This window comes from Mesocricetus auratus, unplaced genomic scaffold, assembly GCF_017639785.1.
Source record: "Mesocricetus auratus isolate SY011 unplaced genomic scaffold, BCM_Maur_2.0 Super-Scaffold_100008, whole genome shotgun sequence".
In the NCBI taxonomy this organism is placed as follows: domain Eukaryota; kingdom Metazoa; phylum Chordata; class Mammalia; order Rodentia; family Cricetidae; genus Mesocricetus; species Mesocricetus auratus.
This window is the reverse complement of record NW_024429192.1, coordinates 25,188,477-25,260,565: the sequence shown is the minus strand read 5'-3', so window position 1 is coordinate 25,260,565 and position 72,089 is coordinate 25,188,477. Positions and strand designations below refer to the sequence as shown.

The following is a 72,089-nucleotide window of genomic DNA, read 5'->3' as shown; positions in this document are numbered from 1 at the left end:
CCCAAACACCATACATATTAAAAAACAAAAAATATAAGTGTATAAAAGGCTATATCTAAATATGTGTAATACATATATATGAAGCACTTTCATTTAGTGAAGGGAGAAAACATTGTTATTTTTTCTTTTTTTCTAACAATTAACATATGGGTCAATAATTTTAAACTAATTGTTCCCAGAGTTAACAGGCTTGATATTAAAAAAATAGTAATCATTTTCTTCCACATCTCTCTTCCTCCCTGCTTCTCTACCTTCCTCTCCTTTCTCTGCCTTCCTTTCTCCCTCACTCCAGTTGATTTTGTATTTTAATAGACTCATACATAATATCATTCCCTAATTGCTTGCTACAATATATAAAACCTTTTGAAAAGAAATCCCAATAGCTAATTTAAAAGAAATACCTTCATGCTTTTCCAATTCCAACTTTACAAACCATTGTCAGGGCTTGTTACTGTCCTATCTCTGACTGAATTTTCTCTATTGCGGTCATGTGATACCACATCGGGCTCTACTGTTCAATTACTTTGGTATTTGTAATATATCTAGTATTTAAAAGTTGCAGTGCATTGACCTCTGTAGCTTGCTGTACTTCTCATTCACTTATACGGAAACACACATACATATACACAAACCCAATAATGCAGTATAATAGAATAAAAGGATTTATACTGTCTTTATTCTATGACCCAAGCACAAAAACATTCAAACTTTCCAGTTCAAGTATTTTTCAATTTGTGTCATGCTTTTTTTTCCATTTAGTTGTCTCAATTAACTTTGAAATTATTCAGAAAGTGAAAAGTGGCTTCTAAAACAGTCAATTCATTTGTAAAGAATTTGTATTGTAAGATTAATTACTTAGGTATCTTCAAACAATTATGCTTTCTAAACAGGTTTACATCCCAGAAAAAAATCAAATTTTTGAACAATGACTTTCAAACAATTTTAGTCAAAATATTTTGAAACCCACAAAGACAGCTGACTGGACAAGGGGGAGCTCTTGAACCCCAGACTGATGGCTAAGAGGCCAACAGGGGGCTGATCCAAACTCCATGAATGTAGTGTCAGTGAGGAGGCCTCAGAAATCACTGGGGCCTTGGGTAGTAGATCAGTGTTTACCATGGTGTAGGAATGAACTTTGGGAGGCCATTACAAATAGAGGGAAGCTCTCTCAGCCTAGATACATGGAGAAGAGTCTAGGTCCTGCCCTGGATGAAATGACCGACTCTGGAGATCCCCCAAAGGAGGGCCTGACCCTCCCTAGGGTAAGATGTGGGGATTGGGCTGGGAGTGGGAGGTGAGAGTGGGGCTGGTGGAGGGAGAAGGGGGGAGCTGGGATTGACATTTGAAGCATGCATGTTTCCAATTTAAATTAAAAAGGAAAAAGATTTAAAAAAAGATTGCAAATTAAAAAAATATTTTAATTGGAATTAAAACTCAATATTAATGTTTCCTGCCCTTGCTTTCGTTCAGGAGAGGAGATAGTCATCTGCATGACTTCATACCTTCTCCTGAGCTTTGATGGTATGAGTCCCCTTCTGGTGAAATAGATATTTTTCTGGATGCTCTGTATGAAACACTGACTTCCTGAAACTTTCATTACATTATAATCTCAAAAAAACTTAAAACATTGTAAGCCACTTTAATCTTTATATTTCCAGTAACCATTTTCATATTTTCAATAAATATGTGTTTCTGCTTAGTCCAGCCATCTATTCAGTTTTTCAAAGAGGCCAATGTGTCAGAATCTCAACTTTCTTGTGTTTTCTAGCATAGTAGTGGGACCATTCTTAGCATATCAAAAGAGGATTTGGGGGGAAGCATCTTTCTGGGTAGCATCTACATGCAAAATTCTAAGTTTTGTAGGCAGGGATGTGGCAAAGAGAATTTTTAAAAGATTTTTATTGAAAATAGATTGTTCTCTTATACAATACATCCCAACCATGGTTCCTCTGCCTCCTCCCAGTTCCCCCAGCTCCTCTCTCCCCCATATGCACTCCTCCTCCATTTCCTCTTCAAAAAAGAGCAGATATCCAAGGGATGGCAAGCAGGAAAAAGCAAAATAATAATAAGACAAGGCAAAAGCACCCATATAGAAGTTGGACTAGGAAACACAAAAGGAAGAAAACTGTTCCAAGAGCAGGCAAAACTGTCAGAGGTAAATCCTCTCTCACTGTAAGGAGTCCCAAGCAAACAGCAAGCTAAGAAGCATAACTTACTTGCAGATGATCTGCTGCAGACCCACGCGAGTACAGTGCATGCCACTTCCGTCTCTGTGAGCCCAGGTGAGCACCATTTCCTTGATTCAATAGGCCATGTTCTCCTGGTGTTCTCCATCCCCTCAGTCTCCTACAAAATTTCCTCTCCATTTCCTGCAAGGTTTGCCCAATATTCACTAATTTCCTAAAAAAAAAACAGTGTGGTCTTTGAAAATCCTTATAAACAATCTTTGTCCTTATACTCATAGGTAAGTATTGTCTTTACCCTTTATGAAGGGAACTTCTCTTGGCAATACAGCAAAATCATGATAGAAAGTCACAAGTGATTAAAATTCAGAGTTGTCGAGCCAATGGATACATCGACACTTAATCTTGCACATAAGGTTCAGAAAACACAGCAAAAAGTGCTAGCAAGTTTGTAAGAACAAGAAGAGCAAGGAATTTGTTCTGTGGTTGTGTCTCTTTGTAATATCAGAAGTTATATCCACATAGTATCACCAACATGAATGACCAAATGTGAGTTGAAAAAGCATGACTCTAATGAGCATGGCCCACTGGGCAGAGAAAAGCCCATGAGACCTCAGTATTTCATGAAGAACTCTATAAAACTAAGGAAAGCTAGAAATGTGAGTAGTGGTCGTCCCAAAGGAAGAACACAGGACTTGATTGTCCAGCACCAAATGAGCATCCATAAAAACATACATATAGGTAGCATAACCAAAAGATCAAGTTGTGTTAACTAATATGTCCATATGAACGTATAAATATGTGCATACAATAATAATTAATGAAAAAACAGACTGCAAAGTTGAAAGAGGTTGGAAGGTCTACATGGGAGCATTTGGAAGGAGAAAAGGGAAGGGAGAAGTGTTGTAAGTAAAATAGTCTCATGAATAGAAAATAAAACAAGCACATCTTTGGAAATTGAAATTTTTCTTTGTTTTAATAATTGCTAAAACTATGTTTCTTTTGTTTGCCCCAAGTATACCTTAAATATGATAGATAATCAACACCCATGAAATCTCAACAACATATCTGCCTACCAAGATTTATACAATTCCTGCAACAACTGACCTGAAAACTAGATATCTTATAGGAGCCTACTTCTAGGTGAAACCACAATAAACAACCATTGAGAGAGGGATAATTAGTCTTTCCTGTGGATGAATCACATAAATGGCTATCTAATTGTGAGTGTTATAGATATACAAGTTTCATATACATAAAAGCAAAACACACACACACACACATATATATATATATATGTATATATATATATATAATGAGAGAGAGAGACAGAGAGAGAGAGGAGGGTAGAGAGGGACAGAGACTGAGAGACACAGAGAGAGATTTATGTGTATGTGTGAGTATGCATGCATATGTGCAATAATAATTAAAGAAAGGCTAAAAATATTAGAACAGGAGCTTAGCAGGAGTAGGAGAAAGGAAGCAGTTAAATATGTTATAATACTTTAACTTGCAAAATAGGATAAGAACAATGAAACTGCATTAGTTTAACAGCAAATAGAAGTAAGTATAAGCCCAAGTTCTACAGCAGGGACATGCTAGCTGTCTGAAGAACAGCTGGAATTTCAAGTTTCTTGGAACAGGATTATGTTCTCCTCCTCCCCCCTCCTCCTCCTGCCTCTCCTCCACTGCCTTCTTCATTTGCAATTAAATTTCCCCAGTTTTTCATGCTCTTCACCTTAATTTTCTGTAGTAGTTTTGATAAGATTCAACTTGGTTATCAAGCCTTTCCTGACTACTATTTCTGGACACATGCTTGATTTACAATACTCTTATTTTAGAGTCTTTTTGTACTTGAGTTACTTCTGTGCATGTATGTACTTGTTTACCCAGTCTGGAATCTACCATAAAATCACTGAATTGCATGATGCTTACATTATAGAGTGCTGTTTTCACAAAGTTCATATCACATCATAACACTTATTCAACAATAAAATACTTTGTAAATGTGTAATGGAACCACTTCATTCATTAAGCCCCAGTATCAATGCAGAAAGCTTTCTTTTTAATCAACTTACCCATCCAATTTCTAGGCATTGTTTTCTGACTCACTTTGTCATCAAGCTAGTAGATTTATTTATTTTTATTCCTAATTGTATTTACTTTCAGTTTCACTAAAACCCAACCAGGTATGCCTTTCCTTTCTGCTATATTTATTTGTAATGGCACATATAGCCTTAATTTTCTTAAATTTGATCAATAAAAATTCACTTTGTGACAATCCCCATTCCAAAGATGATTTTTATGCTTTTCTGTTTACTTGTGAGTTTCTGTCATCTCTGCTATTATTGGTAATGTTTTACAACAACGGCTAAGTATTTAATGAGAAAAAGTGTACAAAAGCTGGAGAGCTAACTAAAATACAGTGTATCACCTCCCCAACCCCTTCCTCCAATATAACCTATTTCACAAACGTTTCAATTTCCTCATGTTATTTCCTGGCTCAAGATTGCTTTTGACATCAGTCATTTTGGCACATGTCTCCTCACTAACATTTAGTCTCCCTAAAAGCAAAAATGAAAGCATTGCACATAAAGAATCTGTGTCTAGTCCTACGAAGTCAGACAGATGATTATTTACCTTAAAGCTAACAATTGTGACATGTGCGGTATAAATAGCTTACTGTGTCACAGCTGACTGACCTGAGGCTGATACCCATTTCCTGTTTACATTTCAATATATCCTGAAATTGGGTTTTTATTAGAAACAAAAGTAAATCTTGGGAATATGTTTTTGTTGAAAATTAAATTCTTAGCATGTCAAAAGTATCAAACCCTTGCTCATTTATCAGTATTATGATCACATGCCTTCATAACAAAAATATGCATCATTTTAATCTAATTTGTTTTGGCATTACAGTTCAAAATACTTAACACCACTGTGCCTGCATTATTCTCCTAATTTTTAAAAATGAGGGGGGAAAGACAAAATGGTTTCTGTGTATTGTATGATATGACTATCTCTTGAAAGTGAATAATTATTTTAAATTGGGATTTCAGCAATATCAGCAACTATGACAAATTATGAAGTTAGTGATGCACACAATCATAATAACGGTGGTGACTGAATAGACCCTGAAGATAATTTAGCTAAGTCTTGGCAACATTTAATGCATTAGTTTCCTGTTACTGCTACAAGTCAGTGCAAAAGTAATGCCCACAAACTAAACAAATTCATCTCTTCTTAAGATTTTATAGATCAGCTTTCTAAAATCATGGCAACATTGGGTGTCAATTATTCAGCAGGTACCAGAAATGAATCACTATCTACCCTCTATCATTTCATGAGCTAAAACACATGTCTTCCTCCTAGGTTAGGGCCTCTTTCATTACTCTTGTCTTCTATCACATTTGATCCAGAAAGATACTGCAGCTCAACGTTTCAGTCTCTGAGTGCCAATTTACAATACCTTCTGCATAGCTACCTTCTGCATAGTTAAAGGTAAAAGATAATAGGATATGGATATATTTATTAAAAGTCTAAATAAAGGTAGAATATGTGTACAGCCATGTGCCTATGTGCTATTATTTTATGTATTGTGTATCACTTTTCTCTAGTAAACAATGGCATTTTCAGAAAAATCTGTCGATTACATAGAATACCAACCATCTTTCTGTGAGCCTGAGTTCTGCCTTTCTCAGAGTCATCAAGTCTGTAACTGATGTGTTTTCCTCCTTGTGCCTCTGACAGCCACATTGACAGTTTTCTTGTTTGTATTGAAGAATTTTAGTGTTGTATGCTAGGCACACTGAGTAGTCAGACACATTTGGTCACTGTCTGATATCGATTTAATTTCACTATATCAAAACTCACAATGTGTCTCAGGTCTTAGATTTCAACACATTGCCATGTTAAAGTCACTTCAACAACCTTGTCAGTTCAATTTTTCACACTTCTTCATTTGCTTGTTATTTTGACAGTCATATACCATAATGCATACCAATAGATAATGTTGTAGAAAAATATGAAAATCTTCAGGATCAAGATTGTCAAACTGTATGTGACAAAATTCCCACAAATTTCAATTCAAAGATACTGCAAAATTATATATTAGATGAAACCTTAAATTATGTGACTTTCCTTTATTCTATTTTAAAGAAGAGATATACATTAAACTATAACACAAACATTTCTTTATTCTTAAATTATATAAAGGATTTGGGTTTTGGTAAAACAAGCTGACTATACCTATTGAAACTCATGTATATTCCAAATATGGATATCTTTGCACTGTGATTCTGGATTGGAATTCATTCAAAAGCCAACCTCACACACAGCCATAATATATAGAAATTTGCAAGAACATCATCTATATTATTCCAATATATGATTTATTAGCCTATTTCATTGATAAATAGTAGCAAAAATATTAATAGCTATAATATAATACAAGTCCTGTATTTGGGTATGTACCAGATTTACATGTCAGTTATTGATATGTCCCATGATCTAGGGTTTTATTTGTAATCAGATAAGTAATCTTTTTTTATTTTATTCCCTAAATGATCTGTTTGGTTGGTTTTATAATTTGCATCTATATGCACATTACTATATGTATATACATATATATGTGATACATATTAATACATATATGTGTATGTGTCTCTGTGTTATTTAATCTTTCTATTACTATCTGTGTTCATTGCTACCCTCCACCAACATCATCTTTAAACTGCATTCTTAGCCACTATCAACTGTTTCTTTCCCCTTTATCTTATTGTAGAAACCCAATATGAGCTGTGTAATTTGTGCAGCAGATGGTTTCACTTCTGCACGTATTACTCTTGAAGGATTTTTTAAAGTAGTTCATATGCTAAAACAAAAATGATGAGGATAGCCTGACAGGAGGAAATATATTCTGCTGCCTCTCATCTTACTTTCTTTGTTCATTCTGGACAAGGTACAGTGCCCACCAGATGTTTCCAGGAAGGCACTAGGCTCTTTCAGCTGCCTGGAGACCTCAATCTCCCAATCCTTCACGTCTCAGATTTAATATCAGTGAGGGAACTGTGCTTTCTTTTATTGCTCCAAATACACTGAATCATTATATTGATTTTTCTATAACATTTTCTTTCTTACTTCACAACACTTAAAATGGCTTATGATATTATTTATGTGTGGGTATTTCTTTATGTAACATTAAAATCCCCAGTAAGCTATGAATTAAACAGGGAAAGAAACTAAGTTTCAACTTTGCCTACCAGTCTACAGCCAAGAACTGTACAAAGAACTGTAAGTGACTGGCATTCACTCAATACTTCTGTCAAGTACACAGCTATCTGTAATTATCAGTTATTCAGATTGTACTGTCTTCCATCATACATTTTCACAATTACGTTCAGGTCTTATTTAGGCAAATATAATATTGATGTTTCATAGGTAAAAATTATATAACTCCAATCTCTGGGAATCTGATACCCTCTTCAGGACTCTACATGCACTGCATACACTTGGCACAGAGACATGCACCCAGAGAAAACATACACATACACAAAATAGCTGAATACATACAATTTTAAATGGCATAGTGACATTAAACTCTGAGAAAGACAGTGTGATAGATGTACATTTTTATATTATTTGGAACCTAAACTGCTGTGGAATATAATCCTCTTGTCCACTATTAAGATGTGTCACTTGACTCAGCTTAATAAAGCACTGACTGTCCAGTAGCCAGGCAAGAAGGATAGGCAGGACGATCAAACTTAGAATGATGGTAAGAGAACAGTAGAGTGAAGAGTCATCAACCAGATGCAGAGGGAGCAAGAGATAAATGAACCATGATAATAAAGGTAGCCATATGGAGATCCTAAGTAAGGAGTATGTGTGAACTTGAAATGTGAAAGCTAAGTAATATTAAGCCTGAGCTATCAACCAAGAATTTGTAAGTAATATTAACCCCCTGTGACAGCTTTTTGGGAATTGGTTGACAGTTATTTGGGACTGTCAGTCAGGACAGAAAATGTCCATTTACAACAAAACTTTTCTTTGTTTTAATCATAAAAGAACTGGCAAAAAGATGCTTTATCCGCCGGGCGGTGGTGGCGCACGCCTTTAATCCCAGCACTCAGGAGGCAGAGGCAGGCGGATCTCTGTGAGTTCGAGGCCGGGATGGACTGATAGCCTCCGAAACAATACAGAGAAACCCTGTCTCGTAAAAATAAAAAAAAAATAAAAAAAGATGCTTTATCCATCCACCCACCCTTTTTTTACTGACCATAATTACATGTAGCATCAAACATGTCCAACTAATAGGACTTAAATTCTTAACATTGTTGCATATCTTTAGCTTATTGACATATTTTATTTATTCTTGTATTTAATAGTAGCAGTAGTTGTTGTTGTAATAGTAGTATATGTGTATATATGAAAATGGGCTCATACACGCTGTAGTGTGAAGTGTGGGTTAAAACAAAACTTTCTCAAACGGATTCTTTTCCAGCTGATTTAGTTCAGGAGGTTTTTCTGTAGTCCAGTGTCTTTCTGCAGCTGTTTTTCCTTTTTCATTAACATTAAGAAAGTGTAATGTTAATAAAGCATTATGTAATCTGTGTTTGGTGTATTTGGTCCCCCTGGCTGTTTATGGAGCATTTCTTTTAAAGTATGATTAGATCTCTCAACCAGACCTTGTCCTGTGGGATTGTATGTTATACCAGTTACATGTTTTTTGTTATAATATTTGAAGAACTTTTCCAATTTGCTGGAGACATATGCTGGAGCATTGTCGGTTTTTATTTGTGCAGGTATACCCATAAAGGCCATCACCTATAAGAGGTATGTGATAAGAGAATCAGCCTTTTCAGAGCTAAGAGCAGTAGCCCATTGGAATCCTGAAATATGTCTATGGTATGAAGCACAAATTTTACACTTCCAAATTCTGTAAAGTAAATCACAACCATTTATGGCAAATACCTTTGGGTTTACTACCTGCTAGTAATGGAGTTTGATTATAGAATGAAAAGGTAAGTCAGTTTCATATTATTTCCCTGACTTGTTTTCAACTGATAGAAAGATCCTTCTATAAGCCTTTGCTATTAACATTTTTTTATGAAATTCTGAAGCTTCTGGCACATTTCCTATTAAGAAACATTCAATCTCATCATTACCTTGTGCAAGAAGACCTGGCAGACCCATTTAGGATCTGATCTGTTTTATATATATATATATATAGGATAAGCTCTATTTCTCATAGTTTCCTCCAATTGTATAAACACTGAAGTTAATTCTGTATTGTCAGGAATAAGTTCAGTGGTCTAAATGTGAAAGATGACTCTCTCTGCATATTGAGAGTCAGTAAATATATTTAGAGGCTCTGTAAAATCCATAAGTACCATGAGAATGGAATACAAATCTGCCTTTTGCAAAGAGTTGTAAGGGCTTTGGACGACTTTACTTATATTTCCCAATTTATACCCTGCATTTCCTGACTTGTTTACATCAGTGTAGAATGTAGGAACTCCTGAGATTGGTGTTACTGGGATCCCTTTGCCAATATTCATTATCCTTCCATAAAGAGGAAATTTCTTTTTTTTATTTTTCAGTTTAAATTTAGATTAGAAACAAGGTTGCTTCACAAGTCAGTTCCAGGTCCTATCCCTCCCCTCCTCCTGTGCCCTACCCCCAACCCCCCCATTATCCCCTCATTTCCCCAGGGAGGGTGAGGCCCTCCAGGGGGTGTCCATAGTCTGTCATTTCATACAGGGCAGGGCCTAGACCCTCCCCCAAGAGTTCAGGGTGAGAGAGCATCTCACATTGTTGGATGGGAGTCCAAAGACCATGTGTATACTTGGGATGAGTACTGACCTACTGCCCAAGGCTCAATAGATTACCTAGGCCTCCTAACTGACACCCACATTCAGGGGGTCTTGATCAGTCCCATGCTGGATTCCCAGGCTGATGCCTGGGATTCAAGAGTTCACCTTTGTCTGGTCAGCTGTTTCTGGGGGTTAAACCAGCCCAGTCTTAATTCCTTCGGTCATCAGTCCTCCCTCTCTGTTACTGGCTTTCTTGAGTTCAGCTCAGTACTTAACCATGGGAGTCTGCCTCTTCTTCCATCAGCCACTGAATGAATTTTCTGTTTCTCAGACTCTCTGGCCATGGGATTGTAGGCTGGCACTCCCCAGTTCTATGTCTAAAATCCATATATGAGAGAGTACATGCCATGTTTCTCTTTTTGTGACTACATTACCTCACTAAGCATGGTTTCTTCTAGTGTCATCCATTTGCCTGCAAATCTCAGGATTCCATTGTTTTTATTCTGCTGAATAGTACCTGGCCTTTTTTTCGTTGGGAGACTTTTGATGAATTATTCTATTTCCATAGGGGTTATAGGTCTATTTAAATTGCTTATCTGTTCTTGATTTAGTTTTGGCAAGTGATAGCTATCCAGGAAGTTGTCCATTTCCTTTAACTTTTCAAATTTTGTGGAGTACAGGTTTTCAAAGTATGACCTGATGATTCTCTGGTTTTCCTCAGAGCCTGTTGTTATGTCCCCCTTTTCATTTCTGATTTTGTTAATTTGCATTTTCACTCTCTGCTGTTTGATAAGTTTGGACAAAGGTTTGTCTATCTTGTTCATTCATTAGTTAAAGGTACAATAATTTCTGTTGGGTCCCTTCCAGTTAGTTGACAAAGCCTTAATTTACCTTTTAAAATCAAATCAGAGATTTTCCTATATATGTCTTCAATTTTTTATTCTGTTTATATGGTAGAAATATCCATTCTAATATTATATCTTCCCTCTGCATCAAAATCCCTGAGGAGTATTATCTGGATGGTAAAATAACCAGAATACAGTCTAGTTTGGAATCGACATGGTCCACATGTGCTTCTAGTATTCTCTTTTCTATCCATTCTAATTCTTTTTCAGCCTCACTTGATAATAATCAGAGATTATGTAACTACTTGTCTCCTTTTAGGGCCGTTTTTAGGTATTTGAAATCATATCCTTCTACCCCAATAATTGACTGTAGTTGAGAAATGTCTCCCAGTAGTTTTTGAAGATCATTAAGAGTCTGGTAATGAACAATGTGAGAGGCACTCTCACCCTGAACTCTTGGGGGAGGGTCTAGGTCCTGCCCTGGATGAAATGACAGACTATGGACACCCCCATGGGGGGATATTGGGGGCATGTTGGGGGGAGGAAATGGGAGTAGGGGAGGGAAACAGAGATGAACCTGGAACTGACTTGTGAAGCAACCTTGTTTCTAATCTAAATTTAAACTTAAAAATAAACAGTAAACAATAAAAAATAAAAAAAGATCAAAATAAATGTTAGATAAAATTTTCAAAGAAAAAAGAGTCTGTTAATGGTTTCTCCTGATATGTACTTTTTGGGGTCTAATTTTTTGTAGATCTATATTGTAGCCTAAATAATTAATAGAATCTCCTCTTTGTGTTTTTCCAACAACCTTTAATGCATTGCAGAATTGTTTCTACAGATTTTTGCACAAAGTACAAGTAGGACTAGTTACCATTCCCTGTGCCAACACCTTCCATTGAAATCTTCTATGGTAGGCACTGTGAAGGCAAAACTTTCCCTCTGTTACTGAACCAACTTTTCTAAAGTCTGTAGCTTCTCAGAGGTCTTAAGCCATTGCCCTAGCCAGATAGGTTCAGCTCTTAGCGATTTTAAGGGTAGTGCTTTTGGTTCTTCTGTAGGTTTGACTTTCTGTAGCATCTTACAATATTGTTTCTAAGAGCTTGTTTAAGATTCATATCTGATACAGGAGGAATGCTAATCTGGTTATTTTATTGTGGCAATAGATCACAACACCAGAGATTTATAACAATGTCTATGACATGCGACCACAGTCTTCTTATTTGTCTTTCAGGCCCTACACAGTCAACCCAACACATTCTTTCTTTTATATGAAATGGGATTCTAATCACTAAGAATTGAACATTTACTTCTTATAGGGGTCATTTTGGAGGCCAAGATTCTTGACATAAAATAGTAGCATCCTTTCAAGTGTCCACCAAACCTATCAGCATAATGTTATTTATCTGCACTCTTAATTTTGGTCATCCACAGCACTATTATTATTTACAATAGGCAGTAGATATTCTATTTTCCTGGGAGAGATTGTTCTCCACAGTTACTGGGATGATGAGAGCCCTTTTGACATGGGGGCCTTTGAGATGCCCCTTGAGAAGTTACCTGATTGCAAAGGGATAGCTTGCTTGTTGGTGGTACATTCATTGGTCCAGTGTCAGCCTTTGCCACATTTTCTACACAATCCAGAAGCCTGAGGCTTCCTGTTTGAAACATTCCTAGGAGGAGCAATATTTCTAGGAATGTTTTGCCTACAATTCCTACTTAGATATCCTATTCTACCACAGTTAAAACATCTGGTATTTTGATGTCTTTCTAAACTTCTGGAGATTGCTTCTCTTACACAAGTCTCTATCTTCTCATGATTAAGGCATTTGGCATCTTGGTGCCTCTTCAAACGTTTAGAAATTGCCTCTCCTACCCAAGCTTCTGTATCTTGATCTTTATACTCAATATTAGCTATATACAAGACCCATTCATCCAAAGGTGCTGTTCTGAATTTTAATGACCAAAATACCTGTTTGCATTGTGGATTTGCATTCTCATACGCCACAGATTCTATAAGGAGTCACCTAGAATCTGAATTCGTTACCTATAATTCTGTTGCTCTGGACAATCTTTGTAAGAGTTCAGTGAACCTTTCTGTCAGTCCTTGTTCCATAAGGTTCTATTTTCTCTCCTGGTTCATAAACCTTATTCAAAGCATTCAGAGCTGCTGTATGGCATATAGACAAGATGGATTCATCATATTCGGCCTGAGCCTGTAGGTCAGCATAAGCACCCTCACCAAGAATTTTACCTTGGGGAGCGTCATAACTTTTCTTTATGCCTTGAAGCTCGAGGGCCTTGGCTTCCTTCCTCAATAAAGCTCTCCATTGTATTTGAGACAAATTTTATAGTATAGCTGAGATCAATTGACTCCAACCCTTTGGGGTCAACCTTTTCACACATGCCCAAGAATTCAATATTCCCCTGACATAAAGGGAGTGAATACCCTAAGAAATAATGGTTTGTTTGATCCCCTTAAGGTCCTTCATCTGTATTGGTTCCCACTGATAAGCAAGAAAACCATTAGGATGCCTCTTCATTGATGGTTTTTCAGTCATAGGTACTGGGAAGGCCATAGAGATGGCATAACAAACTTAGGAAGATCTTTCACGCATCTGTGAGATGTAGGTAAATTTCTGTCATGACCTGTTGCTAGTACATCTGAATCTGATGTATCTGATTGTAAGTCATATAAGACCTGCAGTCTAGTGACCACCGTTTCTCTGAGTAATTGAATTTCCTGGATCAAAATTTTCTCCAAGGACTTCAAAGGGTCTGTCTGTTTCTTGGATTCATCATTTATAAATTATTCCATGCATTTAATATTCTCATCCTTAGATATTATCTGAATGACATGTAAGTTGCCTTCTAAAAAGAGTGTTTTATTTGCTAGCCAGTCATTAGTATTAGACATGGAATTAATTGTTTCAGAAAGTTCACCAATATGATGTTCCAGTCTTTGAGTTCTAGTAGTCCAGTCACTGGATAAGGAACAAGTTGTTTCTGTCAGCATGATAATGTCCTCCTGAATGGATTCTATATTGGCCATTATGGCAGCAGTTTAAAGTTCTAAGTTATATACTTTGTTAGATGTTTCCCTATTTACCTCATGATTTTGAATTTTTGTCTCTAGTTTACTAATCGTTTGTGCAGCTTCCCTGCTTTCTGCTCTATTATCAAGCTCTAATATTCCTCTCATCCAGTATATTATATGGATTATGAAGCTAATCATTAACTTTAGATATAAATATATTTTGAGCATGTTATAATTCTCTCCTAGGATGTCATTCACATAATAAGCAATGAGATCCCTAACGTTCTGCATTGTAAGATAATCTGCCACGGTAGAGAATAGGTAATCTCATCACTGGCTTAAATTACTGGAATGCAAAATTTACCTCCAATGACATGGGGTTGAGGAAAGGGTTTTTTTAAACCAGGAATAACTAAGTTCTGTATTTCCCAGTGGAATCTGAAAACTCCTCAGTAGCTTTTACAGAAATTTAGGGAGGAAGATTTTTTGTTAAAAGGAAGGGAAAAAGTCCTACACAGATTGTGGGAACCTGCAGGTAAGCAGAACATTACAGGAGGAAGGAAAGCAAATGCTGCATGACTTTCAGGATGCTTTTTTTGACTACCACCCATAGAGATGCAGTGTGCAGCCAGGGGAAGCCAAGGTGTTTAGCAGCTGTTCAGGGGCACTTGTTCTACAATCTCCCTGGGGACCGGTGCTCAGTAGGCTGGCATGACAGAATTGTTGATTTCTGGGCTGGTGGGTGGGCTGTGGAGACACCAGTTCTCCGGAAACGCTGGCAGTCTGGGATTACCAGAGTTCTTTGGCGCGGCAAGAGGAAAAAAAGCGATGGAACCCGATCTACAGAAGAAATCCATACCGAGCAGGAGAAAGGGAATGAGTTGGGAAACCCCAGATACTTAGTAGGGCCTCCAGGGTTGTTGAGATGCACAGAGCCATAGGTCATGCACAAAAGCTGGTAGCCGGCATCCCGTTGGGAAACGAAGGGGAGGCTGGGTAAACTTACTTTGTTGATAGCAGATAATATGGAAATATTAAGCTACACGAAATAGGGATGTCCTAGGATATTTTATTGAGAGACAAATCACTTATGTGAGGGATATTTTATTGAGAGACAAATCACTTATGTGAGGGATATTTTATTGAGAGACAAATCACTTATGTGAGAAGCCAAGAAAGGCGAGAGCCAAAGGTTTGCACACTGCTCTCCAGGCCATATCCAGAACCCAAAGAGGAAGAGTCTCCTACCCCTAGTTCTTTTTATCTCCCATATGTTTTAAGTACCTGTAAACATATCCAAATGGGCATGGTCAGAGCTAAAGGTACATTGACCACTCCCTACAGTTGATCTCATTGTCTGTTCTACTGGTGTTATATTCAGGAAGTAGTTTCCTGTGACAGTGAAACTACTGCAGGGGGCTGGGAGCAGTTTGGGGGCAAGATAAAAGGCAAGATTAAGGAAACAGACATCAGGATAGGAGGCATTCAGTTTAGGGAGAAACCTAGTGCCAGGGAAATCCTCAACCAACCACAATGAAGAACCCAGCTAAGACTCCTAGCAATAGTTAAGAGGTTGATTGAACTGGCCACCTCTTGTAATCAGATTGATGATGACCCTGTTTGTCATCAGAGAGACTTCATTTGGTAACTGAATAAAACAGATGCACAGATTCCCAGACCAAGCTCTATGAGACCTGTGGAAGAAATGGGGAATGAATTGTACAGTCTTGAGGGGGGTGTCAATGTCACAACTGGGAAACACACAGATGAAGCAGACCTGAGTTCTGGGGACTCATGTACTCTGAAGCAACAGTTATAGAATCTGGATGGGAACAGCTATATGTATGTGACAGTTGTGTAATTTGGTCCATTTGTTAGGGTGCTAGCAGGGATATCAAGACATGTCCCTTGTTGTGAGTCTAGTTTTTAATGTCTTAATCACCCCAGTGATTAACAAAGGGTTCAAGACCAAGCTGTGGAAACCCACAGAAACAGCTTACCTGAGCAAGTGGGAGCTCATGGACCGCAGTTAGACAGCTGGGGAACCAGCATAGGACAGAACAAGTCCCTCTGAATGTGGGTGACAGTTAGGAGGCCTGGGCAGTCAATGGGGCCTCTTGCAATGGAACCAGTGTTTATTCCTAGCGCACAAATCAACTTTGGGAGACCATTTCCCCATGTAGGGATACTCTCAGTCTAAATACATGAGGGAGGGCCTAGGTCCTGCCCTAAATGACAGACTTTGATGATCCCCCATGGAAGGCTTCACTCTCCTTGTGGAATGGATGGGGAATGGGGAGGGGGGTACGTGGAGGCCATGAGAGGATGGGACTGATATGCAAAATAAGATGGTTTCTAACTTAAATTTAAAAACACCTGTCCATGGTGCCTAACTTACTTTTGGGAACTTGTTCCCCATCTTGGATTACCTCATCCAGGCTTGATGCATGGGGGATTAACATAGTCTATGGGGACTCTGCCAGTGTAACCAGTATTTAGCCTTAGTGCATGAATTGGCTTTGGGAGTTCATTCACTATGGAGGGATATTGGGGGTGGCATGGGAACTAGGTCCCAAATGATGTGACAGATTTTGAAGATCCCCCATGGGAAGCCTCACCCTTCCTGAGGAGTGGATGGGGAATGGAATGGGGATATGGTATGGGGAATAGGAAGATGGCAGGGAGAGGAACAGATTGGTACTTAAAATAAGATTGTTTTTAAATTAGATAAAAATTAACTTAAAAACAGTGTCAGTTTTCCAGGTTTGGTGAGTTAAAGACTTTATTTCAAAGTAAAGTATTTATAGCCTATTGTATTTAAGAAAATCCAAGTCTTTCTGAAGTGACAGATCCTAAGGTTACTTCAGTGTTGAGTCATCAAAATATCAACTCAGCATATTTTATGATAACAGGTCTTTAATTCTTTAAGGTAATATCCAATGGCAGACATAATTTGAAGCAACTTTTAAGGAGTGTTTATTGATGGCATTCTGTACTTGAAGGAGACTGTGTGATGGAATGCCTGGATTCAAACAATGTGTAGTGCATTTCACTGAACCTGTGATCTTTGATAGAAATCAGCATCTAGTGAAAATACCCAGCATTATCTCCTATATTTCATGAGTCTCAGCTTACTGTTTATATTTCATTTTATACTTGCTCATTTATTCAATTATTTGAGACAAATAGAGTCTCACACTTTTGTTAAGTCTGGTCTGGCACTTACTAGGAAGTTAAGGTGCTAAAACACATCACTCTTCTCCTACTTGTCCCATCCTGAGGGTTTAGTTATATTATAGACAAGAAACAAGATGCCTGACATCAGCTTATTCTTTCTGGGTAAATATTTCTTTTTTCTTATACTGTGCAAAATGTTTTCTTTCTTTGTTTTAAGCCTTAAAAGATCTACTCCCCATGCAGATCAGTAGGGAGACAGAAAGATATATTAATGGGTTTTGAGACTGAAGTGGTAACTGGATCATTAATGGAAACCGAACAAGAACAGACTGACAAAGTCTCCTGATATTAGGTTCAATGTCAACTTATACTGTTGGTGTAAGTATCATACAAACAAAGCATTAATATCCTTTACTCTTTAGTAATTGACAGTAGGAAGTTCTAGACAGACATGCCTTATTTATACAATTTATGCAGGTAAGAATTTTATTTGAAATGCCATGGTCTTGGTGAATCAAAGAAATATTTAAAAAGTAAAGCAGTGAGATGCTTCATTAGATAAACACACTTACCATCAAGTCTAAAGACGTAAATTTTATATAGTGGGAGTACAGAAATGCCTCCTGAACACTATCTTCTGAATTCAAATTACAAGTGGTTGCTTCGCATAACCCTAAGTAAATAAAATGGTAACAAAGAAAAAACTTTTAAGATACAAAAAATGCCCCAAAAATGTTTTCTTTGTTTAAGGTTACTAGCACATGGAGTGATAAAAGATAATCAAAACACAAAGTTCAGTTTCTAGGAAAGTTTGAACTTATATATCATATGACAGAGTTCAGGCATTTTTATAATGTAGAAATCAAAAAGGCATACATGCCTAGCTTGTTATAGGTTTTTGCAACTCAACTTTGTAGTATGTGTATTTATTCCCTAAAATTATAATTTGTAAGAGCAATAAAATTGTAAAGAATGGAGTTGTGGAGAAAGGTCAATTTGTCTTTTGATAGATTTGCTGAACCTTCATTTTTGTTTGAGCAAGGGCTTTCATCCTTTGCAACATATTATTTATTAAATGTAACAAAGATAAATTATTCAATGGTTTAATGAAAAGAATAGAATATCCACAAAATAACAATGGTGTTTTGAGTAACTCACATACAATAGCATACTGAAAAGTTAATATTAAAAGTTTTTAAGGTCTCTCTATATATATTGTATAACTGTGTGTCTCTGTATTTATTCTCATTTACTATTCCATTTTTGTCCAGAGTCTGCTTAATGTAAAACTGCAGGACATGTTTAAAGTCCTGGCTAGAGTAGTATGTAAGGCTGGATCATCTCAGTTAGGCACTTCAAAATTGTTCTGAGCAGTGTCTGTGACACTGGATCATCTCAGCTAGGCATCTAGAAATCAAAGCATCCAGCCACTAGAGAGGTCTCACTTACATCAATGCTGAGACTGAAGGGGTGATCTAATGCATGTCAGATTACATTGCCAGTCTGTAGTGCTCTCCACCAAGCATCAGAATCCTAGACTGGTCTATGAAACTACACTGAGTTCCTTATATACTCTCAAGAGCTGGGATTAAAGGCAGGATCTCTGATTATCTTTCAGACTGATTCAAAGTTATAAAGTTCTAGATGGCCTTGAACTCACAGAGATCCATCTGCCTCTGTCTCCTGAGTCATGGGATTGTAGAATTTTGCCACCACTTCCACCACTTCCCAGGTTCTATGGCTAACTAGTGTGATAGCTTTATATTCTGATCTTCAGCGGCTTTATTAGATCATAAGCAATATATCATCACAGTTCCACTGACTTCGATTTTATGTTTTAAGAATATTTTAGATTACATTGATAAATATAGCTCAACATGGTCCCTTTATTTAATGTTTAGCAATCTAGCATATGTAATTGCATCAGCAGTTTAAATTGCCCCATATTTTATAGCATAGAATTCACTGGTTACAGGGATCAAAATCTTAATATGAAAAAACTAAAAACCGAGTATCTTAATATATTTAAGATAATAATACAGCTTTCCAGAACAATAGTAAGAGTAGGTCAGTGTATCTTCATATGTAGTTACATATATTTGTGAGTGGACTATTTCTGAATTTGATATTGGGAATTTGTATTTTTAATATTTATTCATAATATTTGGGCATGTGTAACATAATATTCTTGCTTCACTTATCTAAGATGTACATGTCCATTTTAATTTTGTCTCAGAATTTTTCAAACACAACCCCAATCCATTTTTGATTTCCTGCTTTTCCTTCACAAATCAGTTTACATCATAAATTTTAAACATTTGGATAACAAGCTGGGTGACGGTGGCAAACATCTTTAATCCCAGCACTTGCGATGCAGAGATCTTTGGACTTCTGTGAGATTGAGGCCAACCTGTTCTACAGAGCTAGTTCCAGGACAGCTATGGCTGTAACACAGTAAAATCTCATCTCAAAAATCCAAAAACCCAAAAAAGACAATTTATTTGAAATAACTTCAAGCTCTTAACTTTGTTAAATATCTGTCAGAAAATTTATGGATTGAATTAATGACTGTCAAAGAATATTTACCCTGAAAAAAAATACAATCTTGAAGACAAGATACTTTTATTTGAATTGTCATGTAGTTAGTCTTTATTCCTCATTTAATTGCCACACATAATAACAAAACTCTCAGGTATCATGTCACAGGAAATTAAGTTGTACTATTCTAATATAGCATTCACTTCTGCAAATAAAATTCAGATTTAGTTTCAATACTACTAATAATGAATTAATTTCAGAATAGTTCTTCTAGTAATGACACGTCTCATACCAAAGTGAGAACAAAACAATATTGTAAATAAAAATGCAAAATGTTTGATAGGAATGTGGAAAATTATGTAAGAACTGAGAAGTGTCATGTTTTGCAACCAAGAAAGAGTGTTAAGGTCTTATTACTCTGAAATTAACATCATTAAGAATAATGCTGCTGTCAAATTCAGTTCTCCATAACTCAACAGAGTAATTTGAACACTAAAACATACATTCTTTTTGTCTATATAGTTAATTGTATGTAGAATGTAGCATCATTCTATTCATCATGAAGAAGGAAAACCAAAGAAACTTACTGGTACCATTGCAAATCAATCACACTTCTTGAAAGGATATTTATTTATTCATTCACTGTGATTTTTGTGGTGTTACATGAACATTTTTCAATAATTTCTACCAAATTCCTAGAGGTCCTCTGTATATATTTTATGGCTATTAGCTTGATGTTTTGTGAGAGTTCCAACACTGTGAATGTGTATATCTCCATCTCTTTGCTTCTATTACGTTGCTTCATCCAAACGTTGTCTTGGTTTGTCCTGTGTGGCTAAAATCTTTTGGAAGACTCCTGTTTTATGAAGAAGAAATAGAGGGGGAAAGTATGGGGGGTGGGGGGAGAGGAAGACATGCAGAGAAACTGGGAAGAGTGGAGGGAAGGGAAACCTTGTTTGCAATGTATTGTATGAAGGAAGAGTTTCTTTTCAATAAGCAGAAAGTTGTTTTAAATAATGAAAATACTACTACTAATAAAAGTATAGTTGTAGTAAGTACAAATAACAAAAGAAATTACATTTAGGAAAATTAAGGTAATGTTTCAGTACAATAAAAATCCTATGTTGTAGGACCCCCGCTTCTGACCAGAACACTACATGTGCTTTCTTACAACAATGAAATACTTTAAAGAAATATGAGCAGACAAACATTTTAATATCTATTCTCTATTTTTCACTCAACTGCTGCCTTTACAGTAAGGAACATAAAACAGTGATAATTCTACATTAAAAAAATCATACATCATATTTTTACACTGAACCTACTATTAGGTTACTAAATCCACACACTGTCTAGGTCATGGGAGTATAAATAGATAATTTGATTACACTTGCCCTTGTCTTTTTTTTAATCAAATGTCCCCAGCAGGAAAAATAGATGGCTATATGCATTTAAACTACATTTATATTTTTACTTGAGATTTGCTGGCCACTTGTTATGTAACCTTAAGCAATGTATCCATCCAAAATTTAAGCATGTTTCTTCTAATAAGGAAAGAAAATGTATTTGCCAATGTGTTGAGTAATTAGTGTGTGTGTGTGTGTGTGTGTGTGTGTGTGTGTGTGTGTGTGTGTGGAGGAGGGGGTGAGAACTATGAAGGACACAAAATACTCATTTCTGGGTAGGACTAGACCATTGTATGTAGGAAGAGATCTCACATACCCACAGCATTGATCACACCCTAACATAGAACATGAGGGGGATAAATGTGCTGCGGGGAAGGAGACTCTCTCTTTGGGTTCCAGTTTCATCCCAGACCTTTGGTTCTCAGCTGTCTTGGGTTATCATATAAGTGACTTCTTCCTTAATAAATTATCATAGGGCATCCCTACTTTGTGTAGCTTAATATTTCAGTGATAATTGTATAAAGTCCCTCTGATGATACTGAATAGCAATGAGCACAGCATCTCAGATTTTTTGTTTTATTTTTGCCTTGACTTGCACTTCAGTTGTCACCTGCCCATGATTTGGGGGGAAATAATATCTCTGAGCAGTATTTTTTATTTGGAGTATTGGCCTCATGGTAGGTGTTAATGAAGATTACATAAGTTTGACAAGGAGATGTCAGATAAGACAGAACTAAAGAAAAACAGTGGTATTTAGCCCATGGTATGTTATCAGTAATATATAATTTACTAACATAGAGTTACTTCTTACAATTTCAGATATTACAAATTATTGAGAAAACTAGTATGTTTCTGAATGGAAATTTATGTTTTTCAAAGCATCTTACCTTCTCATTCCTGTATAGAAAATTTTACAGTAGGTAATTTCTTTGTATAATTAATAAGTCTACCATGATATTTCATGGTATATTTGCCTAACTTACAAAATTCAACATCTTTCAAACTAAAAATAACATAGAATACATTCACCCCTTGCTTAGAAATCAGATTATATGCAGATTTTGCTTTCTCCCCACCATCTCCTCTCTTTTGGTTTTTTAATCTTATTAGGCATCTTGAAGAAATTTTACTTTTTTCCTATTAGTAAATGCCGATAGAAATAATAAAGCAAAATCAACAATGTCCGTGACTTCAAGGAAAGTGCTAAGAGGAGAATGTATTTGTCATGATTATCTGTTTAGTATCTGCCTCCATGATTCTTTAGACTCACCTGAAAAATTTCCAGCTTGAAACCATAAGAAACTGCTTTTTGGTCTTGGAAATAATAGTAACTATTTTCAGAATTATAAAGATAAATGTCACTCACCTCCACATGTCATATTTGTTCTCAGGCACAGAATATTTTAGTGACTCATACATGGTTTGTGAAGCATCTACTTCAAATCTTGCAGATTCACTTTAATTTTTAAGTCCCACACGAAGCAATGTAACATCAATATTTAGAACACTGAGGGCTGGTGATGGCCATAACTCAATCTTATGTCAAGCAGATATGACATTGATGAAGACCAATTAAGATAAGAGTCAACAGACAACTTCCCCCAAAAAAATGACATGGCAAAGTCTTGGCAGAATAAGAAACAGTGCATATAATATCCACTGAAGAGATATGTAATTCCTTGCAAGTAGCTTTGGTAAAAATCTAGCAATGAGTTATTTAGATCCATTTGAGGGAACTTTTCATTGAGTGGCACATGATAAATAGAATTTGGTGGTTTATGAAGAAGAAGGTATATTCTTTTGTGTTTGCATGGAATGCTATTCTGTAGATATCTGTTGCGAATGCATAAAAATACCTTGTGTTAAAATCATTTCAGACTTTTTTCACAATTTACAACTACAGGAAGCTAATAATGACATCAAACTAGAGATGAGGGAAAGAATCGCTGGCTGGAATGATTGGACCTGTTTTATGAAGGAAATAAGATTGATGTGAGTTACAAGGGAGAGTAGAAAAGTAAGAAATATATGTGAAAATAAGAGGATAAATCAACTCTATTTAAGTAAAAACCTGTTTCTCCACTCCTGCTGAATATCAGTACCCTCCCTGATTTTATAACCTGCTTCTGAGATTTCAAGAATTGGGGAATTAAGAAGAAATGAGACATATGAAATACATATAAAAATGAGGAGTAAAAAAGGGTAAATAAATTAAATAATTTAAGGCATATACCACTTACAGTATTAGGCAAAATTGCCTCTCTCAACTTTCTACATGTACATTTTGCCCTTTCTATTAGAAACCTTCACATTTTCATAATAATTTACAATTTTCCTTTAATATAAAAACTATTTTCATTAGATGAATTTTTCTGTAAATGTCCTTTTCCTATTTGTTCTTTTATACATACTGTTATAACCAGAATTATTTTTCTATATATAAAAATAATTATGTTACTATTAGAATGGATAGCTAGGTTATTATGTGACTTTAATACTTAAAGTAAAACATTAAGGGAAATATTGCCTGTGCCTTATGTTAAGTTTTTCATTTTCAGAAGTAAGAAATAATGTATTAAATTTTACTGCTGTGCAACTGAAGTGTATGTCTTAGTGTTAGTGAAAACTTAAATCATTATTTTGATTCAGCCTTGCTGCCCAGATTTTACATTTAACCAGATAATTACATAACTGGCATAATGAGTTGCTTAATTTTCACATGAATTACAATAATTTAGGCTTAAAAGTATGTAACATATATGTTGAATAATAAAATATGTTCTGTCAATCCTGTAAGTTTTAAAATCAAATAATTTCTGTTTATCTTTGATAATCAAATAAAATCTTAGAGTAGTACACATTTTTAGAGTAAATGAATAAATTTGTTTTTAGGTTTTCTATTAAAACTATATTTAGTATTATATATCTTAAATTACAATTATTAGACATCAAAATCAGAAAATAGATATATTCCATAACAGAGCCCTATCTTATGACAAAAGCTTCTAAAGCTGAAAGCTTTCCTTGTTTTTTCATTGGTTTAATCATAATGATATTACAAAAAATAGAGATGAAGAGATAGATGGGGAAATGTATAGAGAAAAAAAATGTTCATCCTTTAGGTAAACTGTGAGATTTCTAGTTCCCATGAGATTCCAGTAGCCATACTATGTGTAAAATATTTGAAAATCATAATTTTGCGTTGTTTTATATTTCTGTTTCTTTTGCTCCTCACTCTGGGTTTTATTGTTTTTTACAAAATATTGTTAATGAAACTACAAGCTACTTCTAATGAATCTTAATTTATTCTTCTCTTTAATTCTTCGGGGCTGCAACTGCTGCTTTATTAGTTATTGTTCCATTACTGTAAAGAAGCACCAAGATCAGACCACTCTTATAAAGGAAATCATTTAATTGGGGGTTTCTTTACAGTTTATAATGGTTAGTCATTTATCAGAGCTATATCCTGATCTGCAATAAGAGAAAGGGTAGGAAGCCTGGCATGAACTTCTGAAAGCCTCCAATTCTACACTAGTGACTCACTTCCTTAAAAAAGGGCACACCTATCCCAACATGACTATACCTTCTAATCCTTCAAATCCTTCTTGAAAAGTGTTGCTTTCCTATCACCAAGCTTTCAAATATATGTCTATAGACGCTGATAGTAGTCAATCACCTTAGCTCCATATCACCAAACAAGCTCAGTTTTTCCTTCAACTGTGTGATCCCCATCATTACGCTCTAGAGTTGAGTAACTAACCAATTCAGATCCAAATATCTTTAGGAATTCCTCTTACAAAGACAAAGATTAAATACATATTTCTCACTATCACATACAACTCAAATTAGAAACCTTCTTCAAAAGATATGTCAAAAGATATCAGCATTGCTAGAATCCCATGCAATCATTGTTAGTACTGTCTTTCATGTAGAACACCTTGTTCCCAGAATGAGGACACTGAGGTCTAAGCATTTTGTTATATCCTTTCAGGATCAAAATGCAAAAATGGGCAGTATAAGCAAACATATAAGTTCCTACATTTAGATACCTTTGAGATAATATGCTGACATCATTTTGAATTTTGAAATTGCAGACTTCAAAAAGAATAGAAAAGAGAAAGGAGGAAAAGAGGAAACAGGAGAAGGGAAAGAATGGAGAGGGTGAGAGAGGAGGTTGGAGGGACAGATTCAGAGACAGAGACAAACAGAAAGAGAGAAACATCCTTCATATCTGACCCTGCTGGACAGCTCCATGGTCAGAGCAGTATGATGCTCCTAACAGTGTCTCACTTGTGCTGTCAGAGTGAGACAAAGTTTACAGATGGGAAGGTCACCCAGCAGGACCAGACTATCCCCTTCCTAAAAGGACATCCCAGTCCTTCCCTCACCACTGTGCTGGAAATCCCATTGAGCTCTCTTGATGCTCCTTCAATGGTCCACCATGTCTTCAGTGTATCCTGCTTTCCACTTCCACACAGAGAAACAGGTGGTGTCTTTCTTAGGACCTCCCCAGCACACCAATGGAGTAGTAAATAATTATCAATGCCCCAAGTCTCAGTCATCTTCATCTTCAAGAGTATTTGCATGCAATTCTTTTGATCGCATGCAATTTCTTCACTGGTGCCCCATGAGAATGACTCCAAGAATATCTCCACTCAAGCATCAGATATCAAGGGGGAAGACTGCTGGTAGAAGATTGTAGACTTATAAGATCTGTCCCATCCTACCCCAGAAGCAGAGATTTAGGGCTGCAGATATTTTGCTCAATCATTTGGTTAATTGAACAACCCAAAATGGACATGTTATAATTAGGTTATGGGCTCCCAGCAAGCAAGTTTGGAGGTTGCCCATGATAAAGACGAGCAAAAGCTGGATTTTATGGTATGGCTAATCTTCCCTTTGGTTGTGCCTGTTTGTCTATCTTTGTGTATGCTCTTCTGTACTCTGGGCTATTATAATTCCCTCAAGGCACACAAGTGGCCAGGCTCCTCCCCTAAGGATTTCCGACTGCCAGTTTCTACCTATAGAACATTCTAATAGCCCTAACAGCTGGTCCCATCCCCTGCCCTACAGAATAAAATGCACAGGCTTAGGACTAAAAATCCTACCAATCCTTGAGCTCACTCTAAGAACTGAACTTGATATTTCACCAGTCTCTACCCTGGAAAACTCCAACCACCAAGAATTGAGATATAATCACTGTCTTTTGCTCAGGTCTGTAGCCACACTCACAGGGTCTTCCCGCACAATAAATCTCCGGTGTGAGATTTGTTGTATGGTGTAACTATGTGGTATCTCCTATCTCCCTACTTCCAGAATACCATATTTTCAGAGCTGTAACACTTTGCGGAAATACTTCCTTGAATGAACAGAACCAGGACACTTTGAGTAGGGAAACTTTCTCTTGCCCCAGAAACAAACTGTGACAGTTCTACTGGTGAAGACTATCTCCTCAAAGGTGTAACACAAGGTGACTATTACCCTGGCTTGATATGTCACTCTTTCATCCAGTGCTGCTATATACACACAAGCCTTATCAACCCTTGACACATACTATGTACTGACTCAGTCTTTATGAACCTCTGTCAGATTTTTGGGACCCAAGGAGATCCCATGGTACAATGCAGTTTGTGAGAGAAGCTTGAGAATCCTGTGACAGACTAAAAGGTTTCTTCTAATGCAATGCCAGGTCCAGGAAGCCAAAGTATGGCTGTCAACCTTGATGATCACTGACCTTGAAACCCCAACTGACAACTATTCCTAAAGCTGCATAATAATCGCTCCACAGACCCCAGATGGTCAGTAGCTGAGATGGCTCTTTTCTTGACCATCTCTCATGTATCAATGACTGTGGAGTCCTTTGGGACTAGATGTATTTCGTCAAAATAGTACATTCTCTAATGGGAGGGAAAATTGGTACCATAATACTAGGGAGGAGCTGTCAGGACAATGACCCTTGTGAAACTCAATCTGCAAGTAAAATAGGATTCATAGAATGGGGTCTGGTATCAGTGAATATCTAAGCAGCCATATAGAGTTCCAAATATCATAGGGCAGAGTCGCTTAAAATGCTTACACCCTGTCTTTTTCTAGTAATCATTGGGGTCCTGAGCAGCTAAGGGGTTTTAATTAGGCCCCCACACTAGGAAAGGCCTACTTTGACACCCCAATGTGAGCTTGTTTCTCCGACCAGGCCTGTCTGTGAGGAATAGAACTACAGGACTCCTGGCTCCTTTAAGAGACAGCTGATCTGAACAGGGGAGTGCTCTTGGACCCCAGACTGACAGCGGCGAGGCCAGCATGGGACAGATCTGGATCCCCCCCGAAGGTGAGTGTCACTGAGAAGGCCTGGGCAACCTATGGGGCCCTGAGCAGTGGATCAGTGTCTATCCCTGGAAAACAAACAGTCATTGTGTGCCCATAGCACAAAGAGGGATGCTCTCTCAGCCTGGACTCTTAGGGGAGTGCCTGGACCCTACCCTGAGTGAAATGACAGACTCTAGATATCCCCTATATGGAAGGAATTGGCAATCGGGTGGGAGGCTGGGGGGGATGGGGGAGTGCGGGAGGAGGAGAGGGAGAGGGAACTGGGATTGACATGTAAAACAAGCTATTTAAAATTAAAATTAATAAATTAATAAAAAAAGAAGAATCTTATTGGTTCAGGCAGACCATGGCACCACACACACTTCCTTTTTGTGAGCAAGTCCTATTCAAGTATCAGTCTGTGGCTACATTGGTCACAGAAGCCAACAGGTTTCCTTCTTACTCTAAGAACCCACAGTGCCAATTCAGAAACCTCCCCACACCCAAGTCAGAGACATCCCACCATACCTCCTAACACTGTCAATAATCTCTACTTTGACCTCAAAAGAAATAGAAATAACTACACTGTAAGATGTCCTGGAATTTTTCATCCATCCTGGAAAGATTGCACTAACCTGTGGCTGGCAGTAGCCAAGCATTAACCCATGAATTCCCTGGTCCCAGGGTCTCCTCATTTCTTTGTTCATGTTATTTCCAGTGCTATGGCTGTGCAGTTGACCTCTGTCCATTTGCTGTCTATGTGGATTATAGATATATTAGGCTCATTTACTGTGTTAATGTGGGAGAGTGTGATGGACTGATATGTACTTCAGTGGTGTGTGTGGCTCCTTGGCATTGGCCATCCTACTCCACAATACTTGCTAAGGAGCATTTATTGTCCAACAATGCCAAGGCAATGAAGGCATATTACCTGTAGCAGGTGTGAGTTATAACATTGCAAATACAAAGGAAGGGGCAATTATGAGTGTGAGAGATTCAGAAGTATATGACAGTTCTCTGGCCTTTATCTTCAATGTTGTCATTAACAGATGTTAAAAACAAAGTCTTCTTTTTAAGGAGAAAACACAGCCAGGCACTCAAACAACCAAAAAATAATGAACTATTATTACATTTTGTTACAGGGATGAACCTCAAAATAATTATGTTGAATGAATGAATAAAGTTTAAAAGTTAAAAAAAAACAAACATGCATGCTATTTATTTCCATGAAAGTCTACTGAAATAATCTATAGTATCTGGTATCTTTTGGAGACAGAAGTGAAAAGTGCTTTGAGGAAAAACTTGCTATATCTGTATGGAAACATTTTTTTGTATAATATTGGGGTAATGATACCAACAAAGTATGAAAAATCAAAACCTTTGTTTTACTATAACCGCCTAGTATTTGTTAATTATACTTAAATAGAATTGTAAAATAAGACAAAGTATATGATGAAGGATTATATGACAATTTAAACTATCATAACTTTAGTTAAAATAACATTAAGTGAATAAAGTAATGGCATACAAAACAACTGAAATTATTATGGAGTCTAGTAGTATTAGGTGGGTAAAAGGATTGACACACACTGCAATTAACTAATTTATACACATTTCAAGTAAAATATGCAGTCTATCATTTAAAACTAAATAAGCAAGTTGAATATTATAGGCAAATTTATATTTACAATCATAAAGTTTAATAACAAATACACAAGAGGGGATAATTAAATAGATTGTTTTAAAAATTCTAAATCTAAAACAAGCACAGCTTAATATGTGATCTATAAAATCAGCTCATGAATTATGGGCAAAAATATTTCACTACAGTAAGGGAGACAGTGAGAAAGCCTTAGGGAAAGAGAAGGGCAGCTTGAGATTTGCTGGTACACACTTACTACTCTTTTACCTTTTTCACTTTCTATGTAGAACATAGAGTAACTTTCCAGTCTCTTCCAAGAAGTAAAGCACACATTCAAGGAGCTAAATGAATACTTCTGGTTGTAGGATCTATGTCCATGAATTATTTTTCAAATATTTTTATTTCTAATCAAAGGTATTCTTGTATATCCAATATCATTTATATTCCCATACTTATTGTATAGTAATCTTGTAATAATATTCCAAAATTCTTAATGACATTTTTCATTTGGGTTACATTCAATCAACAGCCCAATTTGGAGAGTTTGACAAGATAATTTTATGGAAACCATGGATGCCACATCAGAGACATTGGCAGCATGATCTGTATGGGTGAACTATGTGTCACTGTGAAAAAGAACCATGTGAGCTTTACCTTCATGTGCATTACATGTGGCTGCAGGCAGAAGGCATACTGATGTAAACAAGCCTTTACTGTGTACCAAGTGTTTTGATCACATTCCAGCCTTGATATACACATGGAACAAATGTTTTCTGCAGCAAAATCAACCAGACTGGGATTTTATTGATAGCATCTCCCATTGAGTTTGTAGACAATGTAGACAATGAAAAAAATACCCAGTTATGGCATTTCTGTTTTAGTCATTCAAAATCCACCAACCGTCACGTCTGAAGTGAAAGAATATTCTAGCTTTGTAACTATTGTCATTTAAATTGGAAAATTAATAATTTTATTAAATAGACTAGAAAATTATTAAATCAACAAATTATATTGATTGTATATAGAAGCTAAATGAACTAAATGTATTTAATGTAAAATGTCATGAAGTGTTCAGAAGATTCTCTGAAAGAAATAGCAAACGTGATACTCTGCTGTACCACTCAAAGAAAGGAAAGGAATGGGAACATGACAGCAGTACAAATATCTTAGTTTCTGTTTAGCACTTTTCTGGATGTGGTAGGCAGCATAGCCAAGAAAACAAATTAAACTCCTGAGAAATTTCAAAGAATAAATGAAACTGTCATTATTTGCAGGTGGTATGATGGTGTACAGAGAAAATTCAAGGATCTTCAGATAAATTATTATAATAATAAGAGAATTTATCAACAGTGTTGGATACAAAATCAATACAGAAACCTATTTATTTTCTACCTACTAGCAAGAAGCACTTAACAAATGAAAATTTGAAAGATAGCATTTACAATATAATGAAAAATGTGGATTATCTCGAAGGAAATTTCATAATGTACATACAAAAGCTCTTTGGGAAAAATCATTAGACTTTATTGAGAAACATTTTAAAAGACCTAATTAAATTGACAAATGCAATGTTTATGGATATGAAACTATAATATCATGAAGATAAAATATGTCTCAAACTGATTTATATATTTAATGCAATCACAGCCAAAACACAAAGTTATATTTCTGAAGAGCAGCCAATATTCCCTATAAAAAACAAAGTGGAGATACTGTCTTTATTCATCCTGATGAAAGATTTATGATTACAGTATAGTAATTAAAATAGCATGATTCTTGTAAAGAGGAGAACATAACAAATAAAAGTATTCCAAATGTGTTCTCAAACATACATAGACAAGCGGTATGATAGAACGTGGACTGCAAACTGTAAAAATGACAAACTGCAGACATTGGTGTAATATAAATTAAGTGTTTTTATGAAGTAATATTAAGCTGTAATACAGCATATTGTAATATAACATCACCAAAAATATAGATTTAAAGGCATTAAATTCACATATGAAATTAATTTAGAATGAACACATGATATATATATATATATATATATATATATATATATATATAGTGTTTCTATTGTTGTGATGAGGCACCATGAAACTATTGTAAAGGAAGACATTTAATTGGGGCTGACTTGTAGTTTCAGAGATTTCATCCATTGTTATCATGGCAGGAATCACAGCAGCATATAGTCAGACATGGTGCCAGAGAAGGAGCTGAGAGTTCTAAACATGGATCTGAAGGCAGCAAGAAGTGAACTGGCTTCAGCATCTGAGACCTCAAATGTCACTCTATAGTGACATAGCTTCTCCAACAAAATAATACCTCCTAATTGTGTCACTCCATATAATTCTACAGGATCACTTTCTTTAAAATCACCATACATTATATCATATGCAATGTTATTTTAAAGTGAGAATGAGTTCTAAGAATCTAATGTCTAGGAATATATTAAGTTCTCTCTTTGACACAATCAAGAACAAAGACTGGAGCATTATTGCTTGTCAATGATGGGGGTAATATTTAAAATAAGAGCTCACACTAAAAAAGCCAACAACAATGAATGAAATAATCAATCCACCAAAGAGTAATATAGTGAAGTTAAGCCATTAGAAGGATTTATTTATAGAAGCAAATGTAAAGTGTTTTATTCAGGAGTATGGGTAATTTATGGTGGACATGCCCCCCCAAATCCTTTCTCCACCAATTGTTTATATTGTATGTAATACCAACAGCATCTGTAGCCTCAGGAGGTACTCTACCTCGTGTACAATCATTAAGACTCAATGCAGTGAATTTTGATTCCTCTGTCCCTTCAGTGAGAATATTAATGAGCCAAATTTTAAGAGAGTGTCCTGTGGGTATCACAGTGTCTCAGATTTTCAGACAGAAGCAGTGATGACAGGTGAACAGAATGGTACTCCTAAACACAAACACCAATACATACAATCATGTACATGTACAGAGAAATGTCTTCCTTACACACGTGTGAACATGTACACTCATGCACATGCATACACACACACACACACACATACACACACACACACACACACACACACACTTTGGATTGCCTTTGGGATTATCTGCTTTCAAGAACATAGATAAGAAACAAAATACTGCAGGGCGTTGGTGGCACACCCCTTTAATCCCAGCACTCGGGAGGCAGAGGCAGGCGGGTCTCTGTGAGTTTGAGGCCAGCCTGGTCTACAGAGCAAGTTCCAAGACAGCCTCCAAAACAATACAGAGAAACCCTGTCTCAAAAAAAAAAGAAGAAACAAAATACTTAGTAGATCATTGTATTCTGATATATCACAAACAAAATCAGCAACGTTGATTCATTACCCAATAATAATATTCAGTGAGTCAAAGTGCTTACCACTGATCCAATGACCTGAGTTTAATCTTTGGTATCCCAGAATATAAGGAGCGAATAAAGTTCCCATAGTTACTCCTTTCCCTCCATATAATAACACATACAAACAGGAAAAATGATTAAACATATTTAAATTAATGTAAAAAGAATTATATAACTAATATTCAATGAATGTGTAGCATAAAAGTCTTAGTTACTGTTGAAATATAATAATTATTTTAAAATGTATAACCCTCTGAAACAATTAAATATTAGCATAATCATCTGTTACTCCAGTTCCAGGGGATTCAATGTCCTCTGTGGGTCCATGGGCACCAGGTATGAATTTGATACACATAGAAACATGCGGGTAAAACATGCAGCATGAATAATAAAAGACCAGGGACAGATATTCGGGTTCAAGCTGAAGATCAGAGAAGCAAAGGAACCAAGATAGCAGAGAGCTGTTACCTCCATCAAGGCTGCAGAGATCCGATCCTCAATGTGGCTGGAGACCAAATGTCAGTTTCTGGAAACTAAGAGCCAGTGACTGGAGACTGAATACTGAATGGCTAAGATTGAATGCTACTGCATGAGACCCTGGGCTCCTTTTTACCTGCCTCTCTACTACTGGGATTAAAGGCATGAGCTCTGTTTCTCTTTTAGACTGATTGAAAGTCATGCAGCCCTGAGTAGCTTTGAACTCACAGAAATCCATCTGATTCTGTCTCCTGAGCCCTGAGATTAAAGGTGAGTGCCGCCACTGCCCAGTTTCTGTGGATGGGGCATGCTTTGCATTCTTATCTTCAGTGGCTTTATTAACTCATAAACAAATATATCACCACAAAAACACAAATACGTATAGAATAAAAATAAAGAAATATTTTTATTTAAATTAGAAACAAGCTTGTTTTACATGTCAGACCCATGAAATACTTTTAAAAGAATCACAAGAACTTCTTCTGTCCTACCTCTTGCAATATTTTTTAAGCTATGCAATTTTCATTAGCACAATAAATGAATTCCACCTGAGGAATGAATTTTCAATTATTGTTTTGTAATTGCAAAATAAAGCAGGTATAATTAGAGTTAGACATGTAGGTTAATCAAATTCTATAAATTAAATAAATGAAAAAACTAGCAATGTAGGGGAAATTGCTAAGAGTATATATTTTCAGCAGTCAGCATGGTTTTATTCCTTTCGATGTTTCTAAGGAGAACATTCCCGGCATCTTGCAGCTCCCTGTGATTGCCATTTTCTTATAGTTTCCTCACTTTATAGTGCCATTTGTTTCGACACCACCTACCCCTCTAAGTATAACCTTTGGTACCTAAAACAATTTCCATTCATGTGTTTGGGAACCACTGAATTAACCCATGATAGTCTTGCGTAATAGGTAAATATTGATTCACATGAAGATTATGAAATCAAAAGTACTAACATGATAGCCATTTGTTTCTGTTTTTCAAATTTTCATAGGTGGAAAACAAAAGAATAGAATCCCTAATACATCTCAAATAAAAATCATTGAATATATAATAACTATATTCCAAAATTAACAAATGATAATGCAAGCAACCCACAATATTCCATCATAATAATTATACAATTTAGCTTCAGTAACATGCATTAATTTTAGCACTTCTAAAGCATGTACTAGACTTTCCTCCAGGTGTAAAGTATCCTAACAACTTTCATCACTTGTTTTTAATTATATAGTAAACCAAAACACTTCTTAGAGAGCACTTTAATTCAGTTTTCTACAGCAAGGCCATGAAGTGTATCACAAAATTTTTAAACAGTTTTCATCGTATTAGTTTAGATTATTTGACATTTACAGTCCTAATACTGAACAATGTACTATCTTAGTGTCTTCATCATCTAAAGAAAGAGAAAGCTTACTGCAAGACTATGTCTCTTAGAAAGTAAAATAGAATATACCAATTATGTCCTTGCACAACTGCCTGAACAAGATCTGAACAATAATAATAGCAATGAACATGCTAACATCGAAGGGAAAGCTTGTGGGGCCTCCGCCCTAGACAAAGAGCTGGGGGCAATTGGGTAATCCTGAGAACAGTTAGAAGTGGTCTTCCCTGGGGAGGAACCACCTAATTTGTTATCCAATATCAAGTGATCAAGTCCAATATCATTATGCATACAGTTAACATATTGTATGGACTAAGGAATTTTTATTAGTATATGTTATACATACAATAACAATTAGAGAAGATGACATTAATTAAAGAGAGAGCAATGAAGTACATAGGAAGGGTTAGAAGGGAGAAAGGGAAATAGAAAATTATTGCATATTATTATTTGAAAAATATAATAACATTGTTATTCCTCCCCCACACACAACAAAATGTTCCTCTTCATTGTTGGTCTAGGTGATATCAGAATCACATTCTTTTGCAGCAAGTACTTGTGCAGGAGACATGCTGCCTATACTTAATATGCCTAGTTTTTCCAATAAAAGTGTAGCTACCCACCTAATTTGAATTTGAAATGAAGATCAATATTGGACTATAATATTGATAAAAATACAGGATGTTTCTATTATCTTCATCTTTTTCTGATGTATGCACTGAGTAGACTTTTGTATTTTCTTTTATAATCCTACTTGCGTTGACTTTCTAGGCATCCTTCATATTTGTGCTGGGCATTGGTGGCACACACCTTTAATCCTAGCACGTGGGAGGCAGAGACAGGCAGATTTCTGTGAGTTCCAGGCTAGCCTGGTCTACAGATCGAGTTCCAGGCCAGCCTCCAAAACAATACAAAGAAACCCTGTGCCAATAAATAAATAAATAAAAATTTAATTTCTTTCCTTTGAATTTGTACAGAACAGTCTATGGGAGGAAAAGAAATGACATTTTATCCAATATCAGCAATTTCTCCTAAGCATATACTCTATTAACCCCATTCATTCCATTTGGAAATTCATGAAGCTGCAGTTACTGAGATCTTTCTACTAATGTTTAGCAAGAAATGTAAATCAGTGGTGATCCTAAATATTTATAACATTTTTGGAAAAGAGCACATTAAGACTTAGCCCTCAGTGTTTGATTCAATTTTAATTATTAAACAACAAATATTTGTGTTTGATTTGATCTGTTACTGTGAAGTTAGCAATGTTATACCTTAAAGTTGCTACTTTGCAAAATATTAATAATCAATTCACATAGACAATATATTTAATATTCCTCTAAAACTTCTTCCAAACTCAAAAATATGTATTTACCTAGAAATGAGTTACAGATATTTCATTTATTTATAAAATGCCACAAAATCTTGCTAAAACTAATTTATGCTGATTTAATTTGATTGTTTCTGCAACAGTTTTGTTTTAACTCTTCAGGACCAGCTTCTTCAACTCTAATCTAATACACCTAAAAGCACAAGTAGCCATGCACTGAAAGTGTCATTTTTATACTGCCACTCTTTCCCTGAACTGAGAAGTGGATCAGGAAAGATTTTAAAGCAAAAAAAATAGCATTAAAAAATTGTTGAGCTAGTGGTAGAGCAGGACAGGCAGGACCAGATAAAACAGGCCCTGCATACAGGCCTGCATTCCAGTGCTGAGGATTGCCTGGGGACTGCCACAGAGCTTCCCATCCTGGCAGGAGCAATGCACACCTGATCCCAGGTCTTCTCTTCCAACAAAGGGACCAGGGGACCAGGTGGGAGACTATGCAACCCAGATGCCTGGGCTACTTCTCCACCCAAAGGAAAAGGACTAGGACCAGGAACAGAAGAACTACCAGAGTATTGGACTTGCTTGAACCCACAGAAAGGGAATTCTGGTCCCCTAACCACCAGACCAATAAGGGGCTCTGTCTGCCCCCACTAGAAGAAGAGATGGAAAAGAGACAATACAAAAACACACTCAGCAACATAAAAATGAATATGACACCGCCAGATTCTAGAGACTCCACACCAGCAAGATTCCAACATTCGAATGGAAATGAAGCAGAAGAGAATGACCTTAAAAACACCTTCATGAAAATGATAGAGGCCCTAAAAGAGGGTATAGGAAAATCCCTCAACGAAATGGAAGAAAAAACAAACCAAAAATTCAAGAAATGGAGGAAAAAAACAAACCAAAAAAAGCAAGAAAGGGAAGAAAAAACAAACCAAAAAAGTCATACAATGCAACACATTGAAGAAAAGATAAACCAAAATTGCAAGAAACAATTCAAACATTCCAAGAGAAATAAAGACAATAAAAAAAACTACAATCTGAAGGCAGGCTGGACATAGAAAAGCTGGGAAAATAGTCAGGTACTACAGATACAAGCATTACCAACAGAATACAAGAGATGGAAGAGAGAATCTCAGATGTTGAAGATACACTAGGAGAAATTGATTCATCAACCAAAGAAAATCTTAAGTCCCACAAATCCCTAACACAAAACATCCAGGAAATATGGGACAACATGAAAAGAACAAACCTAAGAATAATAGTTATAGAAGAAGGTGATAAAAACCACCTCAAAGGGGCAGAAAGCATATTCAATAAAATCATAGAAGAAAACCTTCCCAACCTAAAGAAAGACATGCCAATGAAGGCACAAGAAGCTTACAGAACACCAAATAGAGTGGACCACAAAAAAAAGTTCCCTCGCCACATAACAAACAAGACCTCAAATATACAGAATAAAGAAAGAATATTAAGAGCAGCTAAGGAAAAAGGCAAACATATAAAGGCAAAACTATCAGAATTACTCCTGACTTCTCCATGGAAACTCTGAAAGCCAGAAGGTTCTGGATAGATATTCTACCAACACTAAGAGACCATGGTTGCCATCCCAGACTACTATACACGGCAAAGCTATCAATCAGTATAGATGGAGAAAATAAGATATTCCATGAAAAAACTGCATTCAAGCAATAAATATCCACTAACCCAGCCCTACAGAAAGATCTGGATAAAAAAGTCCTACCCAAGAAAATTTACTACAACCAGAAAAACATAGGCATTAGATAATCCCACTTTATCAACAGCCAAAAGAAAAAAGGGATGGTATTCCACACATAATTCCCAAAACAAGCATTCTAAATCAAAGAAGAATGACCAATCGATAGTCATTAATATCCCTTAATATAAATGGCCTTAATACAACCATAAAAAGACACAGGCAGACAGAATGGATTCCAAGACCAAATCCATCCTTCTGCTGCATTCATGACATACACCTCAACCTCAGAGACAGATATTACCTCAGAATTAAAGGTTGGGAAAAGATTTTCCAATCAAATGAACCCAAGAAACAAGCAAGGGTAGCAATCCTAATATCAAACAAATTAGACTTTAAAATAAAATCAATAAAAAGAGATGAAGGAGGTCATTACATACTCATCACAGGAGAAATCTACCAAGATGAAGTTTCAATTCTGAACATCTATGCCCCAAATTCAAAGGCATCCACGTTCATAAAAGAAACATTACTAAAACTGAAATCACATATAAAGTCCCACACACTTATAGTGGGAGACTTCAACACCCCACTCTTACCACTAGACAGGAGGAATACCAGACAGAAACTTAAGAAAGAAGCAAAGGGTCTAATAGAAGTTATAACCCAATTTTGGTTAACACACATCTATAGAACATTCCATTCACATAAAAAAGAATATACCATCTTCTCACCACCACATGGAACCTTCTCAAAAATCAACCACATACTTGGCAACATATCAAAGCTCAACAGGTACAAAAAAATGGAATAACTCCATGCATCTTATCAGACCACCATGCGTTAAAATTAGAATTCAACAACAATACAAATTGCAGAAACCCTACAAACTCATGGACATTCAATAATGCACAATTTCACCATTCCTGGGTCAAAGAAGAAATAAAAAAGAAACTAAAAACTTCCTAGAATTCAATGATAATGAAGACACAACATACACATACCTATGGGACACTTTGAAAGCAGTGCTACGAGGGAAGTTTGTAACACTAAGTGCACACATGAAGAATCTGGAGAATAGTTATACTAGAGAATTAACAGCATAGCTGAAAGCTCAAGAACACAAAGAAGCAAACTCCCCCAGGAGGAGTAGATGCCAGGAAATAGTCAAATTGAGGGCTGAAATCAATAAAGTAGAAACTAGGAAAACAATACAAAGAATCAATGCAAAGAAGAGTTGGTTCTTTGAGAAAATCAACAAGATAGACAAACCTTTGTTCAAACTTACCAAACAGCAGAGTGTGAACATGAAAATTAACAAAATCAGAAATGAAAATGTGGACATTCTGGAAGGAAGCCTTTCCTTGAGAGAAACCTTCCCGCCAGCCTGATTCCAGAGCTGCATCAATCCCAAATAAACACACAGGAGGCTATATTAATTATGAAGCTGTTGGCCTTGCTTGTTTCTTACTGGCTAGCTCTGACATACGTATTTATCTCATAATTGATAACATAAGTATTTCTCTTACCGGAGAGGTTTCCGGGCTTCCTACCCCATGGCGTTACATCTTGAATCTCTGTGTTTCTCCTTCCCAGAGTCCTCCTGGACTCCTAGTCCCACCTATCTTGATTCCCTATTGGCCAGCAGTGCTTTATTGACATATACACAGGAATTCCCCAACATCTCCTCTTTTCTGTCTAAAGAAAAAGGTCTTAACTTTAACATAGTCAAATTATATATAACAGAACAGTTATCAAGCAAGAACACAGTTACAATATTTTAGCAAGATTTAAAGAAAATATCATCTATCCCATTCTTGTGAGTCCAAAGTCCTATATGTAGCTTATCTATTATTATAAATAAGGAAAACTATAATTATCTGACTTCAACTCCAACAAGACCACAGACAGTGAGGTCAACAATTAATAAATGGGACCTCCTGAAACTGAGAAGCTTCTGTAAGGTAAAGGACACAGTCAGCAAGACAAAAATGCAGCCTACAGAATGGGAAAAGTTATGCACTAACCCCACATCTGACAGAGAGCTGATCTCCAAAATTTACAAAGAACTCAAGAAGGAAGTCTCCAAAACACCAAAGGAACCAATTAAAAAGTGGGCTACAGAACTAAACAGAAAATTTTCAATATAGGAGTCTAAAATGTCTGAGAGGCACTTGAGAAAGTGATCAAAATCCTTAGGCATCCAGGAAATGCAAATCAAAACAACTCTGAGATACCATCTCACTCCTGTCAGAAAGGCTAAAATCAAAGACACCAAAGACAATTTATGCTGGAGAGGTTGTGGTGAAAAGGGAACACTCCTCCATTGCTGGTGGGAGTGCCAACTTGTTCAGTAACTTTGGAAATCAATATGGAGATTCCTCAGAAAAATGGGAATAAACCTACCACAAGACCCAGCAAATCCGTTCTTAGGCATATATCCAAAAGATGCCCATTCATACAAGGATATCTGTTCCACTATGTTCATAGCAGCATTATTTATAATAGCCAGAACTTGGAAGCAACCTAGATGCCCCTCAACTGAAGAGTGGATAGAGAAAATGTAGTATATTTACCCAAAGGAGTACAATTCAGCAGAAAAGAAAACAATGGAATCTTGAAATTTGCAGGCAAATGGATTGCACTAGATGAAACCATCCTGAGTGAGGTAACCCAGTAACAAAAAGACAAACATGGCATGTACTCTGTCATATGTGGATTTTAGACATAGATCTGGGGATTGCCAGCCTACAGTCCCATGGCCAGAAAGTCTGGGAAATAGAACCTTCATTCAATGGCTGATGGAAGCAGAGTCTGACTCCCACAGCTAAACACTGAGCTGAACTCAAGAAATCAAGTGATTGAGAGGGAGGACTAATGAGCAAAGTGGTCAAGACTGGGCTGGTTTAGCCCCCCAGAAGCACCTTACCTGAGAAGGGTTACCTCTTGAATCCCAGACTGATGGCTGGGAATCCAGCATGTTACTTATCAAGTCTCCCTTGTAGGAGGAAGCCTGTATGCCGCCATTAACCATGTGACTTACTAGAGATGAGGTAATAAAAGAGCAGTTTACCACACCACTAACCACACCCACTTTGGGCATGACTAAAGACGTATATGGACGGACATAAAGACGTATACGTACGTAGGCGGTGAACTATGTCACTAGCCAAGCCCACTTTTGGGCATGGCTAGGGGGCGTTACGGGGGAAGACATAAAAGACAGCACACAGGAAGTCTTGGTCTCTTTTCCCGGATTTCGGCTTCTGGTTCGGCAGCGGGAAAACTACTGGGCTCATCTGGGTTACTTGCTTGGTATCTTGTGAGTAATTTCTACAATAAATACTTAGTTTTACTTTCAGTAAGTGTGTCGCTTATCGCTACAGCATCATTTGGAGCCTCACCCCCCTGATTGTGGCTGTCAGTGAGGAGGCCTAGGTAATCTATTGAGCCTTGTGTAGTAGATTAGTATTTATCCAGGGTATACAAATAGACTTTGGGCACTCATTCAACAATGAGAGATGCACTCTCTCCCTGGATTCTTGGGGGAGGTTCCAGGCCCTGCCCTGGATAAAATGACTGACTATGGAACCCCCATGGAGGGCCTCACCCTCCCTGGGAAAATGAGGGGATTTTGGAGGGTTAATGGGAGGAGGGGAGGGAAAGGGTGAGGATCCTGGAATTGACGTGTGAAGCAACCTTGTTTCTAATTTATAATTAAATAAAAAATAAGAAATAAATAAAACAATCTATAACTTCAATGACATATAAAAGGATATTGTTAAGGTGTATTCCAAATTAGTTTTCTCTATGTTAATTTAATATTCAAAAAACAAAACCATCTTAATTGAAAGACAACTCTAAAAATGCATATGGTTTTGACAGTTTTCCCAAAATATACCTCATAAAATGTTTTAATTCTTGACATCTTATATTTTTGTAAATTGATACCCACCATTAAAAATACATTTTAAGAAAAAATTGCTGAGCTATGATAAATTCAAGAAATTATGTCTGCTGTACTAAAATGGCATGTTGTTGTGAAACTAATATCATTTGGTAATTAATTGTTTTGGCAAGGACAATTAGTGTTTTCATGTTCTTTCTGTGGAATACTTAATTGATTTCCTGAAGCATTTTAACCATTGACCTCTCAGACACATGCCTGCCTAACCATGCGTTAAACAAGGAGGATACCAATAGACATACTAACATTGAAAGCACACAAACCTCAACCATAGATAAACACAGGCAACTGGATCGTGCTGCCAGAGGGAGAAAAAATATTTTGTGAGGAAGAGTATGCAAATTGGTTATGCAATACCAAGTAATCAGACCTAAAGACATATTCATGCAAACAATGTTAAATAGACCAAACAGGTTATAGTTATATACTTGTGAATGCATAAATACACACATATCCACATGCACACACACTAAAGTCAAGATCTACAAGGATGACACCAACTGCCAATCTAAGCAATAGTGGAGAGGCTACTTAAAATGCCCTTTCCCTGTAATGAGATTAATGACTTCCTTATATGCCATCCTAGAGCCTTCATCCATTGGCTGATGGAAGCAGAAGCAGACACCCACAGCTAAACACTGAACTGAACTCCTGAAACCTAGTTGCAGAGAGAAAGGAATGATGAGCAAAGGGGTCAAGACTGGGCTGGTGGAACACACAGAAACAGCAGACTTGAACAAGGAGGAGCTCATGCACCCCAGATTGATGGCTGAGAGGCCAGCATGGGACTGATCCATACTCCCTGAGTGTGGGTGTCAGCGAGGAGGCCTCAGCAATCTATGGGGCCTCTAGTAATAGATCAGTATTTATCCCTGGCATATTAATAGACTTTGGGAGCCCATTCCATGTGGAGGGATGCTCTCTCAGCCTGGACACATGGGGGAAGGCCTAGACTCTGCCCAGAATTATATGACAGACTTGGTGGATCCCATGTGGAGATAATTCTGATTTTACATTGGTAGTTAAGATGCTTGATAATGATTTGTCCATAAAAATGTTGCCATCATGAAAAGATATTCATTTTAATATTTCTTCCTCTTTGCTACAATTGCAAGCAGCACTAGGAAGCTCATAGATAAAAATGTGCAGAAATTGTTCATGTATTCAAAGCCCTGGTGGACTGAAGTATTCTATAAAAGTGATTTTCCATGCAACAGAAGGCGATGGACTTATGTCCCAATTTTCTTTTAAATGCCAAGAGTATTGAGTAAGATAGTTGCTCTTAACTTATTAAGTACTTTACTGTTCTATTAGATTTAATCTATTCCATGTACCTTTATCTTTTTAGTTTTCATGGTGGATTTATAATTATGAACTTTAATTAGTGTAACCTACAGAAATACATAAATTACTCTAGGGTCTACATAGTAATGTGTAAGATGTCAGAATCTTCACTAAAAGTTAGCAGAATATATGAATTTCTATTAACAATAGATCTTTCAGTGCCATGTTAAAGTTTTTGTTTCATTTGAATATCTCTAGCCTTTTTAGTGTGCTTTTATGTGCCAACACTTTTTCTCCTGTCACATATCAAAGGCAAATGTGATCATATTCTTTACTGATAAGATGACTTACTAGGAAGCCCCCACATTAATTAGAATAACACCTTGCAATGCCTTTTTTGCCCCCTAAATGATGCCTGATTATTGAAAACAGCTTTAACAATAGGAATTGAAATATTTAAATTGTGGTTTTGCAAATTGTTGTCGGGTACAAGAATGAGAAAATGTTGAGGGCCCCAGTGTTAAGAAAACATGACCATATTGAAGTCTTAAGTCCAAGAGTATGCAAAGTTCAATTGGTAATGACTCAGCAAACATATCTTCATGTTTCTGGCAGAAATAGTACATTAATTTAACCTATTTTCTGAACATTTCCTATGAGTAAACCCTGCCTCTTGGTGAAAGGAGGGTATGGAAGATTATACCAGAAACCTAATTCCCTGGGAATAGGGATGTCTGTAGGAACACAGACAATAGGAACAGCATACACTTAGTACTGTAAAAGACACTGGTGTAGCAAACTCAACTGAATAGAAGGCAGACAGTGGAAATCAGGTTTCTCCTCATTTGAGAGGTTTTTCAAATAAGCCAAGGTAGTTGACTAGAATCATACCTTTGATTCAAGATTAACTTATTGAGGATAATTCCTGCTTATCTTTATATAGAGGTGGAAGGTAATATACAATTGAATTTTTAGAATTATGAAAATGAAAAATATATAGGCATTTATTTTCTCACTTGGTAAACAAATAAGTTATAGGAGAAATATTTATTAGAAATTATCTCATCTAATACCAAAATCTTGATTTTTTTCAAAAACTCTATTACTAATGTGTGTGTGTGTGTGTGTGTGTGTGTGTGTGTGTGTGTGTGAATGTGTAAGTAATCACAGAAACTAGAATGTTGTTTTGGATGTTCTAGAACTGTACTTATAGGCAGTTATGAACCACTTAACACAGGTGCTAGGAACCATTCTAGGTATTCCATAGAAAGATTATTAAAACTGGCTAATTTTTCTTGCCAAGCATTAATTACCAAATGATATTAATTTCACAACAACATGTCATTTTAGTACAGCAGATATAATTTCTTGAATTTATCATAGCTCAGTGATTATATATTGTGATATATTTTGCATTTCTCTGCCTCCTCAAATCATAATTCTTCAATCAAAGAAAAAAAATTTTGAGAAAAAAATCTGATTGAAAAATGGTTCAGAACCATAGAAGATGAGTGCAAAACATCATGTAATTCCATAAAATTTAAAATATGACTTCTCTACCAAAGAAGTAAAGCATGAAGACAAGAATAGAAACATATAGAAGAGGCAGAGGAGACAATTAAAATTAAAAACTGTACAAAGACAAAACAGCTTGTCAAATTGACTAGTAATTGATATATATATATATATATATATATATATATATATATATATATATATATAGCATAAATGCCCAGGGGTCCACATTTCAAATAACTGTTTATGTTATTTTATTGTTTTTGAACATTTAATTTCTGTTTAATCATAAAATTTAAAATAAGAGGAAAAGGAGTTAATTCACCCTAGAAAAGCCCCATCTCAGGCACATGGATAAAGTCCACATTAACGCAAGGTATACTGGTGGTACTGACCTTTGATATTCTTTGAGAAAACTGCACTTTACTACTTTGATCTTCCTTCTGATCACCCACAACCCTACTCTTATCATGAAAAAAAGCATCAAATTCCAATTTCCTTTCAGAGAACTGTTAAGGTTATGACATCAAAGGACATTTGAAGATTTGTCTCATTCAGAAGTAGCCTAGGGAAACATGACTAAATTAAATTAAGAGCATTCTAGTGGTATCTAAGATGGGATACTAAAACAAATAACAAAACCAGACACACCAAAGGAATCTGAAGAAATTGAAATGAATAGCACTTGTGAAAAGTAGTAGGCAAATATTGATACACAAAATCTAGAAAACACACTGTATGAAAACAAAGGATTTATGACACTAAAAACTTATGTCAAGTCTAGGAGTCTTTAAATTTTTCTATAAACCTAAAGTTACTAAAAATCTCCTATCAAAAGCATTCAAAATAGTCACATATCACTTGACTGAGTACATCATTAAGAAGCAATTAACCTGAACCACACTTTGAATTTCATCTATGCATGCAAATTAAATCTGTATGTCTTATGTAGGGTTTCTACTGCTATGGTGAAATATAGCAATATGAGCAAAATGATATATGACATGTGATCAAAAGCAACTTTCTGATAAAAGGGTTTATTTCAGCTTACAGTTCCATACCACAGCCCATCACTAAGTCAGGGCCAGACCTCTAATAGGGCAGGAGGCAGAAACAGAGGCAGAGTTCATGGGGAAATTTGGCAGGATTGTTTTTCCCCCCATGCTTTGAGCATTCTGCTTTCTTAACAACACAGGAATCCCTTCCCAGGAGTGACAGCATCCACAAATCCCTGGGCCTTCCTTCATCAGTCATCTATTAAGAAAAGGCGCTATTGGCTTGCTCACAGGCCAATCAGGAACACCTTCTCATTTGAGGTTCCCTCTTCGCTAATGACTGTAGCCTGTATCAAGTTGACAAATCCAGCCAAAACACTGAATCTTCATTCTGTTATTTGCATTGTGAAGAATTCAGCTACGTTAATGTGTTATTAGAAAGTTGAAAAGATTCAGAAATAGGTAGAGGAAGCAGACACTAGCAAAAAAATATGAAAGAGGAAGAAGGGGTATATTGGAGGGTTTGCAGAAAAGAACAGGATGGGGAACGTTATATTAACCATAAAATTTAAAATGAATAATTTTATAAAAGACAACAAAGGAAGAGAAAAAATAGTGATGATTTTCACATTTACTTAACCCTTATTGTGTATGAATTAAGGATATAAATCATTTGCTGACTAATAGCCTATACAGGTTTAAAAACAGAGGAAAGTGAATCCATAAGAAAACAATCCTATTGTGGATGTGAGGGAGTTTATTTAGCACAAAAAAAGCTGGAAAGCCCTGAAATAGATGAGGTAAAAGTTATGGACATTCAGTTAAAATGAGATTGATAATATACCATTTTATTGATATATTCACATATTGTTGATTTTTAGTATCAGATATATGTAGTAATTTAATATCATACATATGTAGTAGTAAAGCCTCATCTTTTAGACAGTGATGACTTAAGTGCTGTGGAGAGAAAATTCTCCAACCAAATGGGAGATGAGTATTCTATGAATGACCTATGTGGAGAAGTATGTCACTCATTAGAATGCAGATATTAAGATAGATGTAAGTCTCCAAAACATAATGGCAATGAGTCCATGTTAACTACAGTATACTCTGGAAGAATTAATATACTGTGACGTGTACAGTATGTAATGCTATAAGAACTTTATAGAACAATTTCCGGTGGACACGTGGAGATGCTGGAAGATTATTCAAGTATTCTCCTAGACAAAGATACAGTTAGGAATAATACTTGTTATTTATGTGCCCAGAGGATATAAAAGATCACAAAGAAAATAAAAGGGAAGAAGTGGGAGAGAGAGAGAGAGAGAGAGAGAGAGAGAGATGGAGATAATACAGAGAGACAGAGACAGAATATTCTATGAATAGAGGTGTTGCATTATTATATTTCTATGGAGTTTTATTTGTTTTTCAAAGACAATTAATGCAATTCTATTAAAATACTTTGAGCTAAATAAAAATTTTCAATCTTATAGAGAGTTTACTTTGGGTAAATCATACTTTAAAATCGTAAAAAAAAACACATATTGACAATGGGCATAGACTTTGCTTCTAAGAGGTGACTAAAGCCCAGTTGCATGATATGAGCACTGTAGACAAACTCAGGCACCACTCATCAGAATAAAAGATTTCTCTTTATAGTGTCAGCTAGATTCAGCATGACTTTTAGAGTGATATTAATTTTTCTGAGCAAAGTTGAGCAGAGATCATCAGATTATAAAAAGAAAAGGATACCTTTGGGTAATTAGAAATTTAAAAGTATGTGAATAGCAACGGAGCTGGCAAGCCCTTTCTATTGTCGTTTCACCATACTTCATAGAAAAGTTCCCAAGATGGTTTAAGCTATTCGCTTAGCTCTTGACTGTGTAAACTGGCATGTCAACTGGATTTAAAAATAAATCTTTCACACTCTCCTCTTTGACATATACTGCCCTGTTTCTTAAGCATTTTGACTTTTCAGGTGGTTAATAATTCTTCAAAGTTAAACCAGCTCGTCTTCATTGATCCCATTTCCTCATCAAACGCTGTTGTTGCTCGTCTGTGCTTTCGGGTTGCTTCTGTGAACCTATGTGGCCTTGAGGTGATCAACTTGAAAGGAAGGGGCTTGACTGTTTGAAATTCCTACCATATAAAAATAAATCTGGTCTTTACTATTGTACTGTGCCTGCCTTTTGTTTTCCACTGGGCTTTCTTTCGTTCCATGGTCTTACATCTTTCCCAGGGTTTCAGCGCTTATTTTGTGATTCTCGTCTTTTATATTTCATCCGCTCCCAGAAGAATTCTGCAGTGATATGACTGACGTGTAGCTTCCTCCAGTGCAGTACGGAGCTGGGTCAACCATTCTTTTCTTATGTTTGTCTCTTTGCTTTCAATAGCTTGGAGCCAAAGCATCTGTGTTTGATTTGACAACTGCTTTCAGAAGTAGGTTTGGTAGAGAACAATTCTGAAAACCTGTCCAGACCCCAACTTTTGAGGGGCTTGTGTTGTTGAGTTCTATTTCAACAAGACAGATATTGAGAGTTTTGCAATCTGAATTTGAGAAATCAGGCTAAAACTGTTATAAAATTCAGAAAAAGTATGTCCACATATTGTGCTCATCAACAAAATTCATGCTAAATGCTAAAGTTATAAGTTTTCCATTAATTTATGGACAGTCTAAAGTCTAACATTTGTTTGGAAATTTTCTCTGTGTTTTTCAGATCTTACTTATGATAAATCCTAAGTCAATTATGCTCCCATAAAATGCTTTCATGTGATTTTTTTCAATTATGGTTCACAAATTTTTATCAGGCACTACTAGTCCTACTTGATAGCTTAGAAGCGATTTGGAATAAGCTCAATGAGTACTCAAGTTCAAGATTAGTACTGGGCTAATGGGTAGATAAATTCCAAGTAATTTTCCCCCAAAAGGAAGCTTGTGTCCACTTGAGAACCAACAATAAGAAGCATTGTTTATTCTAGTTATTCATTTAAGTCATTTTAATTATCAATAATAATGTGAAACATTCAAATTTTGAAATTTGAAACTTGCTATCCCTTGGGGTAACATGTAGATGGATTTTTCTGTCCCACCAGGTCCTGCAATCCTTTAGTCCCAAGTAAACACACAGAGACTTTTTATATTAATTATATACTGTTTGGCATATGGCTCAGACTTCTTATTGTCTGGCTCTCTCTTAATTATTGATCCATTAATAATAATCGGTGTATCTCCACATGGTCTAGGCTTACGAGTAATGCCCAGGTCTCTTTATTCCTTGGCAGCTACATGGCTTCTCTATGGCAACTCACTCTATCCCCTTCCTCCTCTGCCCCAACTTAATGAGACAAAATATGTTGACTCCTCATAAAAACCATTAGCCGTGAGTAGGAGTGGACTGAAGTTGGGCTATGGAGTAGGTGAGAAGGAGTAAGAGAGGGCAAAGGGGTTGGGAGGAGGGATGGGAGGGAGAACTGTGGTTGGAATGTAAAATGAAATCAAAAGTAGAAAAATGTATCTTTAATCAAAAAATAATAAAAAGAGACTCTGAATCCCTTTTTATTCTTTGTTTCCTACCACACCTAGTTTAATATAACAATGAATTGAAATGTTATAGAAAGGCAAACCTGCTGGTAAAAAATGAACATATAATGTTTTCTAACTTTGTGTCAAATTCTAGCCCTGCACCTAGGAAGTAAAATCCCAGCAAGTGGGAAGATGGCAGCGTCAGTCTTCACACTGGGGATAAAAGGCAAAAGAAATTTGTGTTGCTGTTCAACTGACACAGAGTTCAATGGGAGCTTGACATTGAACTGAAAAGGTATGTGTATCAACTCAGCTGGAGAGAGTTGTGTGGGAAGAGCTTTTGATAGCCTCCTACTCCCTTAGGGAATGACATAGGGATTATCCATTTCTACAATATAAAGCTATAAAAGCAGTATCTTTTCCATGCACTGTGACATCCGACTAAATAAAGGGCACAATAGTTTCCCTACGATAACTGTAAACCTACAGAAATGCTTAAGTTTGCAAGATGTGACCTCAACAGTTTTTCCTCACTTCCTGAGAAACTTTTCATGTATCTGCACTTAGCAGAATGTAGATTTAATAAGAATGGTCTGCCCTTGGCTATGTCGTGTGTTCTATGATGTGCTTTCCTGTGTACCTGCCTTTGTGAAATACACTGGACAGGGACTTTCAGAACTGTTCTTACCCACTGAAATAGGATAAGAGGATGATTGAAGGTGTTCCAAGGTCACTGAAAGAGACATAATTGGACCCATATTATCTGGTTTCCAAATCAAATACTTTCATCATCATAAGATGAATGTTTCTGATGAAACTCTGGGGCTAACCTATGTCTATGCAAAATGCAGCCTGAATATAATGTGATAACTGTACAAGCCCTACTATTGAGAGGTTATTTGATGAAAATAAAAGTGTTAGATCAATAATCAGAATATGAACAAAAAGCAACAGTGACAACAAAATAAAACAGCATAGCTCTTCAGTAGTTGCTTATTGAAGAGTCCTATACAAACCAGAGGCAGTTCAATATCAGGTGGAAAAAAATGAAATGTCTCATTAAAGCCAAACCTATGCATGATCAAATAAAGGAAGGGCAGGAAATACAACAGAGAGTTCCATATCATATCCTCAAACTATCACCCCTGTAAAAGCAGATGGATATTTTAGGTTTCAAATGAAAAAATCAGAAACTTTATTGTTCTTACTGTAACAGGTAAAGATTAAACACTACTAACAGCATCAGTAAAGCTCCAGTACTGTTGGGGGGGCAGGGGAGAATCGTAGTAACCTGTAGTCAGGAAACAGAATCAGCCTGAAATGAGAAATCATCTCCTAGAGAAGTTGAAAGAATTCCATTCAGAATACCTGCATATCATGTGCCCTGAGGGTGATTAAGATAATGTCAGATGTCGTTGTTGGGGCATTTGCAGTTTTGTTAAGGAAGCTGTGCTAGACAGGCATCTCTGAGGAGCCAGTCAGGAAAGTGCTGTGCCCACACTTACTGTTTAACTACCTTATTATACAAGGGTCAACTGAAATTCCCAAGTCTAGGATAATTAATAAGTCCTAAATTATATTCTGGAAAACCATACATATTTAGCCTAAGATTTATTCTTCATAAAATGGCAAAGCAATTTGTATTAGGGAAAATATTGGTGTTTCAAAGTAATTCCTGTAAATTATCAGGACAAACAATTGAGCTCTTAAAATAAGGCAATATCAAACTTGCTTATATGAAAATCATGTTTACCATATATAGTTTATCTAACCTTAAGATGATTGTTATCCCATGAAAAAATGATGTTAAATCTTCTGTAATGCTTCAGTTTGTAAAAAGCCTTGGTCTGTAAACATGAGGATCTGAATTTGAATCCAAAACATCCTTGTAAACGAAACAAAACAAAAACCTCAGCACTGAAGTATGAGGTAGGTAAGTCCCTAGAATTTACCTACCAGCCAATGTAGCAGACTAGCAGAATAGGGAATTTTTCATTCAGCAAGACATCAAGTCTCCTACATAGGGACTATTGGGATTATCATTTATGAATATATTGCTTAACTAGGAATTGGCGCGCGCATGCTCGCGTGCACACACACACACACACACACACACACACACACCAAATCTCTAAATTACAGATAGTAATATAAGAGTAAATAACTTCTAAAGCATAAAGACTACAACAAAATAAAGATAGCAACAACATTAAAATGGCCAAAATCAGTATGGAGTTTCCTCAGTAAAATGGGAATCAGTCTACCACAAGACCCAGCAATTCCACTCTTAGGCATATACCCAAAAGATGCACATTCATACAACAAGGATGTCTGATCCACTATGTTCATAGCAGCATTATTTGTAATAGCCTGAACCTGGAAGCAACCTAGATGCCCCTCAGCTGAAGAGTGGATAGAGAAAATGTGGTACATTTACACAATGGAGTACTATTCAGGAAAAAAAACAACGGAGTCTTGAAATTTGCAGGCAAATGGATGGCACTAGAAGGAACCAATCTGAGTGAGCTAACCCAGGCCCTAACCAGGAGAGTGCCAGCATACAGTCCCACTGCCAGAGAGGCTGGGAAAAAGAACCTTCATCCAGTGACTGATGAAAGCAGAGGCAGATACTCACAGACAAACACTGAACTGATCTCCTGGAATCCAGTGTCAGAAAGAGAGAACTGATGGGCAAAGAAGTTAAAACTGAGCTTGTTTAACCCACGGAAACAGTTGACCTAAACAAGGGGGAGCTCTTTGACTCCAGATTGATGGCTGTGTGGAAAGCATGGGACTGACCCAGACCCCCTGAATGTGAGTGTCAGTGAGGAGGCCTAGGTAATCTATGGGGCCTTGGGAAGTATTTATCCCTAGTGTACAAATAGACGTTGAGTGCCCATGCCACAATATGGGAGGCTCTCTCAGACTGGACTCTTGGGGGAGGGTCTAGGCCCTGCTCTGGATGAAATGACAGTTACTGGAGATCCATCATGTAGGGCCTCGCCCTCCCTCGGGATTGGAGTGGAGATTGGGTGGGGGACTGGTGACCTGATGGGGAGAGTGGGGGAGGCAGGGAGGCAGAGGGATCTGGGATTCACATGTGAAACAAGATTGTTTCTAACCTAAATAAAAATAATAATAATTAAAAACGGCCATTAATAATTCATCTTTCCAAATAGATATTTCAGTCTTAAGAGTATAAAGCTCAGAGCATTTAGGAGACAAGCTTAAATTCTATTAAAACATTTGAAGGAGTCAGTTAAATCTTGTAGGTTTACCTTGACAATCTAAGTTAAGAAAGTCATTTACTGCTAATTATGACTTTCATCACTGAATGGATGATTACCTGAAGCTCTGAAGAGTTTATTGAACATAAAATCTCCTCTACTGAAAGTTCTGACTTTCATAATTATTATTAACTTTCTTCTGAGAAGGTGTGAAGATATGAATAAAACGGGTGGTACAGAAGCAATACATAGTTATTTCTTTTAGATTTTCTTGATGGGATGGCCAAGTAAAGTTCATGGGAGACTCGGTGCCTGCTGTAGCTTGTTTCCTGCTTCAATAGCATTGCTTTTTACTACACCACTACATGTGAGCAGGAGAAAAGAAATTCCTTCTGGTCTCTTCTATAGAGCCCCTCTCCCAACTTTTACACAACAAAATACTCACTTCTTAAAACTACCAATTTGGCAAGATATGTTATATACAATATTTAATATGATATGGTTATCTATCACAACATGTAGCTCATAGCAAAAAGGAATAAATGAAATCCATTTGCAGATTTTAAAAAATGATGTTTGTTTTTATATTTTAACTCTCACACTCAGTTTTTTCTCTAGTTAAATTTACCATATTTTGGTTCTAACTATAGATTCTTCTCACCAAGAATCTGATGATACTTAGTGATGAACTCTCATTTGAGTCCCTGTTTTTGGTCAGAGAGACATATATTCCTAAACTTCCTGTGGGTAAGGGGAGGAAATGAATAATCTGTACCTCATATTATGGCTTCACTGAAAATCATGGATTTTTTTAAAATCATCTGTGTCTTCATCGTCTTCAAATCCTTTATTTGGAAGCTTGATTCATTGGAATAAATATTTATGCAGCCTCCAAAATAAACACTGTGTGGAAATCCTTATTTGCTGTCATATAGTATTGGAAAGCTAGGCCTCCAAGGAAAGATTTCCGGAACTTTTTTTCTCTGTGTGAAGATACAAGAAGTCAGGGTGCTAATACCTAGAAAAGAGCTCTTGACTGAACTCAAACATTCTGCATTCCTACTTCAGATTTCCTAATTATATTCCTGTATAATTTAAATTGTCTACAAACCACTCAAGCTACACTACCTTGTACTCCAAACTGCCTGAAACAGATCACCAAGGTTTCTATATGTAATCAGAGTTCTGTAATCAAACCTGCTACTGTGTTGCAATGTGATTGTGAAGGACTCTAGGTCTTTAACTTTAGGGAGTGTATGGGTCTGAATATTTGCTCTTCATTCCTTGCCTATACTTCTCTTAGCAATTAAATTAATACTCACCTTTATCATTTAGCTGGAATAGTCACTGGCAGCTCCAACATTAATCCATAAGCTGATCTTGATTAGTATCTTTTCCCCTGAAGTACAGAGGTACCAAGATCCTGAAGAAGAAAGGAAATTGAACAAGATGCCTCTGTAGCTCAGGCCCAAGGAAAGAGATCAAATTGATAATTCAAGAGTGACAAACTCTCTCATTTCTTAAATACAGACACAATTCAGGGGGTAATAGACAAGATTTTCCTCTAGACCAGAATTGAAAAACATTGCTGCTATAGAAGAACAGAAACAGAGCAAAACTATCAAAAACCACTGCAGCAGTGACAATATTTTAGAACCAGCTATGATAAAACTGCCATGGACTGGGTTATTTATAAACAAGACATATTTATTTCTTATTTGGTGGCATACTATGTTATGTGACATTTTGTTACTGACAATACTTTAAAATGCCCAGACTGCATTGTAGAGCTGCAGATCAGTAGCCCCACTGACACCTCCTTAACTGAAAGTTGAAGCAATTAAAGCATCTGCAGAACTACCTTCCTGGCAAAGGGCTCGGAAAATAGCATTTGCTTTACTTTTCCAATGTTTAGATGCATTCCTTGATCCTTGGTTTTTAACATTTGCACAAGCAGTAGAGACAGCAATCTCAATCTCTGCTTAGTCTTCTCCCATTATCGTGCATATAGATAGCTACAAGCACAACTATTCTATATTTTGGCAGTATGTGGGTTTGGAAGAGCCCACCTGAAAAAGCCCGGGTAACATTGTATCCATCTCTGGACTCCTTTCACAGTAAAGTAATAAAGTCAGAGCCTGTGATTAAGAGGCAGGCAGGAATTCTCAGGTTTGGTGACTATAAAATTCATATTCTTTGGATTGGATTAGTTAGCTTAAACAACAGAACAACTGTCTATCTATCTATCTATCTATCTGTCTATCTATCCATCTATCATTCATCTATATATCATCTGTCTGTCTGTCTGTCTGTCTGTCTGTCTGTCTGTCTGTCTGTCTGTCTATCTATCTCTCATTTAATCTGCCTAACCTCTCCTGGCCCAGAAACTCACAATGTAGCCATGGCTAGTCTCCAGTTCCTTCCAACCATCCTACTACAGCTTTCTAAGTGGCAGGTATTGTATGCTTTGCACTAGTGTGCCTAATGCCAGAGGGACATTCTCAACATGTTCCATGATGGAGGATAGGGAGAGAGAACCTGCCCAGGTCCTCTCTTCCCCAACTACCTTCTTTCCTTCCTTCCTTCCTTCCTTCCTTCCTTCCTTCCTTCCTTCCTTCCTTCGTTGTTTCCTTCCCTCTCTCCTTTCTTTTATCACTCTTTCTTTCTTTACCCGCTACATCATTCATAGGGTTATTGACTTCCTACCAGTGGGCACACCTGCAAAGAAAAATGAATTTTTCTTTCCCACAAACTGTCAACAGCCTATAATCTTTATCAAAGAATGAAGTAACTGTGAGGATGGGATGTTGACTGACTTGCTGAAGTGTTAATTCAGAGAACAAAGGCTTCTGAGTTTATAAACTCTAAGTAGGCATATGTGAGTCCCTAGCAGACATTTACCTGTAGAGCCTAGATATACAATTAGAAACCTCTCAATTCACAAATAAGAACAGAAATTCCCCTGACAAAGTTCCAACAGTGTATGTGACAAACTGTGACTGACAGGAACGAGAAGAACAGAATTGCTGTGAAAGTGAAGCCTGAGGTAAAGAAAAATTTGACTTGACAAATCCTGAAGATAAATCATGCTATTGGACTGCTACACAGCCAAACACTGTGCAGGCAAGCACAAAAGAGACAAGTGGCTAAGAAACAAAGAGAAAGAACCCCTCAGTAGCACAGACCTAAATAAAAGACTGAAAGTTTGAGAGTTGGGGAGGAATATGAACTAAAACTTTCAGCCAAACTAGCTGCCATCAGAACCAAGACAACTAAAAGAATTTAAAATTAGTGGGGCCCCAAAGTAAAGCAATACAAAAACTAAAAATCATCTTAATTCATCACTAGATGATATAAAATCTAATAACAGCAGAAAAAGACAAGTGTAATTGCTAACATCTGCTCATTCAATGCTATTTGACACAGTGTGCTGTTTGTCAGGCATCCAATTAAAAGCAACTCAAACTACGGAGATGGTTAAGTGGGTGAGGCACTTACTATGCAACTATGAGGACCTTGCTTCAAATCCAGGAACCCTTAAAAAAGCCAGGCATGCATGTCAGTAGGCATCTGTAATCCTAATGTTGCTATAGTGAAATGGGAACTGAGGAAAAAAGGAATCTCTGGGAGCTTAAGAGCCAGCTAGCCTGGCATATATAGGATCATGTAAAAATAATGAAAATAAACTCTGTCTCAATAAACCCTACAAGGTGAGAATAGCCAGGGCTGTGCTTTGACTTTTACATATACAACTATGGCACACACATATACAGACTCACATACCCAAACACTAGCAGGAAGTTATCTCCCCTACATTCACACATTCAAGTATGTGCCTGTACACACATGTCATATACGCATATACTAACAATAAAATCTAAGAAACATACAAAAAGTGAGAAAAATATAAGTAAGGTTTAACCTACAAAAATAATCCTGAACATATTTGAATATCTCAACACTAAGTGCGATTTTAATTTAAAAAATAGATGGCATGCTGATCAGATAAGAGATTTCTGGTGAAAGTTGATGATAAAGAATCAGAGGTATTCTAGAAACAAAATAGAGAGTAAAGACAAGACGGTCTTCTACACTCATGAGCAGCATATACATCACTAAGACATCAGTGAGCCTAGAGGCAGTTTAATGAAAAATACTAAGGAAAATGAAAGAGTAATGAAAAATCAATCATGTAACATGCGTGTAAGTGAAATTCTAGATTGCAGATGGAGGAAGGAGTAAGAGAGGTAGGAACATGCTGGGAGTAGAGAGGGAGTCGGGGAGAGATTAAGAAAGAAACATTCAAAAATCTGATAATTTTTCAATAAAGTGAAAGGTATAATATCAGAAACATGTGGATATTAGGAACTAAAAGTAATAATGATGCCAGATCAAACAGTAAAATGATACTTCATAAAATACATTATAAAAAAACTGGACAGAAAATCCACATTCCTTCAATTGGAAAAGAGATGAAATGTACCCATGATTTTCCTATGGTGGGTTTCTAAAGCACTTGATATTACTGAACTCCTTAGATTTGTTTTACATCTTAAAATACAATTATTAAATAACTTTTTAAAATGTTTAATGTGTGATGAAAACTTAATTTTCCCAGATTCTTTTCATTGATTCTTACTACATGAAGTGTGAAATGTAAGAAAGGAATGTAATGTTTTGCTCTTATTGTTGACTGAAACTGTTTGGAATAAGAGAGCATCTACATATTACTAAGTAAATACCTAAATGAAAAAATAGCCATGTGAACAGGGGAAGGGCCTAGGTCCTGCCCTGGATGAAATGACAGACTTTGGAGATCCCCGCAAGGAGGGCCTCACCCTCCCTGGGGAATGATGTGGGGTTTGGTGAAGGAATAAGGGAGGAGGGGTAGGAGAGGGAGCTGGCATTGATATGTGAAGCATTCATGTTTCTAATTTAAATAAAAGAAATTTAAAAAATAGCCATGTGAAGGAACATACAGCTTAATTTATTTTAGCTGCTCATTTTAATAAATTATTTTCAATGTTTGAAGGAAATTCAGTAAGGAGTTACCCCAGGCATACAGAGAAATTAGCCACATCAATACAAACATGTTTGAACTACAAAATTCATTGTTAAAAAAATCTCTGTGGAAATTTACAATAGAAATTCTTAATAGGTAGGTGGTAGTTTCACACTCCTTTAATCCCAGCACTTTGAAGGCTGAGGCAGGCAGATTTCTGAGTTCAAGGCCAGCCCAGACTACAATGAGTTCCAGGACAGCTAGGGTTATACAGAGAAACCCTGTCTTGAAAACCATTATAAAAAAAAGTTCAACTGGGAAGTGGTTCCCACGCCATTAATACTGGTACAATGGAGGCAGAGGCAGGTAGATTTCTGTGAGTTCAAGGCGAGCCTGGTGTACAAACTCTTACATGAAGAAACCTTGTCTCCAAAAACAAAAAGAAAGAAAGAAAAGCCAAAAATATCTGTTTTAGAAGATAAAGAGTATATAATACAGCAATGTCTATAATTCTGATACTTTTGAAAACAAAAACTAATTCTCAAACAAGAAGTTCCTGTAGTCTAGACCATATAACAATATTATCATTAATGTAATGTTGTACTGTTAATAAACTTTAAATGTACATTCAATGGATCAATCAATCGACACATACATTCCTACTTTTAAAAATGAAAATTATATTCTGCAATGGACTATATAATATAATAGAAAATGATGGTATAGAGCAAAGTGAGTCAAAAGAAAATTATCAAATATTAATTTTCCTAAGTGTACTACAGTGGATAGAATGAATCTCTAGATAAAGTGTGCACAAAATCATTAATGACAAAGAGAGTCACTGTGAACAAGATACCACACTTACACTTGAGGCTGTATTCCATGTGGATGTTACACAGCTTGCCACCTTCTATCTCAGACTGAAGTTAACTGCTGTAAGTACTGCGAGAGTCATAGTAGCTACCCACAGTCCACGTCCACGTAAAGACTTTCAGTGAAAATGGATTAGTTAAACATGCATAAAATTTGGTGTTTTTGTCACATAGAAGACCTGAAAACTGTTTCAAGTCTTCATAAATTAGATAGCGCATTATTTCCCTGTTTAAAGAAAGCATGGACACAACGCATGCACTCATTCCTAAAGGAGTAAGGCAGTGAAAATGTTTTTAACATAGGAAAATCCTTTATAGGGAAAGAGAAAACTTTAGATATCTTTATCTGTGATGAAATCTGAAAACACAATTCTGTTCCAGAACAGAAAAGACTCCAGAGTACACAATCTCTAGTGATTAATGCATATTTACAATTCAAGCAGGACCTTAACCTTCACCATTATTGTTTTTTTGGGCTAGTAAGTTTTTGTTAGAACAAATAGAAAAATATTTTGCTGCAGTGATCCCCCCCCAAGAAAAACCAATGCATGCTATGAGTATAAATTGAAGCTGCTACAAAGGACAAATTGTAATTATGTGCATGCACAATTTTAATTATTAATTGGACACTAGTTTTCTTTACAGAAATAGCATAATCAAGGATTTAGAATATTTTCTCTGAATAAATTTATTTTCTAATTTAAAATTCTATACACTATAATTTATAAACAACAACAGACAAAACAAAACCAAGAAGGAGACAGTTTAAGTTGAACATGCCTCAAACATGGACCATCTATGTGAACATTTATCAATATTGTTTCTGGAGGTGTCATTCAAGCAAAATGAAAGAGAAACTTGTTCCAGGGGATTTCAGACAAAGTGAGTTAGATACAGGTTTGGCAACTGTCATAGAGAACTTGAGGACGGACCAGAACAAGAAAAAAAAAGGTTCAAGGAGAACAGGCTGCAAGAATGAAAATTAACCAAGTTCAATTTTTTTTCTCTCTGGTAAGATAAAGAAAATTCAGGGTGATTGAGACGGAAGAATATTCATAAATTATATTCGAGTTTAAAGCAATTATTTATTTTCTTGGGTAAACTACATAAAATGGAATTATTATTACACAAAAAGAACTGTGCTTAATGTCAAGATTTCTTGCTCTTCTTATTCAGCAATATTCTGCACTTTTAGATGAAATTTTATCTTTGTACATAATATGAAAAAATGATACTTCCTTGAGGAATGCTAATCTCTTGACATATTACAATACTGTTCACCTGAATTATGAGGATCGGCTACTACTGGGGAGAAATCTTCAACAAACTGGGCCCAGTAACTTTCCATTTATACAAATGAAAAATAGAACAATAGCAGGCATACTATATCCCATAATTTCTGAAGAGTTATAGCTAGCTAGTTAAAGGTTGTTGTGGGGAGGGGCTAATGAGACCATGTCCCTATCTAGAAAGACAGGAGGTTCCAGGGAAAAGAGTTTTCGTTGCTGCTTTTTTAAAGTAAGGTTGCCAATACTGTTGTAAAGAACTCATCCCACATACTCATATGACTAATTTTCATTGGACTCATTGTCTCTCTGATTTTGAATTGAGTGAACTCATTTCTTTTTCCGGCCTTTGGGTCCTGTGTGGTAAATGTTTGTCATTCACAGAAAGAAAAGTTCATGTAGCATGCCTGAAGGCGCAACATCATTTGTTCAGTGTTTTACTCTATCTCTCACACACAGAATGTATAGCCATATTACATAATAGAGTCTATGCTTCATAATGCTAAGACAAGGAAAATTATTTCAATGTTAATGCTATGACATTATATGACAGAATGTATATTGAGTAATTTACAACGATATTTAATAAATCTTGGTAACTAGCAACCGTTGCGGAGTCATAGTATTGGTAGTGCTTTTTTCTAGTAATAGGTAAGATCATTTCCTTTTTTCTTAAATGTTAGGGCTTTACTATCATGAGTGGATATCTTCATGAGTTCCACTTCTTTTTCCCTATTTTCAGGGATGACTCAGTAGGTATGTTTTCTCTGACATGATATTCAATAAAATATTGAACTTCCATAAAAGTTTTATCATTTCAAGTTCTTGATTATTTTGGTAAATTATTCGTATTAAAACAACAATAGTAGAATAGAAACTATTTACATTACTTTGATTATTCTGTTATTTTTATCAGAGTAGCTTCATGAAGTCTTGACCAGAGACAACTCTCGTGCCAAAACACAATGTGCAAAAGTTTAAGGGGAAGCACCTTACAGGCTCTGGTGGAAGCAAAAGCCCTTTTTAAAGTTCAAAGTTAATCTTTCAGACACTTGTATTTCTAGTATTTTGAATTTGAAGTTTTCATTCTTTTAGAAATTGCTATGTACCACTTCATCACTTTCAAAATCTCAGTAATGACACATTAATGCCTCCAAAAAATATCCCTTTAATAAACTTATTCTAAGAAACATTTTCTAATTAAGCATTGTGGAAAGAATAAATAGATATTTTTCACAAATCATTTTCCTGTGACAAGTATAACATATGTTAATTTGCTACAAAACAATGGAGCATAAATATACAGCCGGATTGTGAAATGAGCTCTTCTTGCCTCTGGGGAAGGTAGATTGAAGAATGAAGCACAGTGTTCTGGATTCAGTCTCAAAGGAGAGAAATAAATTTCCTTTATTTGTTTTCCTATGACAATAATAAAATTACAAAGACAAAGTTTCACATTGTATTCGGTCATTCATAGACATTCTATAAAATAATTAAACTTATAACTTAATATTATTATTATTATTGTGTGCATGTGTGTACCCAGAAGTTGTACACAGAAGACAGCAGAGAGGACCACAGAGGGTTATGTGACTGACATTCTTATATCATTCTCTACTACCATCTTTTAATTTTTTTTTCCTGCAGAGATCTCTCACTCACCTGGAATGAATCAAGAAGGCTCTTTATTGGTTGCCAAGCCTTAGGAATAAACTTGCCTCTGTATTTCTGATGCCACTATTTGCGATTTTATGAGATTTATTCTCTAGTGAAATAAATAATTCTGGAGGTCAAGCTGGTTGCGTTTGAAATTTTACTTGATACCTTTTAAGCATTCTCAAACTGCATCAAGATCTATTTGACTGAAAAAGCAGTGTTTCTTTCAATTCTGCACCATAATCCCTGTGAACAGTCTCTTTTAAGCAAATGTGTCTCATTCAGTGCAAACTGGCCTCAACCTTCCTGTGTAGCTGATGCCGGCCTTGAACTCCTTGTTCTAATGCTTTTACCCTTTCCCCTCACTAGAATTTCAGGAGTGTGTACCATGTCCAATATGCACTTTTTAGGTGGCCCATATACAATTTTTCTCAAAAATCTTCCTTTTACTGGGTGTTTTGATTAGGCTGAGCGTTTCCATTTTTCTCTTCTTTTTTTCTTTTGTTTTGTGTGTGTGTGTGTGTGTGTGTGTGAAATCCACCAACTTTTTAAAATCATTATTCATCCTTTTTATATGAGTGGGAAGTTTTGATTTGAAATTTTGATTTCTACATCTAAAACAACATTAAACTTAACACACAAAAAATATCATTCATCTTATTTTCATTTATACATTATTTGCCATCAAAGGAAATTACGACATTGTGTATTCACTTTCTTGTGACTGTCCATATTTAATTCTGATGCCACTTTTTTCGATTTTGGGGGGGGGGGGTTTACGAGACAGGGTTTCTCTGTATTGTTTCAGAGGCTATCGGTCCAGCCCGGCCTCGAACTCACAGAGATTTGCCTGCCTCTGCCTCCCGAGTCCTGGGATTAAAGGCGTGTGCCACCACCGCCCGGCTACTTTTTGCGATTTTATGAGCTTTATTCTCTAGTGAAATAAATAATTCTGAAGGTCAAGTATTTGAAATTTTACTTAATACTGTTTAAGCATCTCTGGCATCTTTTAAAACTCATTTTAAAAATAAGTAAATGCTATTGCTCCATCTGAAGTGTCAATCCATTTACTTCTCTGTAGGTCTCTAATCTCTGCTGAATCTAGATAAGGATTTATGCATTATCATTAATAAAGATTCCCAATTCTACTCCATGATTTGATTATACCTCTTGTGTTGTAGGATTTTCTCAAATGAAACAGCAAAGGATATTTTTAAGAGGCCAACTCAGACACTATTCTTCAACCTGTTTCATTAAAGATATGTACTATCATAAGAATATAGCAGCTTTCTATAAAGTAAGATATTCTCCAGTTTTGGTCTACTTCACTGACCAGAACATTAGCTGTTTTCATCACAAGTATCTAAGGGATGCTGAAAGTAGCAGTGACAGGTATAATCAACACCTATTTGACACTCAATAAACATCTCAAAAATGAACTGCTACTAAGTCATCATTGAAATGTATGCCTGATTCAACTGAAATGTTCTAACATCAAATGCAGCTCTTATACACTTTAAAAATATATAAATTGAAACAATTTTGAGTTTTATGTCTTCCATTTCTGTAGTAAGAAATATTAGTAAATCTCTTGTTTCACAGAGAGATTTAAAAATAAATAGTACTATATTAAAATAGTTTAGGTTTTATATAAAGTGCTAAAAGCTATGTCATATTATAAAAATATAATAAATGATGTTAGTATTTATAAAATGTCCAGCTTCCTCCTAATTTCAGAGCAGACATTACATATTATCTCTTAATGCAATTTAAGATTTAAAGTGACACTGCTACATTAACAAATATGCAACCAGTGCTGAATGAAAATGTACACTTCTATGTCCTTCATTTGCTGAAATGTCTCTGATGTCTTTATTGAGCCATAATCAAATCAAGATTACCTGCAATTAAATTCAATGTGGTAGCCACTTTTTAGAGTTTTAGTTTTCATTGAAGGTACAAATATCACAGTAAAGTTTTATCTGGAAAAAATTAAATAGCTAACTGCTGACAGTATATGAACATCACAGGACTGTCATGAAGAGGAAATGTTTATTGGAAAGCTCTCTGCAGCTCCGAAAGGAAGAGCCCATAGGAAAGATGAACATATTCCTGTATTCTCTGGGATGTTTTCCAAGTAAACTTCTGGAATGAGACAGCTGCGTGCTTTCATCTGTTCCCCATTGCCTCTTTACGTGGTTAGTTCCAAATGAGATATTTTGTGTGTTGTTTGGATCATCACTTTATGAATTCATGTCTAGTTCTGTGGAGGCACAGTGTGTTGGCTTTATATTTATTGATCTCTCACAATATTTAAAGAGAAATACAGAAAACACAAACAACATGGCCCACAATTTCTAAGAATTTATATTTTAAATTAAAGTAGTACACATCTCTTAAATATGTAAGACACACATAATTTTTAGTGACTATTTTTAAACTAAGTTTTTATAACATGATAAATTCAACATAAGCACTTGACAAAGGTGGATAATCAATAGCCTTAATGGAACCTAACTCTGCAATGTGTCAAGATTTTTCTGACAGTTACCTTTTAGAATAATGTTTTTCTTATCAAATTTCAATTGCACAGCATACATTTGGTAATATTTTATTCAAACAAAGAGTAAATGATGTCTTTGAATACTGAATCATTTTTATCCTCAGGAACTTGCTCTCCACATACAACTTATGCAAAAACAAGCAAGCAGACAAAAACCCTATTTCTTAACTGCTTGTTTTTTAACAAACTGCAGAATATAATTAAAAATAATAAAAATTTAAAGTTCTTTGAGCTCAACTGAAAGGTTAACTTACACTGTACAATCTAAGAATGAAAATCATTTTATATGAGGTTTAACTCAATTTTTTTCTAAAGATAAAATATTCAAATCGTCATAACAGTCAAGTTGCAGACATTGAATTCTAAGAGTTATTGATTACAAACTAAAATTCTTCTCAAGAGTTGGTATAACAGGATAATGGATTGAAAGCTAGATTTACATAATTTCTAGTTTAGTTTTACATGTAAGCAAAGAGTTGGGAAATAATAATGATTCATGCTTCCAAATTTCTTCATATCCTCTAACAAAAACAGACTGACCAATTAGGATAACAATTACAAAAAATAATTTAAAAGCATATAATGTATCCAGTTACCTCAGAATACAAGTGAATTTTCAAAATGACTTTCATTAAAATGTGTTTGAAATACGAATGGACATTGGGAGCCCATTCCACATAGAGGGATACCCTCTCAGCCTAGACACATGGGGGAGGGGCTAGGTCCTGTTCCAAATAATGTGACAGACTTTGTTGATCTCCCATGGAAGGCCTCACCCCTTTCTTATAGAGAAGAAGAGGGAAGAAATGGGGGTGGGTGTGGGGATTTGGGAGAATGGGAGGGAGAGAGAAGTGGTATTGTTATATAAAATAAAATTGTTTCTAGTTTTAATAAAAAAAGAAAAATGTGTTTGATACAATATACCACAGGGGAGAGGAAAGAAACACAAAGCAACCTAGATTTCAGAGACAGAAAGTACAGCAGGCACTAGGCACAGGGTTTCAGGTAGCAGTCCAGATAATCAAGTAGCTCTTTTCTAGTTGGCATCTTTCTGGGTCCATCAGCACCAACTCTACTAGTATAAAGAGAAACTGCATTAGGTGCTAGTCCCATAAGATGAATAGAATAAAGAAATTCATTTTGTTCGCATTAACAAAAACTTTAAAATCAAAGTTATGCTCCACCAAACTAAACATTTAGTATAAATTACTGATTATATTCAATATGAAGTTTGTAGTAAAAATAAAAAATAGAAAAATAAAACTGTGTTGGATTATGAAATTGAATTTTAATAAGAAAAATGCTGTTAACATTTTGAAAAATTATCAAATGTATGCATACTATTAAGCAAATAAGTACCATAAACGCCACTGAGAAGAGTTTTACATAAGTTCATGTAATATAGACAAAAATACAAAAACATAAACACATACTTTTCTATCTTTCTGCATAATAAATATTTTATGGTTCTGATTAAAAGTCCAAGTGTCTTGGGAAACTACTAACAGTGTGTGCATGAAGACTGTTAAAATCACCTCTAAATGAGATTTTCTTTCTAGGGTAAACAGCTCTTAGAAAAAATAGTCAACTTCACATCTGACTCTGGACATTTGTGAGATTAAAGATGTTCCATCGACTCTTTGTTTACATAGTGAGCATGGAAATTCTTATTGTACCCAAGTTTAAAGATTTATTCATTTTCCACAATTAAAATTATTGAATGATTCAACAGATACTGTAACTCATTGCAACAAATGAAATTAGTTACTCTAAACGTAATAAATGTATGAGTATAATTAAAGATTGAATCACATATTGATACCATGGGTTTCGTACAATTCATTTTCATAGTACCATATGTAAGAATTGTTAAAGCTAAAATTGTTAAATCAGTAAGTAAGAACTGTGAAAGGGAGGAGCCCAGGTAATATTTTCAGATGAAATAACAAAAATGGAAATTCTTACTGTGTATGCTAAATGAAGCAATTAATCTAAGTGAGACATGCCAAGATTTCCCTAAATTACTGTGTTAATTCTTTTGTGGATACTTTGTAAAATAGGATGGCACCATGAGGACCAAATATACTATTGTAGATTTAATGATAATGTCCTCAACAGGCTCATATGTACTGTTATTAAATATGAAAACACAAAAATCTATCACCTTGCTTGCTAAAATATACTACATGCAACCTATAACAGTATATATTTCCATGACTAGAATATAGTAGTGTGATCCATGTACAAAACTACCAGTTTATCAAACATAATAGAAGATGAGCATACATACTAGAAAACACCATAATCATGATTCAAAAGCCAACTCCAAAAGGGCTTCTGAATCAAATATAAAAACTAAAAGAGAAACAACGATTTAGAAAATAATGAGTGAGTATCAATGTCAGAGGTTGCTTGTTGAAAGTCTGTTCTTGTGGATGATGAATGTGTCATTATATATGGGTAAAACAAAATAATTTCTGGAATTTGTTTTTAGAACTAAAAGCAGGAGTAGAATAATTTCCTAATTATAATTATTTTGAACAGAAGGAAGATTTTTTTCAAAATAACCACAATTAGGAAATATAGGTCCCAGAGAATTATCCTACTACTTGGACTTTTAAGTTCAAAAACTACACCAGAGAATACATTCCACATCTAAGAAAGCTCCCATCAGTTGCAAGAAAGCTTCTGATGTGGTATTTGGATGGTGCTTCTCAGCTAAAGACAGAACCACCAAACTTCAAGATTACATAGAATTCAGGCAGAGAATATATACTAAGGAAAGAGTTTTCTGGAAGCCAGCACAAAGGTTGGGTAAGGAGGTTATAATGTCAATGTTAAAAAATGGGCAATATTTTGTTATAACATTGATAGTTTGGTCCAAAATCAATACTGGACACACAGTTTCCATGAATGGATAAAATAGCTTTAATTCCTGAAGGTCATTTCTGTGATTCATCTCGTTTTAATTGTTTTCAGATATATTTTCATTTATACAATAGAAAACATGGTTTTATACCACCTTAATAACATCATCATTCTTTTTTACTAATACATTTATTATAATTTCCATTCTTTCTTTTATTTGTACATACATCTGTTTTATGCAGGTTCCTAGTCTATAGTTTTAGAGAGTTTTGTAACTTATTTCATATTCCAAGCTGGCCTTAAACACATTACCATCTTACTGTTTCTACATTCCAAATAATAGTGAGTGCTCACACCTAGCTATTATACATGTAGTTGCTAATTAAACTGTCATGCGGTATTTAATTACATAGTTTATACATTGTACTTCCATTATGAGAACTACAAATTTCGTGTTTAATATCATATTATGGTTTTGTATTAAAATTTCATGGACTTTTTTTCTACTTTTAGGGCTCCCATGACTTCATTTGAATCCATTATTTTTGCTATCTGGCTTCATATTGCATATTATGTATGTATCTATGTAAATTAAATTTCAGCACTTTAGAGTAAAGGAAATAAAATATACTGAACCTGCTTCAACCAATCATCATGGATAATTTCTTTAGACATGAAGTATAGTTTGCCATTATCATCTGTGCTTTATAGAGGAGAAAGCCAATCCTCAAAAAAATATACTTAATCTTAGTAACATAGCCAAACTAATAGATGGATAGGCTAAAATCTTATTCTAAGAATGATTAAAGGGAATGTTTACTCCCTACTTAACAGAAAACATAAAAATTTAAATCATTATCCCTCCATAAAATCCTGACTTCAACAAACTGCTTTTTCTTTGCTACTTTCCTGACCATCTTATAAAAGCAGTTCTTTTGCTACTCATAACAAAATTAGGGTGACTAAATCCTGGGTGTGGTAACAGACCCATGACAACGACTGAACGTAAACAACCACAACAACAAAATAGCCAGAAAACTCCTGCAGTCACATTTTATATTTGATTTGAAGCCTCAGAGTCTCTGTGAGGCTTCAGCTTCCCTGTGTTTCATTTGTTCTTTTCAACAGCTTCTGCAATACCTTTAATTCCTTCCACCCCAATCCTTCATGCTATCATGTGTTACCACACCCAGAATTTAGTTACCCACTGGACAAGACCACACATGGCTAAACTCCCATTTTCTACACATTAGAACATTAAAGTCCTAATGAATTTTCTGGGTAAAAAGAGAAACATTGGAAAACTGCTGCAAATGGATCAAGGAGGCCGGGTCCCATCATAAATTGTCAGCCAAACCTGGCATTGTTGGCCACATGGTACCCTCTACAGACTCATGAAAAGCATACTACTGAAGAAGTTGTGTAATCTTCCTCCATATGAAGGCTATCCATTGAGACCAGACATATCTCAGGGAAGTCCTTGGAAGGAGGCTCTGAGAAGCCACTAGATAAAGCTGTGAGAGCTGAGCTGTACTGGAGACCCTAAGTTGTTAGAGTAGGCAGAGCCATGGTATTTCTGTCATGGAGAGCTGCACAGCAGGAATTGAATCAGCTCAAAAGAAAGAAGTGTGTTATAAGCAGCAGAGTTGGAAGAATAGAGCCATCAGAACTCTTTGACATCAGACACCAAGCAACAACATTTAGGGTATGGCTATTGGGTTTCAATCTTGCTTTGGTCCAGTATTTCCTTATTATGTTGTTATTCGTCCATTTTAAATTAGAAATGTATTCTTGTGCCATTGCACATTGGAGGAACATACTTTGTCTTTTGGTTAAAGAGAGGGTTGCAGTTAAGAAATTTTCTTGAGTCATAGAAGAATTTTTAGACTTTTAAACAATGTTTTGATTCTATAGAAGACTAGGGGGAAGTATTATCAAGCTGTGACACCCATGAACTACAACAATGGCCAGTATTAAACACTCACCCCAAGAGTACAGTCATGGCACAAATATCTTGGTGGTAACCAAATCTCTCAAATTTTACTTAAGAGCCACTCAATAAGAAAGGAATCTTGTTTGATTCTTGAAAACTAGTCAATGAGTAACTGATGGAGAAGTCATGGATCCTGGAGGAGAATCTACAACCACCAATTTACTAACCAAGAATTACCTCTAACGCTATTATAAACATTAGTGCTTATACCTACAGGTAAGCCTAGTATTCAGTGCCCATAAAATAAAATTATCTTTGTAAAAGACATAACCTATCCCAGAAAACCTTGATCAATCAAGATGCAGTTTGCAGTCCAGTCACAATGCTAAATCTAGAGCACCACTGCACTTCATTGCTGAAGATGTAGTAGAAATATAAGAGCAAGAAGAACAAGGAGTTTACTTTGAAATAATTTCTCCTAGGAATTATGAAACTACACACGCGAAATCTCATTAATGTGAAGTCTCATTAACTAAAGCACAAGCTGAAGAGGGAGCCAATAGACAATTGAACATGGGTAGACCAAATCTCATAAGATGTCAATCATACCCAAAGAACTGTTGGTAACTTAGGAATGCTGAGGGTGGAAGAAATACCACCACTGCAAGGAAAATCATGCTAATTTCGTATATACTACCAAATTGTCAGCCCTGAAAACATACGTATTTACAAATAACATTATACAGACAGAACAGATTGTTTTTAGGAATAAATATATTATGCATACCATATATAGATACATATATATATTAACAATAAATGATTAGAAAGAAAACAAGCAGAAATATATGAAAGGATTTGAATGGAGGAAGGGAAAGTGAATTTATATAATTGTGTCTTTATCGTATGAAAATAATAATCTTTTCAAAACATAAAGTCTTACAAAAAGACTTGGTGAACTTTGAGGTTGGACAAAAGGCATTTTACTTGAGGATATGTTTGGAAGTTTGTGGGATGGTGGGAGTAGAATGTGGTCATTTGAATGAGAAGTGATCCAATGGCTGTTATGTTTGAATACTTAATCTCCAATTGGTGGAAATGTTTGGCAACAGTTAGGAGATGTGGCCTTGTTCAAGAAAGCTTGTCACTCACTTGGGGTAGGCTCTGAGGGGTAGAACGCTTGCCTCAGTCCCAGTGAGCCTCTCTGTATGCCATCTACTTATATATCAGTGTGTGAATTCTCAGTCTTTGTGCAACCACTCTTTTTCTCTGGGACTTTTCAAAGAGACTCAAATCCATATTTGCTTTTACTAAAAAAGTTTTATTAGTCATGTTGTTTATTCACAGCAATAGAAAGTAACTAACAGTCACTAAATAGCTAATAATGCACATTGTATTGGCATGACATCGTAATAACACAGATTGTCTGCAGATCCTAGGTGGTATGGTCACCTTGCAGTTTGTTAATAATGTTTTATGACAATTGCATTGTTGCTAGTGGGAAAATCAGCCTATAATTACTCATTGTCTTCTATGAAGTCAGTTTGAAGTTATATGCTATAAATATGTAGATGTATATATGACTTGTGGGCACATTTAATTAAGTATGCAAATATGCATAATTACATAAAAATTTCTTGAAGTTTATAATGACTGAAAATGGCAATGAGCTACTAATTTTTACTTCAAGATTATAATATAATTAAGCCATGTCTCCTTTCCCTTTCCTCCCTCCAACTTCACATATACCCCTGCTCACTCTCCTTCAAATTTATGATCCCTTTTTGCACTAATTGTTATTGAATACATATAATATATATCCATACTGTGTTGCATATATGTGTATGCGTGTGTGCACAAATGTCTATACATATGTATACATTTAAATATAATCTGTTCAGTCAGCATACTGATAAATATATGATGTGTGCCAAGATGTTTTTATACCTATAAATCCACTTAATAAATGCTTTTATGCTGAAAATCGAGGACCTAGTCTTCCTGAAATCACTTGCCCCAAATAGGTGACTGCTGGTTCTTCACAGAGAGTTCTGTGAGTCATATTTCCAAATGAAGCCTCAGGCTATGGCTACTGGAACTAAGAATAAACATTTCATAAACTTAAGAACTTGGACCAAATCTTCATTTCAAAATCTCTATTTGTACCACATTTAATCATATGAACACATTAGACACGCATTAGATGCTGCATGGACATTTTAATAAGGATATGTTGAGTAAACATTCCATTTCTCTCTGCTCTGTGCTACAACATTATTGGTGTTTCTTTTTTTCCTGGCATTGCTTGTTCCATGTTTCTTTTTTTTTTCTTTTGCTGTTTTATTTTGTTTTGGTATGTTTGTATTTTTGTGATCTACTTACTGTATCATAAGCTGTTTGCAGTCCTATTTTTAAAATATTTATTATCTGTATGGAGTCCAGTTTAGCAATGGTTCTCATATATGCAGGGAGATGGAATCTTTCCACAAATCTTAGCACAAAGAATATAACATATTGATGGAGGTCCAGATATTTACATTCAGATACATTGGGTAGAAACAAAAAAAAAAAGAAATGTGTGCATTTATTATAGTTTAAAACATAAGATGCCTCCCCTCTCTAATTTCTAATGCAGTCACTGTATTTGTCTCAAGATTGGATATTCATTCTTCTTTATCTTGTTCTGTAAACACTTAACGTGTTTACTTAGAAACCACAGCAATCGTTTAATTTCCTTTCCAGCCCATAGCACCTAATACAGTTTTGTGCTAAGAGCAGCCATTAAATAAACAATTGATGATTAAACTAATTGTTTCCATTGCCATTTCAACACAGGAGTCAGTGACACTGGTTATTATACGTTAACATCATTCTTTTAGGGAGCTGTAATAGAATATGTCGCCAATTTTTCAGCTCAGAGATTTAAGTTTTAAATATCAAATTTTCAGCGAAACCCCAGTCAACAAGTATGCACAGCACAACACTCAGCATTATCAGAGTCCCTCAACATTAATTTCCATAAGAATGGAACTTTTTTAAAAAATAGACAAAATTACTTACTGGTCTAAATCTGCTTTCCCTAACAAATCAGCATTTTTTTTCATGTGTACCTATCTGGATGTTTATTTGAAATGACTGCCTCCTTCTGAATCCCGTTACCCAGTTCTCTGTGTCCTTGAGATTCCTTTATCAACTACATCTTTGTGCTTCATGTTCAGCCCTATTAGGTTTTAGCTTAATGCTGTGCTGTTTCACTCAGTGATAAAAGCCTTGCTGTAGTGTTTTTAATACCTGCAGTGCCTCTGTGATTTTGCACAAATTAATTGTTCTTTTGTAGCTATTTCAGCTTTTTAGTACTTTGAAGCTCTTACTGAGGAGATAGACAAGGGGAAACTGGCTTATGGCATGACAGCTTCATTTACATAGGCAGTGTGAAGTGGAATGATGAAGAAATTTAATCAGGGAAGGGAAAAAAATAAATGCACTATTCAGAAACCTTCGTGTTTGACCCGAGTGATCCAGCTCGGAAAAACCACCTAAAAGGAATGACCCAAATGATTGCTTTGGCCTTTGCTTAAGTTTATTTGAATAACAGACTGAAAGACTAAAAGCTCATATTCTTTCAAAAAGCTAGAACGAGAAAGATTTATGACGGCAAGCAACACTTAGTATGAAACAAGGCATAGCAAGTTATTTATAATATCTAAGCATTTTCTAGAAAGTGACTGAAGTAATATCTGAATTGTGTGCCCAGCCTGTTAAAAAGGAAATAGAAGCATCATGTCCAACTGTCTCTCTCCTCAGCATCCTGATATGGTCTCCCTACATGGGAATGAGTAACTATGATGTAGTCTTCCTCAGACCTTGTCAGCTGTGCTTGCTTTATCTCTTATGTTATCATATAAAGCCACCTGTTCCATTATGAGGAATGTTTTATACTTTATCCATACAATTAGAAATTCTTGAAATGTATTATTTAGGTCATCAAAATTGATACTGCAGATAATAAAATGAGCGGAAGAAGCACAGCACTTGCCTCATAGATGCTTCTAAAATAAGCAAACAAAGTTAAAGTGTGAATGAGGGATGCTTTCTCAGCCTGAACTCTTGGGGAAGGACCTAGGCCATGCCCTGAATGAAATGACAGACTCTGGCGAATCCCCCAAAGGAGG

At 35.9% G+C, this 72,089-nt stretch overlaps 1 long non-coding RNA gene across 1 annotated transcript; it reads left to right on the top strand.

Annotated features, from left to right (window-relative positions):
• The first annotated feature begins 40,502 nt into the window (after positions 1-40,502).
• On the top strand, positions 40,503-61,066 carry LOC121141923. Its single transcript, XR_005878887.1, has 3 exons — positions 40,503-40,545; positions 48,665-48,805; positions 60,545-61,066. It is a non-coding gene; the product is annotated as an uncharacterized LOC121141923 (long non-coding RNA).
• The last annotated feature ends 11,023 nt before the right edge of the window (positions 61,067-72,089 follow it).